Here is a 72,089-nt window from a genome sequence, read left to right on the forward strand (position 1 = left end):
CCTCGTACTTCCAGGTTTGCAAACACACCAGATGACTGAGAGGGTTCTTGCAAGGGTCTTACCCAGACATGACCTTCCAGGGTGGAAAGTCTCGCAGATGAGGAGAGATGTTGCCTTCACCTGCATGCAGCCAGTGTGCCATAGCAATGGCTGGAGGAAAAGAGTAGTCTGAGAGGATGTAGGTGCAGCACAGGAGGTGTCCAACACATGCATCCATGCAGGATTTACCAACAGATACCCAACATGGTTCTTCAGCTAGCCACCATCATCATTCATCTCCAGGCTGCTTTAGAAAAGACAAGAGATTGAAGTAAGGAAATTTGTAGGTATGGAGAATACTGCATCATTTTCCTTCCTTCTCTATGATTCGGGAGGACAAAAGCTGAGCAGAGGCTGTCAGGGGTCAGCTGGAGGGTCATACAGTGCATACAGTCCCAGCAGAGGCTCTTTCAAAAAACCCACAAAGCACCTCTATGAAAAACAGCCAGTGTCTGGGCATTTGGCATGTAGAAGGTACTGATGCTCACGTTACAGCACCAACTCAGGCCAGCTTTGCCCTCTTCCTTAATTATAGAATTTGCCAGAAGAAAGGATGTGGGGCAAGGAAAGTGAAATACACCAAGACCTCTTCCCAATTCCAACCTGGGAGACAAGGGGGCAAGGAAGAAAGAAACAAGCATAGAGTTGGATGACAGAGTGAAATTTTGATGTAAGATTGATACTGAACTTTTTGAAAATGCAAGTTTTTATATCTGAAAGGTGGCCAAAAAACTAGAGAATCTACCCAATACATATTCCTGAACAGGAAGGGGAGATCCAAAATATCTAAAGAAAAAGAATAGTGCTATTTCCTGATTGTTCTTACCTAGGTTTCAGAGTCATAACTGAAAATGAATGCAGCCTCTGTTCCTCACCAGATGTTAGCACCTGGTAAACCAGAAAACATATGGGCCCAGAGGACACATCTGGGACTCGCTGTATCCCTGCAGAATGCTGCTGGCTTAAGGGCCTATCCCTCTTCTACCCTATGTAGTTTTGGTATCAGAGGTCAGCTCCACCAGGTGAAACCTATTGCACCTGCAGACAACTGGATATCATTTTAATGGCTGGCAAGAAGGGAATTCCAATTTAAGCTGAACTGCCCCATGTCTGTCTCTGATATTTGCATATTCCCATATTAGCTTTATTTCTGTATGTCAGATTTTAGATCCCTATAGAAGTGTTCCTATAACTTTGGCATGCATAAGAACCCTCTGGGGTATTTGTTTAAAATGCAAATTTCCAGTTCCCTACCCCCAGAGAGTCTGATTTAGTAGGTGGTCCATAGAAACAGCTTGAAAAATAGTGCTCTAGGAAACAGTGCTTTCCAAGAGAACTTTCTGTGATAACGGAAATGTTTTACCTCTGGGCTATCCAATTCAGCAAGCACTTAAAGTGTTAACTATTGTGACCAAGCAGGTGAATTTTAAATTTTATTTAATTTTAATCAATTTAAATTTAAATAGTCACATGAGACTAGGGCTATCACATTGGACAACATAGCTTAGAATGTTGCTACTCAAAGTGCGCAGCAAAGCAACAGCATCAGCAGCATCATCACCTGGAATTTTGTTAGAAATGCAGAATTGTCAGGTCCCACTCTAGACCAGAATCAGAATCTAGAATCAGAATCTGCATTCTAAAAAGATCCCCAGGTGATCTGTATGTTGATACTCACTTTCTAGAACATTTTAGTGCCTCATTAAGATCTCCTATTCCTGAACCACCCACTAATCTATTAACCCACCTCTCTAGTTATAGACTAATTCTAACACTGAATTGTATAATCTAGTTCTTCCCTAGAATACTGAATTCTGATAGAAATAGCATTATTGGTCTGGAAGGAATAAGAGGAGTGTGTGTGTGTGTCTGTGTGTCTTGAGAGAAAGAAACAGAAATATAAAGGGAGGTTGTAGCCAAGTTGGAAAGGGTCCTATATGGAAGCTAAGGGTTTGCACCTTATTCTTCGGGCAACACAGAACCATCAAAAGCTGTTATGCAAGCAAGTGACATAAGTAATAGTTTATGACAATAATGCAAAGAAGTATAGCAGATGGTCTACAGAAGATGGCCACACAGATAACTCATCTCCATGGTCCTTTGGTTCTTATATTAAGTATAATTACAGGGAGTAGCACTTGCTATCTTATCTTATCCTAAGATTGGAGGAATAAGAAAAATTTAGGACTTACAGCAATGTATCTATTCTATAGCATCAACATCCACAAGTATCCCAACCCAGATCTTCAGAATAATATAGTATTCCTTATCTCTAACCTTGGGAGGAAATAACAAACATTTTTTGCATGTCAATCCTGAAGATATTCTCTCTCAGCGATAAACGAAATGTTCACCATTTACAGTAGTGAAATCTTTGGGATCTGACTCGCCATTGAAACAGCTGTTTGCTTTGAAAGTATACTTTTAAAATATATCATTTAAAGACTAAAAGTACAAACAAGATATTCACAGGACACATGACAATCAAAACAATGAAACACAATGGATTTTCCTTCAGATGTCTTGTTCATTGGTATTCATGTGGTCTGTTGTCACAACAAGCCACAAATATCAAAACGAAAAACAGCTACAACTGGTGGTAGGAAGAGGGATAAAATACAAAGAGGAGAAATGGGAGATTTAAAAAGTTTTTCTAGTCTTTCATGTAGCCCAGAAATCCTTTGATGTACCTAAAGGGTGGATCCTGGTTAGCTAGAGGAAATCTGAAAGGAAAAGTGCTAAAAGAGAGGGATCTGTTATTTCCTAGGTGATAGGGTTCTTTAAGCTACGTAAAGAAGTTATTCCTTCTATTCAAATATTGTGGGCAACATAACAGACCCAACCAGAGCACTCAGACATAAGACTAGGAAACTAGAGACTGGTTGGGACACGGGCGACCAGAAAGATGAAGGGACCACAGGGAGGCCAGCACCAGCAAGAGGCTGGACACATATACATGGTCTGTAGGAGCCAAAGGAGAAGAGGTGTTGATGAAGTCAGTGGCCCTGCAGCTCAGGCACAGTCTCTTAGTGAAGGGACCAGTGAACCTAACCCTCTACCCATCCAGCTAGGACTACAAGTCCTTAGAGCAGTGGTTTCCAAACAGGTAACACACCCCAGGGAGAAGGCAAGGTGATACACTGGGGTTTGGGAAGAAGAAACTAAAATCTCTATTTATATTTACTTTTTATCTTTAAAAGATAAGAAATTAAGTCTTGCTAAAAGTTAAAATAAAGATTGACACCGCCCCTTACTCCATCTGCACATCAGAAGGTCCCATGACAGGTCAGTACGAACCTGTGCTGGGGCAAAATAGCTGTTGGATAATGTGGGAGAGTGTGTTTAGCTGCTTTCAGCATATTGAGACGTACTGTGGTTTTTATACATTTCGAGGCACATGGATTTACCTATTATACTATGTAGTTTTTACTAAACCAACCCCCCAAAATGGATAAGTGGCTTAAAAAGATTCTTGCAAAGAAACAGCCAAGCAAAGATAATTCTAATAATACAAGCACAAGTGAGCAACAATAGCTGATACTTTTGTTCCTGGTAACAGCTATTCATCAGCCATACAACAAGGAAAATACAGTAAGATTTGCCAAGAACGAGCATAAAAAATTTGAAGTTATCACAAAAATATTTTGAAGTAGGGATATGTGCTCACCATGATTAATGATGAATCTTGCTCTTCACATGCACAATGAAAAGTGTGAAGCCTTCACAATCAGCAGAAGCTACAGATCCAGAAGATGAAGACAAACCTCCATAATGTTATCAGTAATATTTAATATCATAAAATACTAACTCTAATATATCTTAAATTTTACTAAATATAATCATAAATGCTTATAAGTCTTTAATAGCAAAAAACCAAAAGCAGTATACCATTTAGAAAACATTTATTCTTCCTGCCATGGAAATATGCATGATATACTTGTGAAACAATTTAGGGAAAAAAATGTGATGCATCTTTTTGGTGAGGAAGTACCACCAGATAACACGTAGAAAACACTGACAAAAATCTCAAGAAATAAGTACAGGAATAAATTTTTCAGGGTAGGAGTTTGGATAAAAGGACAGATGTTTCCAACATGTTCCAGTTTACAGTATCACTACAACAAGAAAGATATTAGAGATATTAAAGTAGTGGAGGAGATATATACTTCAAAATTAATTGACTTTAAAAAAAGTTGTTTTTGGACAAACTATTTAATTCTAACCCCTAATGGAATGGAAATTGACTGGAATTTTTTAAAAGGGGGAGGAGGGTGGATTCCATGCTAAAGGACTCAGCAATAATATCGTTACATAATTTACAGACAAGAAATGCACCACATGCTGAGGGTAGCACTGAACTTTAAAAAATTAAAACCTTTAAGATATAGAAGAATATTTACAGTATTTTATAATATGATAGGATGTATCCATGAGAAACATTTTGATCCACCTAAATTTCTCTGATTATGTCAAGATAAAACACTTTTTAAAAAGCCATTAAGTTTAAAGGTGAGTTTTGCACATATTTTTCACACAAAGGTGAGTGTCCCAAATTTTCTGACCTTTCTGAGATTATAAATAGCCACCAGCAAATTGCTACCTAAGCAAGTATTTCCAAAAACAAATATACTTAATTTGTATCTTTAGGGTAAAAGTCATGTTTCCTCAGTAAGACAGAAAGGAACTTCTTTCAGAAAGAGACTTGTGATGTGCAGAGAGCAGACTGAAAATGGTTATTTGGAAATGTTTTCATCACTATATGATTATGCTGCCAAAAACTACACAGGACACCTATAAACACTTTCATATCTGCACAACTAAAATACTTGAAAGCAGAATTTTTCTAACTTGGTTTCTCTTTCAAGGAGTTTAATAAGGTTTGAACCCATTTGTTAACAAAGTAACTGTGTAACATCTTCCGATTAATGTGCAAGAATGAATGATTCACATCAAGAAAACGGATATTTACTAGCCTGATTTCAATTTTAAAAACTTTACAAAATTGGTAGATAGAATTGAAAACTTTAGTAAATGTAGTACTGCTTTCATTTGGATCTGCTTATCTCTAGAAGGTAGCTTTTTCAGCTATAATTATAAGCCCTTAAAAGCAAATATTGAAATAAACTTAAATTAGAATCAGACTTTTGAATCATTCAAAAGAGGTTAAAGCAAGGTTTTCAAAAACAATACATTTTAAAAAATCTCCATCACATTGCTTTCTCCTTTGAAAATTAAGTAGATTATAAATTATAGAAAACATATTCTGGCTCTCTAGGGCTGCAGGATACATAATGTCCTGTAACTGAGGCCAACGCTGCCAGGATGCTCGGGGGAAGTGGCTCTGTTCTCATCTTTCAATAAAACTGTTGGTCTAACTCAAAAAAAGAAAAGAAAATACATTGTTTCAATTACCTCATCCTTTTCCTTTTTGTGTATGTTTTCAAATGTGTATAAGATATTATTATTTAGAAAGAAATTTACTTATTTTTAAAGATATAAACAAACATCTATTTGGGGTGGGTGCTCACAGGGATTAGAGACTTCCCTTAAAGGGCAGAGGGACTGTGACTGCCTGGGCAAAGGCGGGAAGATGACCACAAAGATGCAAAGAAGGAAAGCATCAACAAGGCCAGGTAGCACAGATAATGCAACACACACATACGGACTGGCCAAGGAAGGCAATGCAACTGCAGTAATGGAACACCTATTCTAGAATAATCCAATCCTGAGACAATGCTGAAAGGACACAGAATCTCAGCAGCAAATAGCAACCAACATATAAACCAGCAAGTGCAAAACACAGGGCAACAAGCACACTGGTTCATTCCTTCATTAAGAACTTAGTGGCTATTTATTTTGTTCTAGGGACTCTGGTAGATAATGGAGTAAACCATAAATTTGGCAGAGACTTTGCCTTTGAGGAGGTCACAGCCAAGTAGAAGAAATAAGCAGGTAAACACATGAATAAATTGCAATGTGATTAACTCAATCTCAATGATCTCTGAAAGAAAAAAGAACAGGGACCAGGAACTGAGCTTCTACATCAAGCCACCCATGCCTAGACATATTTATTGATCTCCGAGTAGGACTTTGTGATTAAATGTGCACTGTTCTTATTGATATCTGTTAGATGGACTAGAACTTCACATAGTTTACTTTCTACACAGTTCTTTAGAATAGGCAGCAATCATTGACATATCTTGGGGCTCCGATATATTTCCAATTCCCCAATACTAAGAATTGTTTCTGTTCAGATCTAGTTGCCATTTTTCGTCTACCTGAATAATCCCCTCACTTGAGACCCTCATGATGCTGGCTCGCTTCCTGGGGTCAAGGCCTTGTCCTCAGCCTCTGCTTATGACCCAATTAGAGTTACAGTATCATCATCACCTGCATCATTAGGGCTTTATCTCCTTTTCCAATACCCTCTGCACAATGACCACTGCTCACTACTGGTCATTAGGAAATGGCCTTCTTTCCAGGTGAGAGACCTTGTAGCCCTCTGACTTTCTTCAGTCTCAGCACCCTGGGTCTTCTTGCCAGTTGACTGTATTCTGTCTGCACTTGAGGAGCTGGGGAGTGATTTTTAAATGCTCTCCTTTGGTAAAATAACAGATCGATTTCAATGGTGCTTCAGTTTCCCAACCTGCAGCAGCTCAGGAATTCTCCTGTTTAACCATTTCAGACCAAGAGTCATGCCAGCTATACCAACATTCACCTTAACCTTATGGTTGAAGTAACCCTTAACAACATTTCTAACCTGTACAGTCATACAATTTTATAACTTGCAGACATCCTGTTTCCCTGCCATTTCTCACTGCTCATATTATATTGTGAAAGTTTAATTTTAGCACAAGTGACATTTTTTAAGTGTTTTTGCTTTTGTGCATAAAACATCAAATCATATGCTATTATCCAAAGAATTTGGATTTGTGCTTCAAAGAAACACTTCTGAATGTATTCAATTAACTCATTCAAAAAAAATTTCAAACACCCACTCTATGTCTTGGTGTCTACTAAGCGTTAGAAATATAAAAATTATCCCTGCTCTTTGGGAGCTCACAGTCTGGTGAAGGCGACAGACATGATAATCAATAATTGGTATGCAGGACCATATAACAAAGAGGACAATGGCCAGGGCTATTCAAACAAGTGAAGGAACACTGACTCTGCTTGGCAACGGAGAGGAAGACTTTACAGAAGACACGGCACTGGAGCGGAGTCTTGAAGGATAAACAGGAGTTTTCCAGATGAACAAGAGAGGAGACGGCATTGCAATCAGAGGAAAAAGCATGCTTACAAGGTGCAAAGAGCAGAAGCAGCCCGCAATGCTCAAGAAACTATGCGTACGTTTGTATAAGTGGTGCAGAAGAATACGGGAGTGGGGAGAGAAGAGGCCAGAAAAAGTCAGATGGCAGACCTCGCTTAAGGGACTTTACACAAGAGAAGCCATGTCGCCATTACCCAGGAGGCTCTGAACAGCTACTGAAAGATTCCAATCAGGGTGCTTTACAATCAGCTTCATGTTTTATAAGACCACTTTGACTGTAGTTTGAGAAGTTAATTGGAGAGGTCCAGACTGAGGGCAGGGAAGCCAGGGATGAGGCTCTTGCCCAGTTCAGCTTAGAAATGCTAAGATCCTGGGTAAAAGGAATGACAGGAAGACGGAGAGGAGAGAACAGAGGTAAGAGGTTTTTCAGAGGTAAAATCAACAGGACCTGGTGACAGGCTAGACATGGGGTTTGAGCGAGAGAGCAGCATCAAGGAAGACTCCTGCATATCTGGTTATAACTAAATCTTCCCCCACAAAATTACCACTCTCTAGCTGTGATGCCATCTGCCAACTTTCAGCCCAAAGCAGATTTCATTTCCAAAGCAGAAACCACAAATAAACAAAAATAATTTCTAACTTACAGGAAAGCAGATCTCAAACTCATAAGTAACTGACATACAGAACAGCAGAGATGGGAACCAAACACTGGAATTAAAGTATTTAAATCATAAAAACATTTCAGTCAATTAACCACCAAAAGCTATAAAGTGTCAGACATAAAATTTCAGGGTGAGTAAACGAAGTCATGATGAAGTGGTATAACATTCTTGGGGAACTATGTACGCAAAGCAAACACCAACAAATCAATTAATAATTGCTGAGTCTTCACACACTTGCCAGAGACTGAACAGGCATATGACAGGACTTAATGAAATAGTGTCCAAATCCGATAAGTTTACCTTCTCTCACACTCCGAGTTAGAGCCCAGTTCTTCATAAATATTTAACTTAAATTTCAAAACAGAAAGATCAACTTGTCACGTTAATACCAGGAAGTTAACCTGAAAATCATATAGTGACTGCCTCCATTTTAATTAATGTTTTACTATTTACACTTCTATTGATTTTTAAAGATAGTTTTATGTTAGGTATTTTATAATTATATTAAAAACAATGCAGTCCATATTCACATTAGAGAGCAATTTCAACTAATTTTTGACAACGGAAAATACACATTTTCCATACAAAACACTGATTATTTGGCTGCAGTCATCAGGACTTAAGATGCTGAAGAGTCTTCATAAAGGACTTCATCCACCTTCATGTCATTTTCGTCCACTGGGACCTGGACGCAAATTTGTTCTTTGAAAGCCAAGGCCAGGGTGTAGGGCTTCACTTCCTGGTGCTGCAGACAGCGCTTCAGGTAGGTGTCATAGTAGCCCTTGCCCCTCCCCAACCGGTTGCCATGCTTATCAAACCCAAGACCTGGCATGAGGATGAGATCAAGTCCCCCTGCAGAAAAGAGGAAGAAATTTACAAGGGTTAATGGTTTCTGAAAGAGACTGATGAGTCTGGGATCTGGTTTCTGTTTTTTAATAACATCTATTCTTTCTCTGATTTCTAAAGAAATACATGATCACTCTAGAAAATCCAAAAAGCATGGAGTCTGACAAAGAAAGAAATAAAAATGACTCAGGAACCCAGTAAGTCCATCATCTACCCTTCCATATCTATGTACAAAAATGCCAGATGCCCAGACCACCTCCACACCTAGTTAAAGAGAATCTCCAGGGACTGGGCCTAGGAACTTCTTTTTTTCTTTCTTTCTTTTTCTAAGCATCAAGGTGATTCTGCATACCTGCCAGGTTGGGAAGCCAATGTCACAGGATAATGGCAATTGGAGGAGTAGGAGAGGGTCAGAAAGAAGCCAGAAAGAATGAAGCTGTTCTCAAAGCCAGCAAGGAGGAAGAGGGCTAGCTGTCAAGAGAACCAATCAACCCTCATTATTTTCTCTCCTACTGGAGAGGCAAGACCAGGTTGTCAGGTTTCCCCAGATTCATGTGAGAGCAACCTTTGACCTACTCAGGGACTTTCCAGAGGTACAAGACAGGGCCCCATAAATGATCCTCTTGCTGGAACCCTCCCAGGGAACACAGGGACCAGAACTGGCCATGGCATCATCAGGACAAAGCAGGCTGCTGGAGCTCAAGGTGGAAGGCAGGGTCGTGGAAGCGATAAAAACCTGACCACAGTGAAAGGTGTAGGGGGAGTCCTATGAAGGCAATGAAGGCCATGAGGTAGAGGATCTCCATGGATTTTGTGAGGCCTAGGGAATGGTCCTCCAGCCCCTGGCAGGGAACATGGCAAACCAGCACTACTCAAGAGCCACATATATGTCCAGCCTAGGTGTGTCCTGTGACCTTCTCATCCTGGGCTTTGGCTGTCCTAGGGGCTTCTGGGTGACCAACAGTTTAGCCATGGACTAACCAAACCTACAGATTAGCCATGGACTTCCAGGATTTCTAGCAAGGCTATACCAAGGTTGGAAGCCATACATTCTCCAGAACACAGTGTTCAGAGAAGAGGTGTTCACATTGCCAACTAGGCTGACCCCCACTAGCAGCAGCTATTCTGACTACCTGCAGAACTGCAAGGTGAACTCACCCTCCTTCTGGCTCCCATCACACACTTGTCAACCCATACTTGCTGAAATCCAGCAGAGTATGTCTCAGATTACAGTCATGACCTTCTCACATAAATCTGCTTGTTTATTCCAATCCCAACTTGCTAAACAGCCCTGATCACTGACCTTTACCCTTCCTCCCTGTCCCAGTCCTGCTCATCTTTCTCTCTTGGGATTAACAGTGGCTTGTCCATGTAGACTTTGCGCCCTCCATGTCCTCTTTCTCTTGCCAGAGCACACTCAGGCTTACAGTTCAGCTCTGTCTTCTGTACCCAGAACATACGTGCACACATCCACATGCGTGTGCGCACACACACACCCAAACACACACACACACACATCTTCTTCTAGGCTTCATGCCCCTTTACAGTGTGGCAAGGTGTTGTGTAAAGTCCTCTGGGATACAGAGTCCCTGCCCTTCAGAAAATGGAGTTCAGTTAACACAAATATGCACACGTGTAATATCCACTGCAGTCTCTGCCAATTGCTCAAAAGCAATAGAGACAGGAAGTACCGGAGACTTCAGCAGAGGGAGAGCCATTCTGGCTGGGTGGTCAGGGAAGGATCCATAGGGAACTTTGACTCGACCTAGGTTTTTAAGAATGTGTCAGAGTTGAGTCTGAGTATCTTTCAGAAACCAAGGGAAGGGGGCAGGAACAGAGTGATGAGAAGGAAACAGGGCCGAAGAATCAGGATGAGGAGTAGCAGAAGACATGAGTGCAGAGTTTGTCAGGTAGGGGTATGGAGATTTAGAATTGAATGCAAAGAGACCCCCACAACTCAGTAACAAAAAACCAAACAACCCAGTTAAAAAGTAGAAGAAGAACTTGAATAGATATTTCTCCAGAGAAGACATAAAAATGGCCAAGAAGCACATGAAAAAAACATTCAACATCACTAATCATCAGAAAAATGCAAATCAACACCTCAGTGAGATATCACCTCATACCTACTGGGATGTTCATTATAAAAAAAACAAAAAACAAAAACAGAAAATAATAAATGTTAGTGAGGATGTGGAGAAATCAGAACCTTTATGCATTGTTGCTGGGAATAAGGTGCATCTGCTATGGAAAACAGTATGGAAGTTCTTCAAAAAAACTAAAAATAGAACTACCATATGAGCCAGCAATCCCACTTCTTGGTATTTATCCAAAAGAATTGAAATTGGAGTCTTAAAAAGATACATGCACACCCAGGTTCACTGCAGCATTATTCACAATAGCCAAGAGGTCCGAACAACCTAAACGTCTATCAAGGGATGAATTAATTTTAAAAATGTGGTATATACAACAGAATATTATTCATCCAAGAGAAAGAAGGAAATTTTGTTACATGCTACAACATGGAATAACCTTGAGGACATCAGTTTAAGTGAAATAAGCCAATTGCAGAAGCACAAGACTGCACGATTCTTCTTATACGAGGTATCTAAAGTAGCCAAACTCACAGGAGCAGAAAGTAGAATGAAGGTTGCCAGAGGCTATGGGGAGGAGGAAATGGGAAGTTGCTATTCAATGGGATAAGTTTCAGTCATGCAAGATGAAAAAGTTCTAGAGATCTGCTATACAACATTGTGCTTATAGTTAACAATACTGTACTATACACTAAAAATTTGTTAAGAGCATAGATCTCATGTTACATGCTATTTACCGCAATTTTTTTAAAAAGGCAAAAATACCAAAAAGAAAGCCAGGAGAATAGTCAGAATTTCCACCAGAGCCAACACACAAGAAAGGGAAGGTAGAACTTCAGAGCATCCACCTGTAGGCAGCTGGTAGAAGAGAATGAAGAAAGGAAAAATGTAAGAAAATAACATTCTCAAATCCCTCAAGATAGAATTCATCTTGCTCCCTCTATTCTTGTTACTCCCTGTACTTTGACTGTAGCTCTCATTAAAGTCCACCTTGTACTATAGCCAACTGCATATGTCTCTGTCTGCCCCCCAGACAGAAAATTTCCTTGAGGGCCATAATGTTTTCCAAGTCATCCTTCATGATTGAATTTTAATAGAATTATAGGCCAAAGAAACCCTGAAAGACGAGTATATTATCTGCAGAATGATCAATTCCAGCATGATATCCCTTGCCTTAATAACTCCATGGTATATGGGTTTGGATCAGGGAGGCAATACTATGGGACAAGAAAATGATAAAACTGTTACCTCGCACAGCTGCTAGTTCAAAATGAGCTCTACCACTGTTAGGCAAGAAAGAGAATGGCTTTGGGATTCTCAGGTGATGAAAGGCTGTGAAATGGCCCTTCGCAGGCAGGAGTCTTAACATTCTATTTGGTGGGTTGGGCCCCCTACCGACAGGATTGGCACTGCTGCTCCCTTAAACCATAGGGTCACCTGTTGCCCCTGGCTCAGGTCTTCAGAATCCCCTTCCTGGTCTGCTTCTGCTATTTGGTGGATCCAAGTGTTTTCCTTGCTTGACTTCATCCATTTGTTGTCACCCCTGAAGTTCTTCCAGTGCCTTACCACCATCATCACATGCATACCCCTTCTCCTCCCTACATGCACACCTGGGGCTCTTCACACTTTCATAACACTGTGCTGGTTGCTTTCTCTCAGCAAAGGTGAAGGATCCACAGGGCTTGAAAATCATGTACAGGCTCAACAAGTTCCCCTTGCCCAGGCGCGTCCCACCTGAGCCTTCCCCACTAACAGAGGTAGACCTCAGACCCACCCTAACACACTTCAAGGTCAAAACTCAGTAGAGGGAACAAGAGACAAACTCTTGGTCCATGTACATGTTCTTTATAAGCCTCTATTTTTCAAATCACCAAAGGCCCATTAAAAGAAGACACTGACATTAGTACAACATGCAAGAAGAGTCAACCTGATTTTGTTTTCTCCTGTGTGCACTTGCTTCAGGGGCCCCTGCTAGCATACCATTTGACCAGCACAGTCAAAGAGCCCCCACTGCATCAGGATTGCAATCCATTGTTCAGAAAGAGTTCTCTAGAAGTCACAAGACTGGTCTGCAGAGTCATGGTTTGTTGGGTGTTTTTCCCCAGGTTTAGTTGGCTTTCTAATGTAATTCTGCACTCCCAAACTGCAAAGCTAACCTTCGGAAAGCTCACCCAGCATCACATACTGTATTTGCTCACCAACATCTTCTGTCTTTTCATTTGGTGCTGGTTCTGAAACACCAGTGCCCTCTGGAGGCAGTCTAGTGTGGTGATTAGGCACATGGGCCCTGAGGCTATTTCTTAGCTATGTGACCATGGGCAACCTAACATCCTCTCTGTGCTTCAACCTTCTCATCTGTAAGATGAAGCTAAAAACACCCGCTTCACAAAGCTGGTCATGTAAATTAGATTATGTTTATAAGCTCCTCAGCACAGTGCTCAAATTATTCCATTTATGATAATTATTACATTTATTATGACAGCTTTTCTTTTTTTAATTAAGAAATGTCAGGCACTATTTCTTGAGCCAAGTAGCAGGGAAGATCTAGGAGCTTCTTCAGTGATTTTCAACTTCAAGTGATTTTTAACCAGAGCTTTTACAGCCTTGACTAAGAACTGGCTCTTACATGTTCTCTCAGCTCCACAATTGGAAGAAAACCAGAGGAGATGTTATAGAATAGGGGTTAGCAAACTTTTTCTGTAAAGAGCCAGAGAGTAAATCATCCAGTGTTTACAGGCCACAGGGTCTCTGTTACTACTTAACTTTGTTGTGTGGTATGAAAGCAGCCACAGATAAAACGTAAACAAATGGGTGTGGCTGTGTTCCAATAAAATTTTATTCACAAAAACAGGTGGTAGACCAGATTTGGCCCATGGGCTGCAGTGTGCTGATCCCTATTACAGGATATAAGGAAAGAGTTCCAAGAAGAGGGGAGCAGAAACAGTGTCAAAAGTTGGCAGAAAGGACAAGAAAGGTAAGGACAGGAAAATATCTATTAGATTTGGCAACAAGGGAATCACTGGGGTAAGGATCATTTAAGTGGGGAGATGAGGACAGACACTGAACTGCAGAATCTTCGTTAACCAAAAAAAGCTTAGGAGCTAGCCCTGAAAGAAAATGAGGAAAGAGGATTCTATAAATGCCTTTACTTATTCCTGAGACTAAAAGTACTACACCAGGCACTGAAGATTCAGTTCACCTTCACAAAACATCCTTTTAACTCTGGCCGAGGAGGCAGCAGCTGGACCACAGACACCTCTTAGGATGCTCTGAACTCAGACTCCCCATCCTGGGCTTTTCAGAATATAGTCTGTTCAGCCAGTAGACTATACTGCAGAGAAGGCTGAAAATAACGAGCACTGGAACCCAGGAATTATCTAGAGCTTTTTAACTCTACTTTCAACATGTGCTGTTCATAGACTTCTATTTCTTTCTCCTTCCTCTTCTAACTCAAATATTATGGCCACGTCTCCCACAAACTCCTCTTCAGGAATGTCATGACTGAATGCCTCCTTCTCCAATTATCCTGCCTGCGCTACCGCCAAAATGCTCATCTCCACTTGTTATTCTGAATGTGCCATTTCTCCTGCAAGTCCACCTGGTTATCCCACCTCCAGGCACTGTTGGTCCCAATCCATCCTAATATTCAGCTTTCATCATGACTCCTCCTTGCTCAAAAACTGTTGGTCAATCACAATCTCTTAAAGATAACATTCACCTTCCTTAACTGAGTATGCAGGACCCACTACCATCTCATCCCAATTATGTTTCCAATATTATTCCCACTAAATGTGGGCAACCTGAGTTAAACTGATGGATTCATTGTCCTATAGATCTGCCCCATGACTTCTTCCCAGCAAGTCTTTGCTCCTGCTATGCTGTTCTCTATGTCTATAGGGTCCTTCTAACCTTTTTATTAATGTGTCTAATCATAAGAGTTGTAACATAACAAACCTCAGTTAAACTTCCACCTGGTCCTCCCTGCCCATGCAGTTCAGTACGACCAACTCTTATCCTATACTGCAAGAATGCCCAGGGTCCATTAAGTAAGAGGAATCCTTTCCCCTATCTGCTGGGAACAGAGTTTTCATCTTTCCCCAGAGAGATGTTGAGCTCAGTTCTATTTACTATGAAAGGAAGAATGAGAGTAAAATATGGTCTCTTGACCATATTTATCTTAGCTTCCTGACTATATCCAACTAGTTACCTGTTCAGACCATCCCACAGGATATCTAACTCTTATCCAAAGTCCAGCTTCCAGAATAGGAGAGGAGAGCACAGAAGCTAACCTGTGTTAAGTACCTATAATGTGTCAGGCACTATTCTATACCCTAGAGATAGAAATATGAACAAAATCAACTGGTCAGTACATCTACCTGGTGAGGCAGGAGGACAAGGATTATTATCCCAGTTTCACAGATGAAGAAACTGATGTGCAGTGCTCAGAAAGGTCAAATGACTCCTTGAGGGCATTCAGCTCATAAGAGATGAAGCAGAGGACTTGCTGCCTAGGTGCATAATGATTCAGCAGCACACACTGCTCCTTCTGCTAAAAGGTACAAGGAGGATTAGGCAAAGAATGGAGGAAATATGGCAAGGGAAAGTGCCTTAGAGGCAGGAGAGCAAAGGAGCTGAGTGTGCAGGCTTCAAGAGAGGCTGCCTGGGTCTGAATCTCAGCACTGCCACTTATTAGCTATGAAACATCAGTCAAAATTGCCTTCACCTAAAATCTAAGATAGATAACCATATTATGATGTAAAGAGTCTCTAAGCTATTAATAGCAAATGTCAACTTAATCAATTGCTGCACGCAGACTCCTTAGGCCATGTGACTGATTATAGAGAGACAGGCACTTCCATCAAACATGCTTCTAAAACGTGAAGAAGCTGATATCCTAACATAAAATACAGAACCAATAATTCATGATAACGCCTGTGGCAGAACTCTCAAAAATCAATACCATATACTTTGAACTCATTATGGTTGCCTTGGAAAGAACCCTTGAATCACTCTTCATAGTAAAACAGCACAGAGCATACAAGGTAATAAACACAACCATTTATTTATGTGATTACAATCATAAAATACATTTACCTTCTAATTATATTAAAAATTTGGTTTTTAAAAAACATATTTACCTGAAAATCCATAATCCTCTTAAGGAATATTCAATTAAACCACCTCACTTAGATGCTAATTTTTTAAATTACATTGTAAATATACCTTCACTCTTTCTGCTTTCTTTGGTCACAATGTATTTATTTTGGCCATTTGGGAATTTCCATGTAGAATCAAACACAGTGTAGTAAAAATCATCTATTAAAGACACAATTATCATGTGATTGATCATTTCTGTGTTGTTATTATAAAATCCATTCTTTTTACACAGGTCCTATGATTTGTGTCAAAATACTGGGACTGTATTTGTGGCAAGAGCACTGGGGACAAGTACCTCACACCATGTAAGGTAGCCATTTCCCTAGTATCCCCAAGTATGACCGGTCACTCCACTAATCAGCTAATGAGGTGTTCAAGAATATAAGACAATCTCTGCATGCCTTATATTTGAAACCTAAGTGTTTATGAGTTCAAGGCTTTGATTCGACCCTGTGAACACCGACTGTGTTTACATCAAGAAGGAGGAGATGACAGGAATTTAGATTCTAGGTAAAGCTGAAAGCAAAGAAATAAGAAACATGAATAGTATTTGTTGACTTAGCTGCTGAGGATCTCTCCAACAGCATCCTCCTCCTACCTAACCCAGAGACGGAGAAAAATATCAAGAACAGGACAGAAGTCAAGTTAAGATGGATTATAAAGACCAATCACCCTTCTACCTATAATACTGGTAAAACCTTATAAGGATATCTCAGGAAGGATCCAAAATAAACTGGCAATAGTGGTTGGCTCTGGAGAAAGGAACTGGGAAACAGGAGGAGTCGGATGAGAAAGATACCTTATACTTTCACTCCATCCTTTTGTACAGCTTAAATTTTTTACTATGTGTATATATACATATGTGTGTATATAATCAAAATATTTTTAACTCTTTTAAAATAACCTTCTAGAATTTCAAGGACAAGAGCCTTGGAGGCAGAACAGCATTGCAGTTGAGTGTGCAGGCCTCTAGAGAGACTGCTTGGGTTTGAATCCCACAACTATCATTTACAAGCTAAGAAACATTAATCAAGTTACTTACCCTCTTCTAAAACTCATTTTCTTCTCCTTAAGATGGAAATACTACTACTATGTACTTTAATAGAGTGACTAAAATAAACAAACAGAGGTATGCAAAATCTCTAGGAAGTGTCCAATCAATGCTAGCTGTTGTTACACTTAAGGGTATGAATAATACTTAGTCTCTTTCTGTTGACTCTGAAAGTTATTTCTTTTTGAGTAATCAAAAAAGTCCTAACATTAACAATCCAAAAGAGTTAAATCATGCAGATTTCCTATTAGCCCAAACTACCTGCAAGGGTGAGTGAGACTCTCTACTGTCACCTGCTATCAGCTAGAAACATGCAGGCCAGAGACCTCCATAAGAGACTGCTGGAGCCATGAGCAGAGCAGGGAGCCACGATGACTCTCTGAAATATACAGTCTCGGAAATGGGCGTTATGGAAAGGAATCCCCTCTATGACAAATGGCCATTCCCTTTACAAAGGATCCTTTGAGGAGAATCTGTTTACAAACCAAGGAAAAGGGAGTCACTCTTTTACAACCCCTTTCAGCACTTAAAAGCCATAAGCTAGAAACTGTGCTAATGCACTTCACAGATACGACCTCATTTCATCTCCCCAACAGTCCTATGAGGTAGATATTATCATCCTCTTTTTTCAAATGGGAAAACCAAGGGTCAAAGAGATTATGTAATTTGCCCAAATTCATACAGCTAGTAATTCAAAGAGCTGGAATGTGAACTTTAATTTCCCAGCATCTGTGAAGTGTGGAAGCTCTTTGTTTCTTGACTGGAGAAGTAAAGCAGACAATGAACGTGCTAGTCACCTGCCTTGGTCAGGGGATCAGTCAAACTGGACAAAACATTCTATCAGTCAGGTCAGGGCCACAGTGAGGGGCAGATGACACACTCAAATTGGGAAGTGAGAACAGTTTAATAATGGAATGATTCAAAGGGTAGGCAGGGCTGCAAGTAAGCAGTAGTGGTAGTGCAGTCCCTACAGCAGTAACTACTGGTGAGCCTGGACAATTCCCAGGCCTAAAGGGACAAGGGGTCAGGGTGGGGAGGGCAAGGTTACTGACACCAAAAGAGCTGCAATTAGAGGGACTGGCTGACAGGAGTGTGGCTCTTGGTAGACGATGCACCGAGGGAGGGGGACAGCAGGGGAATAAAAACCCCAGCTTACTCTCCCGCATGCTTGTGTCTCCACTGGTGCCTATCATTGGCTGAAGAACCAGAAACCAGGGTGAGGGCACCTATTGATATAGTCCACACAGGTACACCTTCCCAAGTACCAAGCAAGTGGAAAAGGTGAACACTGAATCTGGAAGGGCCAAGTGAAGGGATCCAGCAAAAGATTTACATACGGCTATTATCAGTGGTTACCTCCAGGTTTGGGGATTTGGGCTTATTTTTTATTTCTCTTTTACTTCTTCTTTATAACTCTCTGTATGGCTTGAGTATATCTTATCTTTATAATCAGAACAAAGCTATTTTCCTTTAGAAAATTCATCTTTATGAATACTCAGAAAAATTTCCAGTCTTCTTTTGAAGATGAACTTCAAACATGTTAGTTATTTTCTTAAGTGTTCCTTATTATGTTATAAGGCTAGCATGGTATATAGAAAATACAGTCATCCCTTGGTTTCAGCGGGGGATTGGTTCCAGGATGCCCACGGATGCCAAAATCCACAGATGCTTAAAAGTCCTTTATATAAAATGGAGTAATATTTGCATATAACCTATAAACATATTCCTATACACTTTAAGTCATCTCTAGACTACTTATAATACCTAATAAATGTAAATGCTATGTAAACAGTTGTTATACTGTATTGTTTAGGGAATAATGACAAGAAAAAAAGTCTGTACACGTGCAGTACAGACGCAACCATTCTAAGCCTTTCAATTCACAGTTGGTTGAATCTGTGGATGCAGACCCAGCAGATATTGAGGACTGACTTTAACTCTAAAATTGTAAGTCAGCAGGAAATTATAATTTGACTTACATTATTTTCTTAATTATCATCATCATCACCATCACTATAAACAACAACTACAACTGTGTCCTATATTAAAAATAGCAAGCGAGGTGCTAAAGACCAAAAAAAGCGGTTAAGTAAGGGTCCCAACACCTTACTGTAGGGGTTGGCAACAACCTACAGCCTACAGGCCAAATCTGGCCTGTTGCCTGCTTCTGTAAATAAAGTTTCAATGGAACACAGCCACACTCTGCTTTCATACTAAAATAGCAAAGTTGAATCGTTGTAACAGATATTGTATGGCACACAAAGCCCCAAATATTTACTATATGGCCCTTTACAGAAAAAGTTTGATAAGGCCTGCTTTAGAGTATCTACTATAGGTTAAAAAAGAAAAAAAGAGAGAGAGAAAGAAACTGTACTTCAGCTTATCCTACCTTAGCAGATATTGACCAAAATAAATCATATTGGAAAAAAAGAATTAAACTGTCGTTATTGCAGGTATGCAAAAATGCTTTGCAGAAAATAGGATCAGCAGCAGCAGCTTTACTCAAATGGTATTTTCTAAATGTTACATTTATTTTGGCTCTGAGTTTGTGATACTTTTGGTGTTGTTAATAAGCTGATAGACCTAAAAACGTTCAATAAAATTGAGAAGAAATTATAGAACTTCCTGAGATTTTTCACTAACCTTAGGCAATTTCTGGTTGTCTGATTTTCCTCATCTGTAAAATGGATGGATAGAATCCTTCAATTTCTCAGATTTCTTTAGATTCAAAGCTCAGTGATTCTGAGAATTTTAAGGTCAACTCCTGCGTATCTATGTCACATAATCAATAAGTAAGTTAGTCACAAAAAGGCCAATACTGTATGAGTCCACTTATATGATGTATCTAAAATAGCCAAATTCATGGAAATGGAAAGTAGAATGGTGGTTGCCAGAGGCTGGTGGGAGGAGGAAAAGGAGAGTTGTTTAATAGGTATAGAGTTTCAGTTTTGCAAGATGAAAAAGTTTTGGAGATCTATTTCACAATAATGTGAGTATACTTAACAATATTAACTACACAGTTAAAGATGGTTAAGATGGGAAATTTTATGTTATATGTTTTTCCCACAATAAAAACAAAGAATGAAAGAAAGAACTTAGGCGTTGGGGTAAATTTGGTTGAGTCTGGCAGGCAGCCCACGCTACAGCACAGGTTAATATGAGGTTATGCTCAAGAAAGAAAAGAAAAGCCTGGTTTACTCTTGAAAGCACTGAAGAACAATTTCTTCACATACAGAAATATACGGGTGCTTCCAGAGCTATTTCTATTTTTCTTACTTTTTAGAAGATGAGCTCTCAAACTTATTATTCTAAATAATTATAGCACTGCATGATTCCCTAAGCCTTAAGAGCTTAGAAAAATGGAAACCTCCCTGGCTTCCATCATTTGTTTTACCAAAACATTAAACAAGCACCTGAAAGTCCTGCAAACTTTCTGGGTCAGTACATTAACTAAAATAAAATTACACAGCACGTTATATATCTTTTGCTTGTTCTCTTCTTATACGCTTAGGAGGACTCGAGCTTGGCTGATATGAGCCTTGTGCCATCTAGAACAAATTCTATTACTGTAAGCCTGAGATAAAGTAACCTATTATTTTCAAATAATAGTACCCGGTTTTTATACAATGTCTTGTTCCAATGAGTTCCAAGTCCTTTTTTTCAATCCAAATATCCTTGTTATCTGCTTCAATAAGTCTTCTTCTGGTGGAGGAGAAATTGCTCTTGAAACCTTTAATGTTCCCTAAAACCTGTTAGAGCAGCTTGACAGGAAAAAGGAAACATAAAAAAAAAGATTCTGAGGATTGGCAGCTCAATCAAAATTCAGGGGAGTCAAATTAATAAACAGCACTACTAATAACTTACTATATGGAAAGCCCTGTCCAGGGAACTGCAGAATACACAGAGTTGAGTAACAATTCATACCCTCTCCGATCTAACAACCTGGGCAGCTAGAAATACACTCAACAAGTTGTGTGTGTGTGTGTGTGTGTGTTAATTAAACAACAATTAAATAACTGTAATAAGGGGCAAAGTAATGTAAGTGACAACGTGAGAAGTAAAAAGGAGGAAAGTTGTATTCCATAGAGAAGCGGAGTAAGTCCAAGAAAACCCCACCAAGGGGGTGGCCTATTGTATGAGCAATAAAAGGATGAGTAAGATCTTGAAGGGTCAGGATAGAGAGGCAGAGATGGAGTAACAGAAATAAAAATAAAATGAGCAAAGGCATGTATTTGGGAAAGCATGGAGTATGTTCAAGGCCACTGATTGGTTCTCTTTGGAAGGACTTATAAAAGAAATAAAAGCAGGATGGCTGGAAGAACACATTCAGACATGTTGAGAAGTGGCTCTAATGCCAGGGTAAGAAATCTACTTAATTCTGCAGCTTGAGACAGCAAACCCCTTGGTTGGCCTCTGGGAGGAAAATGAAGGAAAGATCAGTGACTTCAGAGAACCAAGCTGAGTCTCCAGGAAAATCAGAACTCCACTGGCATACAGGAGAGTCATAGTCATCTTCAAGATTCCAGGAAAAAGAGCGAATAAATCTTTTCTGCCATTTTAAAAAAAAACTCTACATAGAATATTCCTAGTTAAGCAGTTTTGTTCCTCATAAAATTTGTTACAAAACTGCCCGCTCTTCTCATATGCTACCAACAATACATAAGGAGGACTCCTGAGAAGGTCCTTCCCCACAGAGTCTCTGGGCTACAAACAAGTCCCTGGACTCTGGACACCAGGGTTATATCTCCACTTATCCATCTAGGAAACTGAATTTCCTGTAAAGCTTTTTAAAGTCTTTAGAAGGGGTATTACAGAGGCATTCCTTTGTAGTAATAAAACTGTTCTGTATTTTGATTGTTGTAGTGGTTACATGAATTCATACATGTGACAAAACTGCACAGAAATATGCACACACACACACACACACACATAAATAAGTACATGTAAAAACTGATGAAACATTAATAAGGTGGGTAGATTGCACCAATGTCAATGTCCTGGTTTTGATACTGTACTACTGTTGTGTAAGATGTTACTATTGAGGGAACCTGCGTGAGGGGTATACAGGACCTCTCTGTACTATTTTTGCAACTTATTATTTCAAAATAAAAAGTTTTAAAAATCTTTAGAAAAACATCTCATCATGTGACTTCCAACTCAAAAAGTCTAAAACCAAACTAGCTCTAATCTGCCCGCAATCTTGCCTTCCTTTGTTTGACCTTAAACTCTAAACATAATAACCTGTGCACTGCCTGCCCCGACAAATTCGCTTTCTAGGCTTCCACATGCATGTCCTACCTTTTGAGTCTCTGTACTTATGTAATTCCTACCCTTCCTTTATGACTCAACCCGTGGATACTTCCTTTACCTTCACACCAATGTACACAGGCTCTTGCTTTTCCAAAATCCAGTAAGCACTGGTGTCAGGGAGGTAAGTGCTTATCAAATGCAGCCTGAAAGGTTCCCACCTGTACAATAAAGATTAAATGGCCCATATCCTTTCTACAAGCAGGCTTTGATAGGTGGAGTCAGCTGATTAAAGGAAGGATATTTTTCTGAAACTGGTATTTTGCCCATTTCATATCTTTGACGAAAGCTGCTCTTAAGTGTTCCTCCGGCTTCTTTGCCCTGATTTCTCATAATGTAGAACAAACTACATGTTTCTATTACTTGGTGTATTTATTGGGAAAGATTACAGATTGCTTTATAGTATTTTCTGACATAGGTGGAACTGAATGATTTATATTATTTCTCCTCAACATAACCAATTAGGCTGAGCAGAGACGGGTATGGGGGTTATTCTATTCACCATATACAAGTACTGATGTTACAGCCATAGTCAGTATGAAGAACAGGACATTACATCAAAAGTCACTTTTCATCCAATAATTCTACACTCAGGTAACAAAAGCCAACTGTTTTCAATTCATTTCACTCAATTATAATTATAATCCAAGAATCTAACATCTTATTCACAAAGAATTTTTAAATATATATACCTGCCCAAACTGAACAGCATCTACTTCTCTTCCTCCCAAATATAACTTCTACATTAGACTACACAGTTTTTCTTCTCTGTGATTTTGGTGGCTGCCTTTTACCAGTTTTTAGAGAGGTGGTCTTTTAGAAACAAGAATACCTAGGTTTCAGCCTCACACTGTGTGACTGTGACTTTGGACAAGTTATTTCCCCTCTAGACCTTTCCCCTCACCTGCAAAATGAAAGAATTGACGTAGATGATCTCCAAAATCCCTTCCAGTTCAAATAATCCCCAGTATGCTAATTAAATGACCAAAGGACAGAGAAACGTGGGAAACTGCGGACAAAACCACCGCCTCTGACTAATAAATTTGTAAAACACTGACATCTGCTGGAAATTGGGAAAACTACTCAGCCCATCTAAGAAAGAGCAACCTTTAAAAACCTCTTCTTGCAGATGGCCGACAGGCACATGAAAAAATGTTCAACATCACTAAGTATTAGGGAAATGCAAATCAAAACTACAATGAGATAGCACCTTACACCTGTCAGAATGGCTACAATTAACAAGACAAAAAATAACAAATGTTGGAGAGGATGTGGAGAAAAGGGAACACTCACACACTGCTGGTGGGAATGCAAACTGGTGCAGCCACTATGAAAAACAGTATGGAGATTTCTCAAAAAATTAAAAATAGAAATACCATACAATCCAGCTATTCCACCACTTGGTATTTACCCAAAGAACTTGAAATCAACAATTCAAAGAGACTTATGCACCTCTATGTTCACTGCGGCATTACTCACAATAGCCAAGACGTGGAAGCAGCCCAACTGCTGAATGGATAAAGAAGATGTGGTATATATATGCAATGGAATACTACTCAGCCATTAAAAAAGACAAAATCATGCCATTTGCAACAACATGGATGGACTTTGAGGGTATCATCTTAAGTAAAATAAGCCAGACAGAGAAAGACAAACACTGCATGATTTCACTCACATGTGGAAGATAAGCAAACACATGGAGAAAGAGAACAGATCAGTGGTTACCAGAGGGGAAGGAGGTTGAGGTGGTGGGTGAAAGTGGTAAAGGGGCACATATATATGGTGACAGATAAAAATTAGACTGCTGGTGGTGAGCACGATGCAGTCTATACAGAAATTGATAAACAATAATGTACACCTGAAATTACACAATGTTATAAACCATTATGACCCCAACAAAAAAATTGAAAAAAAAACCTACTCTTGGATACCTCCCTTTGAAAACATGTTATCAAGGATGCATTTAATTTTACAGACTTAAGAAAATTTTGAAAAAGATAACTAAAATTACTTCAGAGACTTCTGGTTCCATTTGGAAAGTTGAGCCTATGTTCCTATGCAACAAAAATAACCAGCTAGAAAATATAATGGAAAAAAATTCCGTTCACAATAACAACAAATATTAATTGATGAGGAATACACTTAACAAGAAATGTGCAGAAACAACATGACTATAAACACAAACTTCTACACAGGAACACAGAAAAAGCCTTGAACAATCAGGGAGGCTGCCATAGTCCCAGAAAAGATTGAATGTTATAAAGAAATCCATTTCCCCCAAACTAATCTAAAAATTTTATACAAATCCAACCAAGATCTCTAGAGGATCTGAGGGGAGAAATTGACAATTTTAAAGTTAATCTCAAAATGAATATTTAAGAATAGTCAGCTAAATTTTTAAAAATAAGAATAATGGGGCACGACTTATTCTACCAGGTATTAAAATGCATTTAACAGCCATTATACAGCTATATTAATCAAAATACCATGGCACTAGTGCCAAATAGGCAAACAGATCAATGGCAAAGGCTAAAACATCCAGAAACAGACCCAAATAAGATTTAGTACATGAAAATGGTGGCATTTCAAACTAGCAGGGAAAGGGTAGATTATTCACTAAATGGTGTTGGGACACCTGGCTATCATTTACAAAAAGTTAGATTCTTTCCCCATCATCAACACATATTCAAAAAGGATTAAGATTTGAATATTAAAAAACATAAAACACGAGGATAAAATGAAAGTTTACAGATTCTCAAGAACAAAGAAGGACTCCCTAAAAATGAAACCAAAGGCAGAAATTATAAAGGAAAATATTGATGGATTTCATTAATAAAATTTTGAAACATCAGTATCACCGCCAAATAAAAACATACACAAAATTAAGAAAATAATAAAATGGAAAAAAATATTTGCAGCATACATGACTCATGGTTAAATTTACTATTATAAAGAAATGTTACCAACCATAAAGAAAACGACTACAAAAAATAATAATAAATTCCTCAAAAGAAATGGGGCACAGAATCGCATGTTATAAAAGACAAATTAGGCTAAAAAACATATAAAAGATTATATATTTTGACTTTTTCCATAATGAGCACACATTAACCATTCTAATTTTTTAAAGGAGGAGGAAATTAAAACAAAATTGAGGAATTACTCTATGGTTAATTCTTCAAAACAAAACCAGAAACAATGATAGGTCAAAACTAAGTTATTTCTATGGTTGAAAATTCATGCAGCGAGGGTCATAAGATGCCCCAAATGAATTTCTTCTGAGATTGTTCCCAACGTTTTCATTCTATCAGTGAGGTTTCCTGCTGCTTTGCACTTTTTTTGAGAAACTTAATAGAAGGGATATATTTCTTCCTGATACAACCTCATGGCAAACTACTATTTGTACTTAAAGACTTGGCTCAGATACAACTGCCCTTCCCAAACACTTTCAGGCAAAGAGAACTCTCCGTCCCAGGTCCCCAGAGCACTCTGGGCACTTCCTATTGTGATCATTATCACCAGGATTGAAATCATTATTTTATGTATAATAGTAATCATCATTATCACGATCATCATCAAGTACTTACTATGCAGTCGGCATTGTACTAAACACTTTATATAAATTTCCTTAGTTAACCTTCGTAACAATACAGTTAAGACAGATATTATCTCCATTTTCAAATAAACGAACAGAGACAGAGAGATTAAAGGGTTTACATATGTCCATTCAGCTACTATGCAACAGAACCAGTAATTAAATCCAGCTCCATCTGAGACCAAAACCCCCATCTTAACCACTTCTCATCCTCCCTCTCCACACAGCTACCTTCCCCCAACAAACTGAGCTCTCTGTAGCCAGAGATCACTGCCCCTTAGACATTTTTTCCTTTCCATGGCATCATATGGGGTCTGGCACATAACAGGTGGTCATGAGTATGCATGCATTCACTATTTCATTCATATGTTCATTCATCAAGGGAAAGGTCAAAATACTCTGATATGATGGTGGTGAGCATGTACAGTGGCATAGCCTTTTTTGGAAAGCAATATGAAAATACCTATAAAAATTTAAAATCCATAGCCATTCCACTGCTAGGAATTGATCCTATGGATTTATTTGTATAAGTATGTAAAAATATATCAGGATGTTCTTTATATCATTGTTTGCAATACTTAAAAAATGGAAGCAACCTAAATGTCCGTCAACAGAGGATTGGTTAAATAAACTAGAGCACATCAATGCTACACAAAGATTTAAACACTATGGTAGATCTACATGTGCTACTATGAAAAGAATTCTAAGGTTTATTAACAAGTGAAAAAGCAAGACGTAGAGTAGAATGTAGAGTATGATCTTATCTGTATAACTGTTTTAAAAGCATGAACACACAGAGATCTAGAAGGATACTCAAGCGTGTTAACAGTGGTCACATTTGGGGACCAGGAAGAAGAGAGGTAGGGTTAGTCTTCTACTTTTCATTGTATGACCTTCTAAACCACAGAAATTATTTACCATAGGCAAGTAATTACTTTTATGAATGAATACATGAATTGTTGCTCTACTATTTGGGGATTTTTCTTTTTTTGTTTGGTTTTTAAACACCACACAACACAAACTGAGATGAAGTACAGTTAACTTGGATTAGCCAAGATAGCTAGCTCTGTATCAATCACCTTATATTCCAGTTTTTTCATTCAAAGACTATCTCCTTTTCTTAAGGATTTGGCAGCTTGTACATAGATAGGCCTCCTTCCCACCACCAAAAACAAACAAATAATATAAGTAAAATCATCCCTTCCTTCAATATTGTTCATTTTATTTGTTAAACCTACAAAGGTTATGTGAGAGAGGCAAGTCTTACCTAGAGCAGCTGGTTAAATCTGCTTTTATTTATGGTTTATCACTAACTATACATGTAGTTGAAAATACAAAGTCAATAATTACTCTTGGAAGGAGAGATTGGAAAAGCGGACGGGTGAGTGGCAGGACAAGTTTTATATTTCTAATTTCCTACTCTCATCAATCATACCAGCCCTAATGAAAGACTATGTTGTCCAAAGATACCATTCTTTATTCCAGTGTCTTTTCACCATTTTATCCTGCCCTTTCTACAGCAAAAGCAGATGCACAAAAAAACTACCTTTACCTGTAGTCTCTTAACTCTAGTCTACTATTAATATCCATTTTCATATACCTAAAGATTCTGCTGTTTTCTCCTTTTAGATAACCTTTTCCAAATTTATATTTATAGTCTCTCTCCAGTTTTACAAATTATACTAATCTAAGAAATAATTTCAAAAACATATGACCTAGAAAAATCTCATCTGGAAAGCGAAATTAACCTTAGTCTGGCCTATATTTGTCATAAACCTCATCTTCTGGATACCAGGCTCCTGTTTGTAATCTTAGGGTTCACCCCACAACCATACTCTGATGACTCCTGAATCAATATCTCCTATTTCCTGACCTTCGGTATTGTTCTCTGTTCCCTTGGCAGCTACATATGTCTTTGTGCTCAAGTTCTATCAAATAGGATTTACAACATAGAAGGTTTTCTTTTTTTTCCTCATCACCCCCACTTTCCCCCTGCTGCCAGGAATGCAGAGCTGATAGCTGAAGCTCGGGATGCCATGCTGGACAATATGGCAGATGCATCAAAACTTGTTCCTGATGACTGTGGCCTCCATGACAGCCACTGACCACTGGTACTACTCCCAGACTTCTTTCCCAAGTAACCCACCGTCTCTTTGGGATTTTCTGCCATATGCAGGCAAAACTAACTCTAACTGACAGGCTGAGCATGCCCTCCTCTTATCCACAGCCACAGCACGTAATGGCACCATGGAAGGGCACTGTGCCATCCTACAAACAGCATGCATTTGGGTAAAGCAGACCTGGCAGAAACTCCTGGCTCTGCCTCTTAACGGCAGTGTGCTCATAAATAACGCTCTGAGATTCACTTTCCTTATCTGTGAAAGTGGGATGGTACTGCTGTCAGGATGAATAATGAGATTACATATATAAAAGCATTCAGCATAATGCTTAGCATTTAGTAGCCACTCAAAGGGCAGCTGTTAACTGTTTACCAGCATCTCTGCCTCTGGATGTAAAGTTCCTTGGGAAACTGTTGCCTCACCTTCTGGACCCACTAGGTTTAATCTCCAGAAACTGAGCTCTCATAGTCCTTTGCATACTTTATAGTGTCTCTTCTAAGAGTCTAAAAAACTTGACTCATAACTATAAGCAGGTCCCAGGCTATGCCAACTTACTTGGCACAGTGTCTGGCACACAGTAGGGCTCAGAAAATATTTGCTGCATAAATGAATGAACAAATAAAGCATTTTAGAAAGGAAAAGAAAAGGGCAGAGTGTGCATAATCGATCACTAGGCTCAGTTCCTGATTTTCACATGCCTAATTCTGATTTATTTGGGGCCTTAGGCGTACGGAATAGAGGGTGTTGTTAGGGCTGGCATTTATGGTTTCCTAGAGCAAAAAAACAAACACAAAACAGTTAATTGTTTAGTCCAGGCAGATTTCCAAATATTGTAACATGCTTTTGGTTTGTTTCAGGGAAGGGGTTCACAATGAAAGAAAATACTACAGCAACCTTTTGCAGATAAATCCAAAATGTTATCAATACTATAACTCCTACTTTTCACAAAGAAAATCTTGATTTGTAAAAGATACATAATTTTCACTACAAAGAAAGAAAGTAGAACTATACCTGAACTTATAAAACTGTCATTATTAAGAAATAAGTCAGAAAATTCAAGATAAGGACCTTAGCACACATATTTGATTTTCTACTTTCCCAGTGAAATGAACAAAGGAAAATAAACTTAGGAAAAAAAATCTATTAGCATTAAAAACCAGGGAAGGGTGCCACATTTATGTCTGAAACTCTAAGGTATCTCTATGAGATATAATTTAGGAAATAGGGAAGATGATAATAAATCACATGTTAAAGAAAAGGCTGACTTGGGAACAGCTAGAAGAAACCTCAGCAGAACCTCGGTCAAAACTGAGCCAGTGGAGCAGGTATGTTAAGTAAAGATGGGTCTCTGGGCAGCAAGCAGCCAGGAAGCAAATCTTGACCTTTCTGTGGCCTTGGATATCAAGCGCAAAGTCACAGTGAGGAAGATGGCCTAGGCCCTCATCCCGGCTTCCCCTTAGTGCAGTGTGCTAAGCACCACGTAGGTACAGCCACAGCTCCTAAAAATGGCTCCATAACATGAGCTTCTGCCCCTGCAAACGTGGGCTGCTACAACTATGCAGAAAACAAACTTTTTTTTTATTGCGGTATAATTGACATAACATTATATTAGTTTAAGGTGTACGACGTAATGATTCAATATTTGTATATATTGCAAAATGATCACCACAGTAAGTCCAGTTAATATCCATCACCATACATAGAAACAAAATTTTTTTTCTTGTGATGACAACTTTCAAGATCCACTCTCCCAGCTACTGTCAAATATGGAATACGGTATTATTAACTACCTTTAACTATCACCATTCTGGACATTACATTCCCATGACATTATTTTATTACTGGAAATTAAAACAAACTGCATACAGCGGCAAAGTTCACTCCAGCAGTTGCCTACAACAATCACTAGCTCCCTGTTCCCCTTAGTTCACATCTCAAGCAAAATAAACTAACAAATTTAAACTCTTCTTTCTCTATCTGGGCCTGAATAACAGAGCCCATCAGAAGTACCAACATGGGACAAACCTAAAATTCTTTCACATAGGTAGAGAGAAATATCACTGCAGTGTGAAGTTTCAGAAGTTTGAAAAAAAAGAAGGAACAGGAGTACCTTTTTAACTGTGTGACAGCTACAAGGGCCTTTGAGAGGCTAATGGCTAAGAACAAATCCAGCTGAAGGAATATAGGCAGCCCTCATGAATAAAAGGGTCTGTGTTTTTGTCCTGGGAGGCCCTACTCATAGATCCAGAAGACTACTGCTTTGAGTTCAGTGGTTAAGTGCGCACATTCTGCTTGGGTGGCCCGGGGTTCACCGGTTCGGATCCCGGGTGTGGACATGGCACCACTTGTCAAGCCATGCTGTGGTAGGCACCCCACATATAAAGTAGAGGAAGATGGGCATGGATGTTGGCTCAGGACCAGTCTTCCTCAGCAAAAGGAGGAGGATGGGCAGCAGATGTTAGCTCAGGGCTAATCTTCCTCAAAAAAAAAAAAAAAACACAAGACAGTAGGGCGGTAATAATCAAGAAAAACAAAAATGGAAATTACTTTAAATGAGAAGAAAAAGAAATAAGGAGGTATTAGTTAAAGGGTACAAAGTTTCAGTTATATAAGATGAGTTAACTCCTAGAGATCTACTGCACAGCATAGTGCCTATAGTTAATAAGACTATATTTTGCCAGAGAACAGATCTTACGTTTTATTCTTAAAATAATAATAACAACATATAAAGAGGGCAGGAGGAAACTTTTAGAGGTGATGGATAGGTTTATGGCATAGACTGTGGTGACAGTTTCACAGGTGTATACTTATCTCCAAACACATCAAATTGTATACATTGAATATGTACAGCGCTTTGTCAGTAATACCTCAATAAAGTGGTTTAAAAAAACAGACATTACTTAAACATTGAAAAAATATTAGATGGGGGTTATATGGAGCATAAGGGAAAGAGAAAGGTAAAGGGGAGAAAGAAAAAGAAGACAGATAAACAGAAGGGAGAGAAAGGTCATTGAGGAGAAGACAAGAAGGAGCTGGGCCTCATCTCTTGCATTTTTCATGTCCTCCTGACCCTTAGTCAAAGTATTTAATGTTTAAATGTCTCCTAGCCCCATCCAGGCCTGCCCTTCCCTCCTTCACCATCACCCTTCAACATCACACTGATGGACCCCATCCTCCCTCAGTCCACCCACTTTATTCCCAGCCCTCAGAATTCCCAACCACTTAGCATAGCTGACCTCAACTAAATGTTAGGAAGAAAGTCAACTGAACAAACTCACAAGCTTTTGGATGAACTATAAAGCTAGGTATCAGCAGCCTAGACTACTTCCCAATTATAAAATTTTAGGAATATAATACAACAGTAACTTTTCTGGAAGAGTTGAACATCAACTAAAACACCACACCAAGTTAGCACTTTATGATAACAAATAATTTGCTTAAAAAAAATAACTCCAAGAAGTCACAAGCAATAAAAATGTTAAATCCCTCTAGTGTGCAATTTCCACTTTACTCTCTCATTCATTACTTCTTTCGTAATTCATCATTCACTTACAGGTTTGCTGAATCATAAAATTAATGAATTCATACAGATATTATCAGACAAGAAAAATACTAACACCACACTTTAAGCCAATTACAAGAAAAATAAAAACCAAAAATAGCACTTTTAAGTTCAAGGAAACTTTATATAATGTTTGAAGTGCCAGTTTGAAATGCTTGGTTATTAAACAAAGAAAAGATAATGCTTATTTTAAGTGCTATTAAAATTAAAAATTACAACTAGTTTATTTCATTTTAATAGAATACGTATCACCTAAATACCAAACAGAAACCCTGCAGTTCAATAAAAGTAAGTCCCTGAACTAACATGGCTTTTTTATGCTTTGTTTATAGAGGTAATTACTACGTACTACACACTACATACATACATACTACATACTACCATGAAGACATTCTCTTTTCTCTGATCTAAATCTGCAACATCACTAGATAAGGCTGCAGATTCTCTGGTATTGAGGGCTCAGGGATCACGGGTATTTAACTGGGAAATGTCATGTGAGGAAGGATGTCTTTTCACCACGGGGAATGTGCACTGCTGAAGGACTCTGCAGGCTCAGACAACCTCTCAGTGAGATCAGAGCTGGCTGAGCACTGGGCTAGCCCTCAACCAGAATTCTGACAGCCAGCCCACAAAAGTTGCCCAGTAGGATGCAGTCAACACTGAAGTGCATTCGGTAAGACCTCGTGGAAACAAAGAATGAAAAGAGCAAAAGAGGCTGGACAGGGCTTCAGGACCTTCCACCTTTCAGTACTCACCCTCCTTTCTATATCCCTATCTCGATCCCCTTGTAATGCCTGCTGGTGCCAGGACTCCAACTATCAATATATGATGCCACTGTTGAGAATTTGGGTCTTAGAGCCAAAGTGACCTGGGGTTCAATCTCATTTCTGGTACTCACGAATTGTATGATTGAGGGCAAGGTGCTTAATCTGAGTCTTTTTTTCTTATCTATAAAATAGAGGGGTAGGAAATTATCAGGACCCATGCCTCTGCAAGGTATAAAAAGAATTAAATGAGGCAACGCATAAAAATTGCTCAGTATAGTTCCTGGCATGCAGTAAGCACTCAATAAATTTGTACTATTGCTATTATTATATTGTACATCTCTTCCACATAATCACACCTGTCACTGCATCAAACGATGTCACCACCCTTTCTAGACTCCCTCCCCAAGGTGCCAAATACCCCTGCAAAATCAAAAAGTTCCTCTCTTGAACATTAGTTTTGGCTATGGTGGTATGAAGAAGGCAGTGAATCTTCTATGAAAAAAATATAGATATAGAGATACAACAAAACTGTCCAAAAACAATCATTTCAGGGATCTAGAAATCAACCAAAGGCTTTAGGCAGGAACAGCAAAAGATTCTGGCTCTCTTGCAAGCTGAAGTTCCCAGTCTCTCAGCTTAGTCCTCAAGGACGACAGTTTAACCAGCATGGGGCCGGCCAGGAAGACCAGTAGCTTTGTTTCCAGAAGAAGCAGACTTGATTTGTGGTAGTGGCTTTGTAAGCTGGACATGGCAAATTCAGTAAGGAAAACCATAGTCTTGTTTGCCAAGGTTGCAATCCCAGTTGGTACAACAGCAGAACAGTCAGAAATTTAATGCAGATAGACTAAAATGAGAGATCCATAGAAGAACTGAGATAAGCCCTTCTGGCACACCTGCCTAACTGGAAACTATACATATGTACAGGGGAGACCTGACAGAGTCTGGCAGAAAGTAAAAGCCAAGGCCAACCTGAGAAGTGCTGAAACTTGAATGTGCTCTGCAACCTACAAACATATGGATCAGCAGAGGGTGGAAATTTATGGGCTCCAGGTGTTTGAAAACAACCACTGTCCAAATCATTGGCTCAGAATCACAGAATAGAAAACTCTGAAAATCCTACCTTATCAGTATTAAAGAAAATTCTGCACAAAGAACTAAAGAAACTATGTTCCAAGAATGAAGAAATATATGGTGACAATGACTCAACAAATAGAGACTATCAGGGAGAAAGAGAAACTTTTAAAAAGTATCAAACTCTAGAGTTGAAAAATACAGCTACTGAAGTGAAAAATTCACTAGATACACTCAACAACAGGTTTGAGATGACAGAAGGAAAACAGCAGTATATTTAAAGATAGATCTATAGAAATTATCCAACGTGAAGGAAGAGAAAAAAAGATTGAAGGAAAAATTAACAGTCTCAGAGACTTGAGGGGCAACATCAAGCATACCAATATACATGGAATGGGAATTCTAGAAGAAGAAAGAGAAAGTGGCAGAAAAAAAACAATTGAAGGAATAATGGCTGAGAATTTCTCATATGTGATGAAAAACATTAATCTACAAAACCAGATATCCTTCTCAATAAATTCCAGGTAGGATAAAAAAAAGAAACCCACATCTATATGTATCACAGTCAAACTGCAGAAAAACAAAGACAAAACAACCCTTCACAGAGAAACAGAAATAAAATAAACAGTAGACTTCTCATCAGAAACAACGGAGGTCAGAGGGCAGGAGAATAACACTGAAAATGCTGAAAGGGAAAAAAGTCAACTAAGAATTTTACATTCAGCAAAACTCTTTCAAAAATAAAGGTAAGATAAAAGACATTCCAAGATAAATAAAAACAGAGAATTTGTTACTAGCCCACCTGTCCAAGAAATACTAAAGAAAGTCTTTCAGGCTGAATGGAAATGACCACCAGATAGTAATTCAAATTTACAAGGAGGAATAAAGAGCAGTAGAAATGGTAAATATGAAGGTAAATACAAAGATTATATAGTTTTTCTTCTTAATTTCTTTTCAAAATATGAGACTTTTAAAGCAATACCCATATCACTGTATTGTTGTATTTATAGTACATACAGATGAAATTTATATGATATTAAAAGCACAAATGGTGGAGGGAGAATGGAGTTATACAGCAGCAAAGTTGCTACATTTTACTGGAATTTGGTATTAAACTGAAGGAAATTATGCTAAATTAAAGATGTAATCCTTCTAGCAACAACTAAAAGAATTTAAAACATACTTAAAAATCAACAGAGGAATTAAATGAGCCAGCCCACGGCCTAGTGGTTAAGTTCAGCGTGCTCCACTTCGACAGCTTGGGTTCAGTTCCCAGGTGCAGACCTACACCACTCATCAGCAGCCATGCCGTGGTGGCGACCCATGTACAAAACAGAGGATGAGTGGTGGCAGATGTTAGCTCAGGGTGAATCTTCCTCAGCAAAAAAAAAATCAACAGAGGAATTAAAATAATGCACTAAAAAAGATTTAACACAAAAAAGTTCCTCTCTCATGTATTCCATGTACTTCCCAAACTTTTCCACCAGTATAATTATAGAAAAGGCCAAAATCCCTAAAGGATCTATCTGTAAGCCCACCCAAGTTGGCCCTCCACAGCCAAAGCTATCTTTTAATATTTTGTGTTTTGCCTTTAAAATTTTATCTTTAAAATTCATAGAATTTTAGGGGCTGGTCCCATGGCCAAGTGGTTAAGTTCGCGCACTCCGCTGCAGGCAGCCCAGTGTTTCGTTGGTTCGAATCCTGGGTGCGGACACAGCACTGCTCATCAAACCACACTGAGGCAGCGTCCCACATGCCACAACTAGAAGGACCCACAACGAAGAATATACAACTTTGTACCAGGGGGCTTTGGGGAGAAAAAGGAAAAAAATAAAATCTTTAAAAAAAAAAATTCATAGAATTTTATTTAACTTCTACAATAGGTTACATTTGTGCTTGTTTTGCTATAAAAAATAATATGGGGTTTTGTTTGTTTGTGTGTTTATTTTTCTGGGTTTGTTTTTACCAAAATGTTTAAGTAAAATTAACACGAAGAAAATGTACCATGTTTGTCCTATTGCTTTAAGTGCCCACTGATATTCCACCAGGCCCCTAGAAGATGCATGCCCTTTTGAGAAGCAGAGGCCTAAACTAGTGGTTTTCAAACTTTTTGGAACCTACAGTAAGAAAAATATCATGACTCATTTTTATATATACACACATTCATGCATGCACATACACACATATATACATACACACAACCTCTAACCGAAATAAAAGGGTTTTTTTCTATTTCTCTGGTTTTTTTCTTTTTTTAATGCTACTAAATTGAATTTAAAAGCCACTAATGAGTCATGGCTTAAAGTCTAAAAACAACTTGTCTAGACAACCTGATAAACTAATTCATCCCAAGACTTCTTATGAGTTATTCTGGCTTCCTGTGTCACTACACTCAAAGCACACAAATTTTTACAGTGGATTTCACTGTTTTAAACCAAAGTAATGAGATGGGCAGTCAGGAAGATATTTTTTGTTTCTGTTCAATTTCCATCTCATAGCTTGCTGCCTACTTCATGCAATGGTAATATTGGCTTGTTTTGTTTGCTTACTTATGGCTAACTAGCCAAAACATATCTGGTGTCTTAGAGAACATAAAAAATAAATGTTGATGGATTATGTGCTATTATATTTGCAGTTATGTTTCTTTGCAGTTACTATCAGTCATCCACTCAACATACAATTACTAGGCTTGTATTTAACGATATTTAAGCTGGAGAAGAAAAAGGTGAGGCCTAAAATTCATTGGGGTACTGTGTTGAGCCCAAACACAACAAGGGAAATGTTTGAAGACTATTTTTCTCTAAGGGGCAGGAGAAGGACTGCCAGGTTAAAGTTACATGAAGGCACATAGAGAATAACCTTCTAACCTTTTATAAAGTGGTCTAAAATGGAATGGGCTTCCCCGTTAAGTGGTAGGCTCCCAAACGCTGCAAGTATTAAAGTAAAAAAAACCAAACCTTTTAAATCACAGGCACGGTATGTAATAAAGCCAATCCAGTAACAGAAGGCATATTGAGGTATCATAACACAGACGGAAACACAAAGGAAAAAGTGTTTAAGTCTGACATGGGAATCTAAGGAAGCTCTGGAGGAGGCAGCACTTTAGTTGAGCCTTAAAGGATGATTAAGATTCCAAAACACAGATAGCGAAGATGGGCATTTCAGTTTGAGGGAACCAGAAGAACAAGGCAAAGTGACCTTCTCAAAAAGAGAAAACACACACATACATCCCTGTTTTCCTCTTCCTCAAATCTTGCTGCAGAATCTGGACTTATTTTCCAGGCAATGAAGACAAAGTTTTCAAGTGGTGGAGTAACACAATCCAGTTGAGTTTTAAGGTCACTTTGGCAGAAATGTGAAACTGAGAAGACAAGTGTTTGGAGAAGGGTGGCCAGTTAGGAGGTCACTGCAACAACCTAAGATAGAGAATTCAACCCTAATATTTGCCACAGTCATTAGAGACAAAAGTGAAATTTCATTTCATTTACTGGCACAACTTCTTTGAAATCCTCTCTGGTCCTCATTTTTCAATGGAGAAAATTCTCTAACTCATTTTTCTAGAAAGAAGAACATGTTATAATTCATCATAAAGAAACATCCCAGTCTTGTGACCATTCAAAATGCTATAATGAAGAATTTTAAAGAAATGTTATCGCTGCTGAAGGCATTCAAAGAAACAGATCTTCTTGGGGCCTGCTCGGTGGCACAGCGCTTAAGTTCACAAGTTCTGCCATGGCAGCCCGGGGTTCGCCAGTTCAAGTCCTGGGTGTGGACCTACGCACTGCTTGTCAAGCCAAGCATTTATTATTAATAAATTAATAAATTATTAAAAATAATTTCTTTCTAGTCATGGTAATTTATTTTAACTTATTTTATTAATGAATTTATTTTGAAAGTTCAAATAAAATTAGTGAAGAGGATTCTTCTGAAACCAGAGAGACACGTGTCAAAGGTTTAGAAACACCAGCTGCAGCAAGAGCATGAGCTGTTGCTGTAAATCATATCAAAATATCAAACCATGTAGGGTCTTATAACTATTTCTTTCTTGGCTTAGTAAAAGTTAAACAATTCTCATGGACAGTCTAACAATCATTTGTGGTGGCAGTAGTGTTAGAGTCTCCATAGAACATTATTAGGTAACACCCACAGACTGGACCCAGCAGTTGTTACAGGTTTCACCTGGCACCTGATTCAGGAGACACAACAGGCATTCAATCTAGGTATTACTATGTGTACTTAGCATTACAGAAAGACACAGAACAGCATCTTCATCTCATCCTGGGCCCAGCAGCTACCCCAGTACAGTTTCTTTTGCCCCCTCACCCACACAGGAAATGACAAGAGCCAAGGTGCATACAGGTCCCCTTGATACCTGCCAGTTCCTACCAGTCTTTTACCCACAGACCCAAGGCCTACACACTGACTTACAGCTCCCAACCCAGGTGTGGTAGAACCTAGCCACAAGGCAGGTACAACATTCCACCTTGATCTTAGCTCTATAGCTTCCCTAAAACCAGCGCTGAAAGAAGATCAACTGCAAGGTTATTCCAGCCCAGGACTGATGTTAATCTTTTACTCACAAATACCAAATAAAAATGTTAAAGTATCTTAGAAAACAACTATTTCTGATATACTTTTTTAAGTGCCCCTATGTACACACGTATAACTATTTTTAAAATCCAACTTTCCTTTAATGGCTAAAAAATATTTATATAAGCATTCTTTGAATTCATATTAGTGCAGGCTTCACCTCAAGAAACTTTTACTGAAAGCCTATGATGTGACGTACAAGATGCGAGTCACCAAGAACATGGATGATTTAGGAAAAGGTCCCTGCTATTAAAGAGTCCAAGTCTCCAATAGGTGTTTTTTCCACACCACCAAGCAATTCTCCAACACTGGATATAATTCAACTCAATTCTTACACTATCTACCTGGAGACAGTGTCAGATCTCACAGGTTAAGGACTCAGTCCTACATGACTGTCCCCGCCCCCAACACACACACTTCAGATGCCAATGGCAAGTCTAGGTTGTCACCTGCTTCTGAGCGACCAGCTCAGAGGTTCTAACGGACCCCTCCTTGAGTTTGATTAACTTGCTAGTGTGGTTCACAGAACTCAGGGAAACATTTTATGTACTAGTTTACCAGTTTATTATAAAAGGATATAACTCAGGAACAGCCAGATGGAAGAGATGCATAGGGCAAGGTATGGGGAAAGGGCACAGAGTTTCCATGCTCTGTCTGGCCACATCACTCTTCCTGAATCCCTATGTGTTCACCAACCCAGAAGTTCTCTGAATCCCATCCTTTTGAATTTTTATGGAGGCTTCATGACAAAGGTATGATTGATTGAATCACTGACCATTGGCAACTGATTCAACCTCTAGCCTTTCTCTCCACCTCAGAGGTCAGAGGAGTGGGACTGAAAGTTCCAACCCTCTAATCACATGGTTGGTTCCCCTGGCAATAGGCCCCATCCTTAGGTGGGGTCCAAAAGTCATCTCATTAACATAAACTCAAGTGCGGTTGAAAGAGGTTTGTTATGAATATTAAGACATCTTTATCATTCTTATCACTTATGAAATTCCAAGGGTTTTAGGAGCTTTGTGCTTGGAATCAGGGACAAAGACCAGATATATATTTCTTACTTAAATCATATCATAAAGTCTATCAGCAAAGAAAAGAAGTATACCTCCAAGGAGAATTAATAAGACAGGAGTATACAGTATGTCAAATGCCAGGTGAATGAGAATTAGGGAAGAAAGGAACTAATATATTAGGGGCAGCCAAGGAAGGCTTGGAGAAGACAACTGCAGCTTATTATTAATAGTAACTGTCATTTATTGATAACTAACTACACGAGGGACTGAACTAGGCATTTCACATACATCATCTTACTTCATCCTCTCAACAATACAATGATGAGTACTGTTATTATCCCCAATTTTCAAATGAAAAACTTTGTACTTTGAGATGATAAGTAAGTTGCCCAAATCGTATAGCCTAGCTTCGAACTTAGATCAGTCTGACTCAAAAGGCAATGATCTTAAACACGAGACTAAAAGATACTGCCTTGAAAGAACACAGAAGACATTCTAGCCTGGAAAAACAGTATCAGCAAATTTCACAGTAATACACATAGCATGTTCTCAGACAACAACTCAACAGCAGCCAAAGCAGCAAGCTTGACTGAGCACCTACTATGTGCCAAGCACTTCACAGACATCATCTCATGTAAGCTTCACAACAGGCCTGTGAGGTAGTTTCATGATATCCATTTGTAGGTGACAAGACTGAAATTCAGAGGAAATAAGCGACCTTTCCAAAGTCACACAGTTAGAAAGGAGCAAAATTACAACTCAAATCCAGGTTTATCAGATTCCCAAATCTATGTTTTCGATTACTGTGAAATACTGACTTCCAGCAGACCATTTTGGCTAAAGCAGAGGAATGGCAGCAGGAGAAGCAGGAGTCAAGGTAGAAAGATAGATAAGGTCCAGACAGTGACCTGAATGTTGAAATTTTATCCAATGTCCCTTTTCTTGGCAACAATTAGCTGGCAGGAACCATGGCCTGCTCAGGCATACAGATCGATCCAGTACAGAGGGCAAGGCTTGAACAGGATAGATGAGCTTTGTACAAAAAGGAATTTTAGGAAAATTAATATGGCCAGGAAACCAACTTGAAGTTTATTCCAATGGAACAGACACAAAGAATCAAAATTATAGACAAAGGATTCCCCCAAACTGGAATTAGAGAGACAGGGGATAAAAACATTACAAACAAAAATCTGGTGATATTTGATGACTGGATGAGTGGAAGAGACAAGGATAATTCTCTGTTGGCAAACTGGCTACTAACAGAAATGTGAAAAAACACAAAGAGAATGATAAGAATGAATTTAGACATGCTGAAATTTAGGGACAGTGAGACAGCTAAGTCGCAACAAAAAGCTGAACAGGACAGCAAAAGGAGAGAGCCCTGTGACATGCTAAGCACAAACGTGCCTGCGTGAGGACAACAGGCTAACTAACGCCTCAACGGTGGGGACCAGGCCCACCCTGTTCTCTACTACATCCCCATCACTCCGCACACAGACGAGGTGCTCAATGAACATTTTCTGAATACGGTATTATGATTCAACCCAAATTTCTTCAGCCTATTCTCAAGGATATCATGATTCTGTTAAATGCCTTGATGAAATTCATACCCTCTCTCTTTACTGTTTTCTTGCAGATGCCATGCAACTCTATTAAAGAAAGAAATGAGGTCAATTTAATGGTAATTACTTTCAATGAACTAATCCTAACCCTCCCAAAAGTATTGATCATGAACAATCTGGAAGGAAGTTGCACATGTCATGTTCAAAGACTCTGTCCTTGACCCTGCCCCATTCGATTACTTAAAAATGTTTTGGTTGAGGACTAGAAAGTCTTCATTATGATCATTTATTTAAGTTATGTGTCAGGTACCCATACATAGGTATGAATTCCTAAAGAGCCTTCAGAAAGATCAGAAATAAAAATTCAGCACTAACGAAGTTATGACTGCAAAGAGCTTGATATATTCCATAGAATTCCACAAATAATTGACAGCATAGGTGAGTGTGATTTTTGACTGTTCAGTATCCATTTCCCTTTTCTGAAAATAGTATCTCTTCTTCCTGTGGTGAATCACTCCCACCCTGCTCTTAGCTCAGAGGTTTGAGTAAGGCTGAGAGGTGGGCATAGGACCCAGCCTAGTCAGTCAGCACATCCCTTCTCCTGGTAAAAGTAAATGGCTCAGGGATGGGCAGGTAAGATCAAGGCTTACGTCACTCAGCGAAGTCCACATCCCCGGCCATACATTGATTTTTGGATAGCCACTTGACCCAATTTGGGTCAACGAGAGTTAAGAGCAGGATTTTACTGGGATTGTTAGAAAACAGACCTGCTCTTTTCTGCTAGGATTGCTAGCAGTAAGGATGCTGTGGAACCAAGAGCTGCCATGGACCACCATGTGGCACCAAAAAATGAAGCCAACACACATGAAAGCAGAGTCAAAGGAAGAGATAGAGTGGATCCCAATGACTGATCCAACCACATCTAAAGCTAGCCCTCTGTGGATTTTTCAGACTCTGGGCCAATAAAAATCCCATTTTTGCTTAAGCAAGGTTGAATAAGATTATGTACTTTCAATGGAAAGATTCCTGGCTAATCTAATTGCCCAAGCAGCCCTCACTTTAAGGATAAATTCAGTAAAGAGGCAGCCCCTCTACTTCATTTACCTGTCTGTTATTTTGCTGTATACATAATTCAAAAATACCCCATATGAAATTTTTTGCTCAGGAACTTATGATTGCAACTGAGGACAGCAAAGCTCACTCTTCTCAAGCCAAGATAACTTGAGCAAATAAAAAAAAATAGACTACATAAGCTACACTGGGGACGGGGCCGGCCCGGCGGCGCAGCAGTTAAGTTCGCACGTTCTGCTTCTCGGTGGCCCGGGGTTCGCCGGTTCGGATCCTGGCTGCAGACATGGCACCGCTTGGCACGCCATGCTGTGGTAGGCATCCCACGTATAAAGTAGAGGAAGATGGGCACGATGTTAGTTCAGGGCCAGGCTTCCTCAGCAAAAAAGAGGAGGACTGGCAGTAGTCAGCTCAGGGCTAATCTTCCTCAAAAAAAAAAAAAAAAAAGAAAAGCTATACTGGGGACAATCTGAGCACTAGTCAGCTTGTCCCAAACATTATGAAGCTAGATTTATACTTTAGCACTGAAGTTGCCACATTCTAAGCTGCTGATGCACGTAGAAATCCACAATGCAGAATGTGATGCTGGGAAATAACAAACAGCAGAGACTGCCTACTCAAACATTTCTATAAACAACAGTGAAGAAGAGCGTCAGCTCCCACATTGCAGTTGCAAAAAACTACAGGTATATCGCCTATCCTTTTGCAACCCAGACAGCAAGTATCTGCAAAGAAAAACATGTCGGGGAAAAAAAGCGTTCTGTCCCACAAATATATACGGATAAATGCTACGGAGGGAAAAAAAAAAAATGAACAACCAGCTTTTTCAGTGGACTTTTTTCCATTCAGGTCCAAGCCCTGAACCTCTATATTCTTAATATTCTGCATCTTTTCACTTGACACTTATGTTTGACGTATACTGCAGGTTGGGATACTTATTCTATTTACATCTGTTTTCTGTCTCCCCTGCTAGAGTGCTTAAAGTCCAGGACCTTATCTTTCCAGAGCTAACACAGTGTCTGACACAAAGTAGATGCTCAGAAAATGTTTGTTGGAAATAATCAAAATGTTAAACTCTCAGCTAGCAATGTATTGACCATATAATGAATAATTCTACCTTCCTTGCTTCAAATCAATAATAGTTACCACTGACTGAATAGCTCCTATGCCAAATGATGTGCTAAAAACCATACATAAATGATTTAGCTCATTTACTTGGACTGAGTTTATCCTCACCAGGAAGTGCAACTAAATCAAAAGGAAACATCATGCTTCTTCCTTACTCTTCCCACTGCTGTACTTAAACAGAAATAGCACAAATGCATGAAGGTTTAGGGTGACACATTTTAGCTAACCTAAGGAATATACTCTAGAAGGGGCAGAGCTGTTCTACAAAGGCAATGGCTGCCTCTGGCGGCACTGGTTACTGGAAGACACCAAGCAGAATTTCAATTAGCAGAGATGTTACAGAGACGATGCAAGCATTGGAGGAGCTGTTACTATAGTAAAACAAAACTGGGAAAGTATCCTGGACTCCACCTTTAGTTTTGTGAGTCTGGAGAAATAGCTGCATTAAGTATGAGCAACATCAGAGCCTACAATTCCTGTCTTTCCTTATCTATAAATCTGAGCTACGCTCCAGGGTTTGCTATACTCTCTTATATCTCATTGTCTTAAAATGCTTGCCATCTTTCTTCTGGAAGATATGAAAGAGTTTTGTAACGTTGGCATTCATCTGGTCTACTGATGTGGGACACAGAGGACACTGATCATACCTTTGGTGCCTAACATCTAGCAAAGTGCAGGATTGGATAATACAGCGCAAGCTGCAGTAGCAAAGTAGATAATCCCCATACTACTGTGAGCCCTTGACTCTGTCCCCTCCCACCCTCTTACATTGATTTTGTAGTTTATATTGCTATTTTGGAAGGGGACAGAAATTGGGAGAAGACTGCATAAAGCTGGCTGGGGTTTGTTGAACCATTTAAGTCTTAATCAAAAATATATACCTCTAAGACAGGTTTGAGGCACTAGATTTCAAAATAGTACCCTTAGCTTGATTTGCTTTCAGCTCTTTGACTGCTTGATAATGATCAAATCTCCCAAGTGGCTGTTGGCTAGGGAATAGCACATTCAAATGTTCAGCAATAGAGAAAGCAAAGTGGGGTTGGGAAACAGAGATATTTAGAGTGGCTGGAACTTAGACTACGAATTGGAGGAGTAGAAAGATGTACAAAAGGATTGATAGGCAGGGCCAAATCAGGAAGAGCCTCGTTAAGGAGTGTTTACTTCAACCTAAGGGCAGCAAGAAGTCACTGAAAGACTTTAAACAGGGGAGAGAAGTGGCCAGATTTGTGTTGTTGAAATCTTGCTTCAATTACTATGTAAATAACAGATTGAGTGGGAGGAGAGGATACAAGAAATGAAGAGGAAGTACAGTTAAGAGGCTGTTACAATAACCCAGGCAAGAGAAGATGGTGTCTTAGACTACAGTAGTAGCAGTGGGGTTGGAGAGAAATGGACAGATTCAATAAACATTTAGTAAGTAAAATCATCAGGACTTGGCAACAGACCACACGTGGGACATGAGAGAAAGAGAGGAGCCAATGCTGATCCTGAGATTTCTGGCATGGTCAATTGGGCGGCTGATGGTACTACGCACTGGGAGAGACACATGGTAGTAACAGTTGAGGAGAATATGATTCAGTTTGGAACATGTTGTGTTTGAGATGCCCATGTGACATCCAAGTAGACACGTCCAGATGGTAACTGACAGGTCCGCAATGAAGATACAAATGTTTATTAGCATTAATAACAATGTGCTCATTAACATACAGATCATAATTGAAAGCATGGGAAATGATAATATTATTCAGTGAAAATGTTTAATTCAACTCACAAGGTCAGGGCAAGAGTCTGTGAAAAGGCCACAATACCTTAATACCTCACAATTACAGCTGACTCTTCGCAGCTTACAGAGGGCATCTCATCCTAAGCCAGGTAATGCGGGTACCCCAGTATACGTGAAAGACAAATTCATCCTTAAAGGAAAAGCAACCCCCAACGACCCAAACATAACAAGTGGATCAGGGGTCTAACAACCTCTCACAATCTGACAGCATCCTAAAATGTCAATTGTAATACCGTAACACTCACCTGTTGACAAGGCTTCCTCCCGAACCTCCTCCTCACCAGGCTGATGAATATTCCAGGATGTTTTGGGAAGTGAAGAAATTTCCTCAGGTGATGCTAATTTCACCATATCCATGTGATTGCTATTGAACTGGTACCGTGGGATAAAGCAGGTTTTGCCTTGTTGGAAAATGTCCCTGATGATCTCTTCTGTCTCAATTTCATCTTGCATGCTCAGAAAGATGGAAATCCTTTTGGATTTTTGATACTGACTGTGGGCAATCACCTAATGGGAAATGATGGCAATTATATTTTCCAAGATTACACTTTCAAAAAGAGTGACTCCCCTTAACAGTTTTAACACTTTCTCCCTTCTCTCCGGGCCTTCTACAACTTTTCAACTACCCAAAAACAAAAAAAAGCACAGCGGTATAGTGGGTGAGACAGTGCTGCATCCTGAAGGCTGACTTTTAGTTCTGGGTCCAACACTGACTTCTCCGATCCCTTTACATCCCTCTGGCATGCCTACTCTAGTAAGTGTGAAAACTCATTAAAAAGTCACTGTGGGGCCCTGCTGTCTGTTTCAAGAATTCCAGGTTTGACCTCCATCTACCCATCCTAGCAGTCATTAGTAGTCTTACACACTTCCCCTAGAGTCTTTGCTTTATTTTAACTCTGAACCTTGGCTCCCACAAGCTTCTTCACTCCTTGGATTGTCAGGCTTCTCTCGTCCTAAATTCTACCCATTTAAGCCCAACTCAAGCCCTAAATTCTCCTAACTTCTGCAGAACCCTTACAACATTTAGAGTTAACATATAACTTAACACTTAATTAGGTATTGTCAGGATTTGATTACTAATTGCTTCATGTGCCCTATATGTAGTACTCTTACCAGTCTGTAAGCTCCCGGGAGGCAGAGAACATGTCATATAATTCTCTTAGCTCTACCCACCTCCATCCCATTTCTTAAAACTCTTCTGTTCAAATGAATGTTAAAATGTTCACAAAGATGGGAGACAGGGGGATTATGGAGAGGCCAAGACCCTCTAAAAGCAAATGCCAAGTTGTGAGAAGGTGGACCTGGGTGAAAGAATCCCTTCATATTCAGTTTAATCATTCATCAGGCAGGACAAGGAGGCTGAGCTTTGCTTACCATAGAAAAGTGAACAATCTCGGAACTTCTCAGACTCAGAAGTTAGCTCTTAACTCGCTTTTTTTCCCCTTCCCTTTCTGTTCTTCCACGTTCTCTAAGCTAAGAAGATACTGCATGAAAATGATGTAACGTATACAGAATTCGAAATATGATGTACATCCGAAAAAAATAAAAATTAAAAAAAAAAAGAAAAATGTACCTGACTAGCATAATACAAAAATGAAGGAAACAAACGATGAAATCATGCTAAACAAGTGCTGGTTTAGAAAAAAAAAAAAAGAAGATACTGCAAAAGTGGCTTATAAATATGACTGGCAGAAAGATACAGGTACAGAAAGTCAAGTTGTTCCTAATAAAAAGGGACACAGAAATTAAGTAGATAGAGCACAGTGCTAAGGAAAGGAAGTTAACTCCATCTTTCTGAGAAGTTACTAAGCTGTTATGAGGCCTGAAATAGGCAAAGCAAAAGGAAATGCAAAACCCAGACCTTGGCCAGCTCTGAGGCTTTTTGGCACCCAAGCACTTTCTGAGAAAGTTAAGTGTCTATCTTGTTCTCTTTAAAGCAGAATACAGAAAATCAAGAGCTGAATAAGCAGTAATAAACATGAGTTAAAATTCAGAGTGAGACTATGCATACACATTTATCCTTCTTCCTTCCTCAAATCTCATATGACCGTAAAAAAGCACAAAAAGAGAGAACCATTATAGTACTGAGAACAAGAGAATAGAGACTTGACTACTTCTATAAGACAGAGAGTGCATGGGACATATATACAGACAAAACAGCAGCAGATCACAACACTCACAGAACATGGATGTAGGTCAAGCAGAATCCATTTCTCTCATGAAACCCCAAAGTGACTGCAAGAGGCAAAGGAAACCCCCATTTGCTATTATACCTTCATTCATAAATATGTACAGACAAATGTTCATCAAACATTTTAGAAAGCCAAAACACAAAATAGAAGGATTAAAAAAAGGGGGTGGGGGATGATCCAGCAAGAAACTGAGATAATTCACACAACAGGGAATTTTTTTAAATTCGTATTAGTTTTCTCAGACAAATTCAAGAAGATAATTGCATCTATAAAACAACAACAAGCTGCTATGGAAAGAAAGCAATCACAGAATTGAGAAATAATACTTGGAAATTAAGATTACCAAAATTAAAACAATTTAGGAAAAAGCCTTAAAGTAGGGGAAAAAAACAAAGAAATGAGGAAAAGGAGAAAAAACAGTAAGAGACATAGAAGATCAATCTAGGATTTTCACTATTTGATTAACAGGAATTGCAGAAAGGCACAAAGGAAAAGAAGTAATCAAAGATATAACAGATTGAACAGAGATCATGGGGGCGAGTAGAATAAGGAAAAACAATTTTAAGAGGCCAGCCCAGTGGCATAGTGCTTAAGTTCGTATGCTCCATTTTGGCAGCCTGGTGTTCACAGGTTCAGATCCCAGGCATGGACCTATACACCACTTGTTGGGTCATGCTGTGGTGGTGTCCCACGTACAAAACAGACGAAGATTGGCACAGATGTTAGCTCAGAGGCAATCTTCCTCACCAAAAAAAAAAATTTAAACCTGAAATTTAAACTATCAATCAAATATGAGGGTAAAGACATTTTCTAAGGTATAAAGTATTAAAAAGTTTACCCCCATAGATATTTTCTCAAAAAAAAAAATTACTTGAAGATATACTCTAATAAGATGAAGCAAAAAAAGAAAGAAAGAAATCCAAGAAAGAAGACACTGGATTCAAGAAACAGTCCTAACTTAGAAGTAGAGTAAGAGGAACCCCAGGGCAATAGCTATGCAATGGGCTAGAAGGAAATCAGACCAGAGAAAGCAGGGGCTGGTGTGCTTTCAAAAAAAAAAGTGGACTACTTTAACAGACAAAATGAAAAAAAAATCTATTGATAAGATAAAGGCATATTCTTGCTCTGCCAAAAAGGAAACATAAAGGCAACAAGAAACTCCTCGAAAAACAAAGAGCTAAATTAGAAATTTATACTCCAAATAGGAACAAACTGAAATATGGCTTGATTTTGAGTAATTGAAGAGCATAAGAAAAAAGAAAATATTTGGTATTGACACTTGAAACATTCCCCTGCTAGCCACACACATCTAGTAACTTAGAATTATATATCCTTTTCTTACATATCCTATCACACAACTTAGTTCTACAGTGAGTACTATCTATATGACTAAAATATTGTAAATACTATTTACTTCAATTTCAAGTTTGGAAATCAGCCACACAAAATGCTCAGTGGATTCATTATGGTTATAGAACAGAGTACAAATATTATAAAATTTGACAATGTAAGTATAATGATACTGGTGTCAGAAACTGGCAGACAGAATGGAAGACAAAGTGAGGTCAGGAACATTAATTTCCTCATCTTATTCAGTTAATGAGTCAAGATATGGCATAAAGTTGAATTTCTTTACCATACATTACTCTTCTGATAAATTTCTAAATTCTAATAAAGGCACTGTGTCAATAAGAATTAATATGCCTTTTTTAATTATTGGAAGAAACGGATCATTTAATGTCTTTACTGAACATGCTCCATTACAAAACACTATTCTAGTCACAGTACATCAACGTTTAGGGCCATGATCCATTGGTTGGTCATGAAAGCAACAGTGGGTTACAATCAGCATTTTTTAATGAAATAGAAAATGTTAAAGTTTACTGTATGTAGTAAGAGTTGTGAAACACTAGGCTGTGAAACATATTTCTTATATGTGTATATTTGTTTGCATGGGGTAAAATTTATTTACTACCGAGAGTCATGGTTCTGCTTTTTAATTTTTCTCTCTCCTCCTTTGATGCCAGCTCTCAGTTGTCACTCTGTTGCTGTCAGTGGTCCTACCTCTACATAGCTACTGTTCCTACCTGTAGTTTATAAATTCTAATCATCTACAGACAAAGAAGCCAAAATGAACTTATCTGTATCTTCCCCAGGCCGCTTCAAAATCTGTTCCAACTCCTACATTCCTGGTGCCTAGTAACAGTAAATACCTTTAATCCCAGCTCTAAGTTTGGCAATCACAGCTGACTCTCCTCCTTTTCCAGTACTCTCTAACCTCTATTCAACTATTTGATAAGTCTCCCTGATTCTCATTGCACAGACTCCCATTTACCTGCTTTTTTTCCTCCTTCACTACCCATGCCCTCATTTGCATCTTTCTTACCTCTCACGTGAGTTATCACAACAGTCCCTTACTGGTCTCCACATATTTTTTCTCTTTCTTCCCTCCTCAATCCATTTTCCAAAATGCTGCCAATATACTCTTCCTAAAGGATACATCAAAAATATTTAAAGCACTGAATACATCCCTTTACACATCTCTTTAACCCTCACACCACAGCTACAAGGATATTATTCCTTTTATGGATAAGGAACCAGAGGCTCAAAAAGATTAGAAGAGTTGCCCAAGGCCATATACAGCTAAAATGCAGTGGAGTCAGATTAAAATCAGATCTGTGCAGTTCCAAAGCCCATATTCTACCATGTCCTTCCTTCTCTTGCCAAAATATTCCTCCACATGTTCGCCTGTTCCATCTTCCCTTCCCCTGACAAAATTCATCTTGTACTACAAAATTCATCTCAAACATCTTCCTATACAAAGACTTCTGATTCCCCCTCCCCTAAGCTATGCTTCTACAGCTTTGGTGCTTAACTTTATCATATATGACAGTATTGAAATTCTTTATTCATATATCTGTTTCCTCTTCTAGACTCTCTGCTCCTTTAGAGCAACGATTATACCTTTTTCATCCCTACAACCCAATACACAGCAAAGTATGGACCACGGTAGGTGTTGAATATATGTGAATTAATTAGCTAAGTTTTAAGCACAGAGAGTAAGGATAAGATCCTTTACTGCACTGCATCCACTAAAGCACCCAGTAATGCCTTCCTCATAACAGCTAAAATAATTCCGTTTGAATGAATAAACTAACATCTGCATAGATCCCCTCATGCACACTTACATATATGAAGAGCTGGGTGAAATGTGTGTATTTGCTTTACTGCTTTAACCCATAGGAACCTTTAATTTGAGACACTAATGCAAGACAGAATAGTGAAGGGTAATTAAATTCTTATGGCGTATCTAATTTCAAAGGACATCAAGGAAAAGAGTTCTCACGCTAATTTCCAAACAAAATACTAGTATCCCCACCAGAGACAGACTGTTGGAGAAGACAAATCATTAATTTGACTTAGAATTACCAATATTTACTTATTCATAAGACATCAATATTTCTTCCTCTGGTAACCAACAAAGATCCCAGACATCTTTAGAACAAGCCTTCACGACAGGATATGATTGCCATTTTACTAACAAGAAAACTGGCGTTACATACACAGACTGAAAATATGTAGCAAGTCAGTCAGCGAAAGCGACAAAACCAAGGTTTTTATAACCAGCAGACAGGGAACCTCACTCATTCCCCTAACTCCTCTCTTCTTCCTACCGTCTTGGGCAGCCTGAGTACGATAATCAGTTGTTTCTTTCACTAATTTAAAAAGGATTTAATGTTCACCCTACTGCATGACAGGAAAACGCTGGGCCCTGAGGCTTCAGAGACAGAGGCCCAGGCCTCCACATGCTTGGTGAAGCGCAGTCAACATTTGTCTTCTGTCTTTGGGCATCTCTACCCCCTTTTTTGTGTTCCCTCGTCTGAAGTAACTGCATCTTTCTCTGGTCATTTGACTGATATGACTGAACTCAGACTCGTAGTTCATTATCTTTAAGACTCACTGAAGGCACCTTAGCGCTCAGGCGTCCACCCCTCTCCCCCACCAGATCTTTCTGTTCTCACGCTGCTCTTACCTCAGCACCTTCATTATTCCCATTAAGGATAATGGTGCCATCCTTTCAACCAAACTCCCCTCCCACCGAGAAGTCTGTCACCTACTCCCATCCTCTCCCTCGTTAGCTGCACTATTCTCATACCCGCGCTCTTCCCCAAACACCCTGCCCCACAGCACTGCTCCACCCACGAACGAACGTGCGCGCGCCCACGAGACGTGCGCGCCCTGGAGGCCTGCGCCTGCGCAGATACGCAAGCTCGGTGCGGTCTGGCGCTTCAGTTAGTCGGTCCGCTGTGGTGGCGCTCCCCGTGGTCTCACCTTCTGGGTCAAGAGGCGAGACTGGCGTAGCCGTTCCTCGGCGCTCATCGCCCGCAGACGCTGCTTCAGCTCGGCCCGCAGGCGCCGCTTAGCACCACTCACAGCTGCCGCCGCCATCTCCCGAGTCCGATCCCGCCCTCACGCCCTCGGGTTTAGTCCCCGCCCCTGTCCGCACGCTGCGGGATCCGCCGGCCTCGGGGAGGGTCTGGGCTCGGTGAGGTGCGCCCCTGCTTCCGGATCGCGGGCGCAGGTCGCCTACAGACCTTGGGACCCGACCTTTGTGCCACTTTCGCAGTCTACTCCTGCCCCTCCCCCAGCGAGTTGCGAATGGCAGCTTGTGCACCGTGTGCCCAGCTCCTAGCTAGCTCTCCAACAATGGACGACTCAGCCCGCTTAACCACGCTGGGCCAGTAGTAAAAGGCAACCAGCAATGCTCTTGATTCCTTCCGTGCCTTGTGTGGCGTAGTACTGGGGCTATAAGGGCCTGAAAGGAAAGCAGAAGAAAGAAATGTATATGATATGCAGTCCTACTGGTTAGAGGCCAAATGACTTTTTTTCTTTCTTTCTTTTTTTTTTTTTTTTTGCAAAACGCCTTGCTCTCTTTTTCTTTCCCAGTAGGTCGGAGAAGGCGGTTTATAGGTGATCGTTAGGACAGATCATTGATGCGGAGTGACTTTCTCTTACTAGATCAGGATGTCCGTTCTGTTCACATCTGGAGAATTTAGGACTCAAGAAATAAGTTGCCCTGTTCGTTACAGGCTCGAGATCCAACAATATTTTCACTACAGAATAATGAACTTGCTCCTACTGTAAAAGTTCTGTTCCTCATCAGAAACAGATGATGAGGAAATGGAGACGCCATGTTTTCTTTCTCTTGCGAGGCGTTTGACCTGGATTAGGAGGAGAGAAGGTGGTAACTCAAGGGAATAACTAGGCTTGGAGAAAGGCTCTTGTACGTCAGATTGACCCCTCACACGCTGACACTTAGTGATCCAATGGACAGGTGAGAGCGTTAATTAGTCAATGGATAAAGAGATCAAACTTTAAAATAATTGGAAGTTTAGAGAAAATTTAGCAAGTTTATGTGAAAATTCAGTAAAGTTTATGTTAATAAATCAACTTTACTAAGGTTCGTATGGAAAAATAAGCATTTAAGAATAGCTGGGAAAACACTGCAAGTGAAAGACCACAGGGAGGAACTAGCCCTTCCAGACGTTGAAACATGATAAAGCCTGTGTAATAAAATAGTGTGGTACTACTGCTGCCTTAATACACAATGAAATTACGGAATAGAGTAGAAAGTGCCGAAATAGACTTGAAGCCACATGGAAGTTTAGTGGATGATAAAGGTGGCATCTCAAATCTATGGGGCAAGCAGGGACATTTTAATAAATGGTGCTGGGACAAATGGATAGCCATTTCTTAAAAGATAAAATCAGGGGGCCAGCAGTGGCTGAGTTGTTAAGTTCTCCCCTTCTGCTTGAGGGGTCCAGGGTTTCGCTGGTTCTGATCCTGGGCACGGACGTGGTACCGCTCATCAGGCCACGCTGGGGCAGTGTCCCACAAGCCACAACTAGAAGGACCCACAACTAAAATATACAACTATGTACTGGGGGGATTTGGGGAGAAAAAGAAGGAAAAAAGAAAAGATTGGCAATAGTTGTTAGCTCAGGTGCCAATCTTAAAAAAAACAAATGTTGAGCAAAGGAAGAAAAGAGGTTAAAAAAAAAATCTTTTTAAAGTAAAATTATGTCAAAACCTCATACCATACGTAAGAAAAACCTCCAAGTGGATTAAAGATCTAGTATAAAAACTGAGACTATACAAGTAGTAGAATAAAAGAGGACAATTCCTCTTTAACCTTGTTATAGAGAAAGAAAGGCTTTCTCAGTATGACTCAAAATCCAAAGGCAATAAAAGAAAAAGATTAATAAATTTGACTACATAAAAGTTTTTTAAACTTTGCATATCATTAAAAAATACACAAAATTAAAAGACAGCTGGCAAACTGAGAGAAGATCCTTGCAACATATACCACAAAGGGCTAATCTCTTTTAATAAAGAACTCTTTAAAAGTTGAGGTACAGAGCAATTAGGCAAGAAAAATAAAAAACGGGCATCCAGACTGGAAAGAAAGAAGTAAAACTCTCTCTGTTCGCAGATGACATCATCTTATATATGGGAAAGCCTAAGGAATCTGTAAAAAGCTGTTAGAACTAATGAATGAGTTCAGTAAAGTTGCAGGATACAAGATCAGTATACAAATACAGTTCTTCCTGCCTGACTGCCTTTCAACTGGGACATATTTCTGGCTCTTCATAGTTCTACAGCAGCTTCTGGCCTTTGGACTCAAACTCGGACAATGGCTGTGCAGATTTTGCACTTGCTAGCCTCCCTAATCATGTGAGTCAATTCTTTGTAATAAATCGCTTTATAGATAGATATCTCCTGTTAGTTCTGTTGTGTTATTTATATATATATGCATAAAAAACAGGAGATAATATGAGTTATATATGTTATGAATGTATATTATTAGGTATGTATGATAAGATATAAGGTGCATATAATAAGATTAGGAATATATGTATCCTATTGGTTCAGTTTCTCTAGAGAACCCTGACTATTACAGATTTCTATATACTAACAATGAATAATCTGAAATTTAAAAAAACAATTCCATTTACAATAGCGTCAAGAAAATAAAATGGAGCCGGCCCCATGGCCAAGTGGTTAAATTTGTGTGCTGCGCTTCGCTGACCCAGGGTTTTGCCAGTTCAGATCCTGGGCACGGACATGGCACTGCTCATCAGGCCACGCTGAGGCGGCATCCCACATGCCACAACTAGAAGGACCCACAACTAAAATATACAACTATATACTGGGGGGGATTTGAGGAGAAAAAACCAGAAAAAAAAAAAGGCAACAGTTGTTAGCTCAGGTGCCAATCTTTAAAAACACTAAATAAATAAAATGAAATAAAATAGGAATAAATGTAACAAAAGAAGTGTTAAACTTCTGAAAACTGCATGACATTGTTCAAAGACCTGTATGGATGAAAGAACATCCCATGTTTATGGATTGGAAGACAATATTGTTAAGATAGCTGTCCTCCCCAAATTGATCTATGGTCAGTACAATGCCTATCAAATATGGCTTTTTCACAGAAATAGATAAGCTGATCCTAAAATTCGTAAGGATCTGTAAGGAACCCAGAATAACCAAAACAGAAGAAGAACAAAGTCAGAAAACACTCATTTTCCAACTTCAAAAGTTACTACAAAGCTACAAATCAAGACAATGTGGTACTGGCTTAAGGACAGATAGATAGGCAAATAGCATAGAATTGAGAGTCCAGAAATAAACCTTTACATTTATGGTCAATTGATTTTTTTGACAAGAATGCCAAGATAATTCTATAGGGAAAGAATAATCTTTTCCAGCAAATGGTCCTGACCACGTGACAAGAAGAAAGTTAAACCCCTTTGCTGTTAGTGCTGTTGAGTTGATTCTGACTCCTAGATACTGTGTACAAGTGAGGAACCCTGCCCTATCTTTTTGCTCCATGCTCTCACGTGCTATATGAGACGATGCTCTGCTGCTATTCATAGAGTTTTCATGGCCAATTTTTTCATAAGTGGGTGGCAGGTCCTTCTTCCTAGTCTGTCTAGACTGGAAGCTCTGCTGAAACCTGTCCATTGTGGGTGACCCTGCTGGTATTTGAAATACCAGTGGCATGGCTTTCAGCATTACAGAAACATGCAGCTGCCACAGTATGACAACTGACAGATGGGTAGTGTGATTTCCTGACCAGGAAATGAACCCAGGCCACAGTGGTGAGAGCACCAATTTTTAACACTAGACCACCCAGGACTGCCTTTTTGGGTCCTTCCCTAACACCATATTCAAAATTTAACTCAAAATAGATCCAAGGCCTAAATATAAGAGGTAAAATAAAACTCTTGGAGGAAAACAGGCATAAATCTTCATCACCTTGGGTTAGGCAATGGTTTCTTAGTTATAACACCCAAAACACAAGCACCAAAAGAAAAGATAAGTAAATTGGATTTCATCAAAATTTAAAACATCTGTGCATCATAGGACACCATCAAGAAAATGAAAAGACAACCTATAGAATGGGAGGAAATATTCACAAGCATCTATCTGATAAGGGACTTGTATCCAGAATATATAAAGAACTCTTACAACTCAACAATAAAAAAACAGATAATCTAATTTTAAAATGAGCAAAAGACCTGAACAGACATTTCTCCACATAAGAAATACAAATGACCGGTAAGCACATGAAAAGATTTCAACACCATTAGGCATTAAGGAAATGCAAATCAAAACCACAAAGAGAGAACACTTTACACCCACTAGGGTAGCCATGATGAAAGGAAAAAAACAGGAGATAAGTGTTGACGCAGATGTGATGAAATTGAAATATTCCCAAATCATGGGAATATAAAATGGTACAACATGGATGGACCTTGAAAATTGTATGCTAAGTGAAAGAAGCCAGACACAAAAGGCCACATATTGTATGATCCCACTTACATGAAATGTCCTGAACAGACAAATCCATAGAGTCAGAAAGTAGATTAGTGGTTGCTGGGGCTAGGGGCAAAGGGGAGTGGAGTAGAGGGTTTATTTTTGGTATGATGAAAGCGTTCTAAAATTAGATTGAGGTGATAGTTGCCCAACACCGTGGATATACTAAAAACCACTGAATTATACATTTTAAAAGGGTGAATTTAATGTGAATTATATACCCATAAAATAAAAGAAATAACAGGATAAAAGAAAATATTCACGTATCTGCTCATTTCTGGGGAAAAAAATGCAATAAGCATAAACCAGAAACTAAGTTTGGGTACTATAGGGAATGGTTGAGAACAAGGTGGAAAGAATGGGGCAGTGGGAATGGAGGAAGAGACATTTCTTTGATTATACTTTTTTTGTATAGCTCTGACTCTTAGAACCGTGGTAATGTTTTACATACCTACCTACATACATGCATACGTACAACCAGGGTGCGATGGGAAACCATAATAGAATACGAGCAGGGACAAACAAACTGAACTGTATTGTAAATGATTAACGTAACCACAATGAAGTGGATGGAGAAGAAATGCACTAAAGTAACTTCGGAAAACAGTATTTTGACTGTATACCATAAGACTAAAGACAAAAATGACTATACAAATATTGCACTCTAGTTAGGACATTTGTTTTTCATAGGGGTATAAATTAGCAACTGTGAAACTACTTTATTCTAGAATTGAACAAATAAGTAAATATATGTGGATAATGAGAGTCAAGTTTCTCCCTGTTGGAAGAACAAATTGCAAATAAGGAAAGAGGGAAGGGTGGACTGAATCCTGTGGTGTTGGACTGAAATTAAAAGTGTCAGTATGACCTCATGGTTTTAAATATATACAAATGGATCAATACAGAAATAGAGATATGTGTTTTAAATACATAGACACATGTTTCCTAACTCTGTTCTTGAGAAGACCTGGAAGCAATGACACTCCAGTAGCAAAGAAATCTAGCATCCAGATCTTGGTTTTTAAATATCTTTCTCCAATAAAAAAACCAAGGCTTCTTGGAAAAAATGATTGATTCTAGAGTTAATGCAGGAAAAAGAAGGGCCTGGACCATCTTGTGGTGCCACGAAGAAAATGATCAAAAACAAAGGGAACATGTCAAGAGGGAGCCGGGAACCAAATTGGAGTCCCCACTGGCCAAAGCTGGGACAATTTGAGCAAGAAAATAAAAATAGTATATTATAACCCATGGAATAAAATAAATATCCATTAGTCCATACCAATATGTGTATGTGTCTATATATATATATGTATACATATACATATATATGTGTGTATACATATATATATATATATGAAGGCATATACCTCCTTATGTAATTCCAATTAATAAATGTGGAAGGAATAATGGAAATAGAAAATCACCATTAGGCAAACATTGTATTAAAAATTATTGCAGGTAAGAACTATTGATGGCTGCTAAAATTAGTGAGCCAAAGAATAAGAAACAGAAACATGACATTTTGGTGGTCTCAAAGTATTTCTCCACAAGAGAGTTAATGGTGAAGAAACCTAGCAGACACTACCTTAACCAAGTAATCAATATTAACATTACCAATAATAAAACACATGTAACCCCTAATACAATGATTGAAAAGGATACAACTTCATTCTGTGGTATTCCTGCTAGAAATGTATGACCACAATCTAATCATGAAAAAAACATCAAACCCAAATTGCATTCTACAAAATGCCTGACCAGTACTCTTCAAAAGTCTCAAGGTCATGAAAGACAAAGAAAGACCAAGAAATCGTTACAAGTTAGAGGAGACTAAGGAAACTTGACAATTAAATACCATTTAGTTGTCCTAGATTGGATTCTGGACCAGAAAAAAAGACATTAGTGGGAAAACTGGTAAAATTCAAATAAAGCTTGTAGATGACTTAATGGTAATGTATCAATATTAATTTCTTTGTTTGGATACTTATACTATGATGTTAATGTTAATGGAAGCTAGATGAAGGGTATATGGGAACTTTGTACTATTTTTGCAACTTTTCTGTAAGATAAAGTTAGTTCAAAATAAAAGATAAAAAAAGAACCTGTTAACTAAATAAATAAATAAGTGTGCACAGTGTGGAATGAGAGAGATCATCCTGTGAAAAAATTAGAAATTTTAGTTAACCCAAGTGCAAGTCAACATACATCTACTAACCGTCTATTACAGCAGACTCCTAACTGGTGTCCAAGCCATTAACCTCTCCTACTACCTGGTCACACACTGCCAAGCCTAGCTTCCTTAGAAAGAAAACATTCTGATCATATCACTATCTCCTTTAAAAATGGCCCCTGTAAAAACTTCTCGTCATGGGACACAAGATCCCTCTCAGCCAGGATCCAGACTACCTTTGCAGCTCTATCGCTTGCCACTCATTACCACGGTATTTTGTGCTCCCATAGACTCCTGTGTACAGCTGACTTCAGAGCTATCATAGTGTTCTGATCTGGAGAAAGTTTTATTCACCAGAACTCCTCCTAGGAAACTACCATGTATATCACTTTTTTTTTTTTTTGAAGGGAGATTAGCCCTGAGCTAACATCTGCTGCCAATTTTCCTCTTTTTGCTGAGGAAGACTGGCCCTGAGCTAACAGCTGTGCCCATCTTCCTCTGTTGTATATGTGGGATGACACCACAGCATGGCTTAATAAGCAGTGTGTGGTCCACACCAGGATCCAAACCGCTGAAGTGGAGCGTGTGAACTTAAGCCCTATGCCACTGGGCTAGTCCCTCACTTTTTTTTAAGGAGAAATACTTTCATAAGCTCTACTTGGAGTAGAGAGTAAAAGCCAAAGTAATAAAAAGATGGTCCCTAAACTGCTGTGCAGATGATGATCAGGGGACTTTATGTGGCTTCTTTGGAGAAGAGGGGGACGGTAGCGACTCAAATAGAAAGAAAGAATTGTGGAGTTCACAAAGTTAGTTTCCCCTGCATTTGAGGGAAGAGAGAGAGAGCAAAAAGTCCCTGGAAGCAACAGAGCCAGGAAGAGGAACTTTGAAGAACAAAAATGTCTGAAAGCATTTTTTCAGTTGTACGTTATTTGATGGTTGATGTAAACCTCTCACCTCTCTCCCTGACAAAATATTCAGTGGTCCTTATTGCACAGTTGTGTGAGTAGATTTTTGGGCTTCACATAGGACTGATTAGTATGGAGTGGAGAAAAAAACTAGGGCTGAGAGGAGAACTGACATCTTGACTAGAATAATACCATTAATAATAGCTACCATTTATTGAGGTTACTCTATGCCAAGCACTATGCTAAATTCTTTACATGCTCTTCTATAGTCTTCAAAACAAACTATGAAGTAGGCATTATTACAGTATTTTTACAGAAGAGGGAACAGGTTTGGAGATCATATGTGTCTTGCCCAAGCTTATTTGGCTACTATGTGGAAGAAATTAGATTCTAAGCCGGGATCTCCAAGACCGAAGCTAAACTGCCTCCCCTCTTCCGTCCCAGCTCTGCTCTTGTTTCACCAGAGGACTGTCAGGCTGGGACCATGTTTCAGTTCCCTGTATCCTCATTGCTTAGCACAGGCCCCAGTATGGAGTGGGTGCTGGGTGGATATTTAAGTCAGTCAGTGAAGGCTGTGTTTTGAGCCAACTAGGTAGGAAAGCAGTTGGTTGAGGCTAATAAAATACCAAGCTGCTAATGGAGTCCAGGTGAAGAGGAGAAACCCATTGTACTCTTCACTGATCAAACCATAGCTAGAGTACTATACCACCTTTTAAGGGTGATATGACAAACTAGGGAATATTCAGAAAAGGGTGACCCCTCAGCTAGGTTATAGGTAGCCACTGTAGAAATTTAAAAGAAAAGCCATAAAGTCACCAGGGAAAACTCAATGACCCACTGCCATGAGGCCTCACTGGTTGCATTTACCTTTGGTTCAACAAATTATGTGGAAATTGAGCAAGTGTATTGGGATGGGGCAAGTTGGGAGAGGGAGTAGCAAAGATGAATAGACAGAGTTTTTATCATCAAAGGTAAAACAAGCACTGAATTCACTTGTATCCATGGTCTCATCCTTACATTTATAGACCTAAAACTTAATTTTCATCAGCACACCAAAATGGGATCCATTTACCAATACTTACTGCTTGGAGTATGGTCCATGAACTGACAGCATCAGCATCACCTGGGAACTTGTTAGACATGCAGAATCTCAGGCCCTCCTCAGACCTACTGAATCTGCCTTTTTGTTTTAACGTGATCCCAAGTGATCTGTATCCATATTAAAGTTTGCAAAGCACTACTGTAACTTGATGTATAAACCAAGTGCCAATTTGCAGGGAGAAATAGAACTATCATACAAACTATAACATAATCAGGCTGCACAGACCATTTTCTCCATTTAGACAGATCAGGAGGTTGTGTGATACCCCCTCACTTCCTCCCAACCACCACCACCATCCCAAGGAAGTGATTTTTCAGCTGAAATCCTAAGGCTGAGTAAGCATTAACTTGATGAGAGTGTGAGCGTAAACAGGCAGCTGGGGAAGGTTATATAGTATTGGGAAGAAACAATTGTGTATACAAATATCCTAAACGGAAAAATAGCATGAAAGATGGCCAGGGAGGTTAATCAGCAAGGAATCAGAAGGAAGGAGGTATGAGATGAGCCTAAAGAACTAGGGTCCAGATGACATGGGGATGTTTTGGTTTGTCTGTTTGCTTTTTAATAAACTTTTTATTTTAGAATAATTTTAAATTTCTGTAAAAGTTGCAAAGGTAATACAGAGAGTTCCCATATACCCCTCATCCAGTTCCTCCTAATGTTAACATCATATATTACCATGGTACATTTGTCAAAATTAAGAAACCAACGTTGGGACATTACTGCTAACTAAACTCCAGGCTTTATTGGGATTTCACTAATTTTTCCACCTATGTCCTTTTTCTGTTCCAGGATCCAATCCAGGATATCATATCATGTTTAGTTGTCATCTTCATAGACTCCTCTTGATGATGATTTCTTAGACGTTCCTTGTTTTTGATGACCTTGACAGTTTATAGGAGTACTAGTCAGGTATTTTGTAGAATGTCCCTAAATTTGTGTTTGATATTTTCCTGGGGTTATGAGCTTTGGGGAAGTATACCACAGAAATTAAAAGCCCTTTTCATCACATGATATCAAGGGCTACATGCTGTCAACTGATGATGTTAACCTTGATCACCTTGCCAAAATAGTATTTGCCAGGTTTCTCCACTGCAGAGTTACTTTGTTTCCCCTTTCTACACTCTCTTCTTTGGAAGCAAGTCACTAAGTCCAGCTCACACTCAAGTCGGGAGGGAGAGTGACACAGAGTTTGTAGAAGAATTTGAGTTCCTAAGAGAAATGAAAAGCCGTTGAATGATTTTAAGCAACAGGTGACATGAGGTTTACATTTTAAGATTAATATGCTGGCTGTACTGAATGTACCAGAGAGGGCCAGAAATCGATTAGGGTATACATCCACTCTAGCAGTGGTCTGGGTAGGAAGGAATGGTAGCTTGGACTAGTGTAGGAGTTAAGGAGCTAGAAGGAGAGACATGGGTGGATTAAGAGATATTTAAGAAGCAAAATTGCCAAGATTTGGTTAATTTTTCGTTGAATAAAGGGAATGGAGGAGAGGAAGTTTCAGGGATGACTCCCAGAAACAAAGTTTATGGTTTGAGCAGCTGGTTGGATATCAACAAGGTGGAAGGCAAAAGGACATAGTAAATAGTCAAGTAGGGCAGTCTGAGGACTCGCTAGTGGAAGCAACCCCAGAGCTATGGGGGGATTACACTATTGGTCAGATACCTCTGCTAAGCTTTGGAGGCACTGTTTTCCTGGGTCTCCATGACTACTCTGGATGTCTCTGTATTCTGGGTGGAACCCTTTAGCAATAAAAGAGCCTTGTCTAGTTAGGTGAAGCTTTGATTCTCTTGGGAAAAGAGTCTTCCTCATTTACTCCAAATCTTTGAGAATAACAGTAATAATTCAACAGCCATACACTGCATCTCCATCAAGGATTGTACTTTTCAAAGCACTAGCACTTGTACGTATGTGTTCATGCGAAGCTAGGTGTGATGTTCATTAGAGTTCTGAATCCCCAAGACCTCTGTGGGCTTAGGAGTGGTGCCTAATGGTAGAGTCATGGACATTCATGTTTCCCCAAGTCTTTGATCTTCAAGAGCCATGTATTATCCAAGGCAGAAATCAAGATCCTGAAAAGGGGACTTGGAGGAACATATGAGGCCTTGACCACTAGGCACAGAGTGTGCTTGGCACAGCAGGGAGGCTTCTTGAGCAAGGGAGAGATGAGGTCAAATTGTTCACAGGGAGGTAGATTGTAAAAGGCCAAGTAGGCCTTTGTAGGAACTTTGTAAGGACTTTGGCTTTTACTGGAAATGAGATGGAAACCACCGGAGAATTTTGAGTGGAGAAGTGTCATAAGTTATCTTACATTTTAAAGGATCCCTCTCACCGCATGTTGGGAATAATCTGTAGAGGGGCTAGGGCAGAAGCAAGAAGCCCAGTTAGGATGTTACTGCAAAATCCAGGCAAGAGATTTTAGGTGACTTGGATCAGAATAGTAGTAGTGAAGATGATAATAAGTAGTTGAATGCAGATATATTTTGATCATGATAGAAATAAATAGTATTTCCTGATAGGTTGCCTTTGGGGTATGAGAAAAAAAGAGGAGTTAAAAAAGAGTCTAAAGGATTTGCCTGAGTGGGTGGAAAGATGGAAGTGCCATTAACTAAGATGGTGAAGGATGCAGGGTTACACATTTGAAGGGTGATGACAATCAGATATTCAAATTTAGACATAGTGAGTTGAGATGTTTGTTAAACATCCAAGTAGAAAGACATCAAATCAGCAGTTGAATATATGAGTCTGGAGGTCCCAGGGGAGGTCTGGGCGGCAGATAGGAATTTCAGAGTCGTAAGCTTGTGGTTGATCCTTAAAATCATGATACTGAATAAGATATCTGAAGTGTGAGTGTATACAAGGAAGAGAAGAAAGCTAAGGACTAGCCGAGGGCACTCCAATATTTGGAGTTAGGCAGTTAGCTTGGGGAGTGAGGGAGATTCGTCAAAGGAGACAGAAAGAGTGGCCAGTGAGATAGGAGGAGAACCAAGAGAGACTGGTGCCTTAGGAGTCAAATAAAAATACATATAAAGAGAGTCATCCACTGTGTCAAATGTCATTATGTTGAGAAATTTGAGGACTGAGAATTCATGCTTGAACTTAGTAGTAGGGATAAAAGTCTGGTAGTAAGGATTCAAGAGACAATGAGAGGAGAGAAATTGGAGACAGCAAGCATAGATAGTCTTTTGAGGAGTTTTCCTGTGAAGGAGAGCAGAAAAATAGGGTAGTTGCTGAGAGGTTGTATGTTTGGTTTTGTTTTATTTCTTTTTATCTTAGGAGGAATTACAGCAAGTCCATGTGCTAATGGGACTGATCCAGTAGAAAGGGAAAATTCTGTCATGCAGAAGAGTGAGGCTGAAGAGATGTTCCCGCAGAGGCAATAAGGAATGAGGTCTAATACACAAGTATGGGAGTTGGCCTTCAAACAACTGATTCACAAAAATAATAGGGAAGAAAAATATACAAGTAAAGATGTTGAGTAGGTAGGTAGATATATATGGTGGGGAGGATATAGGGAAGTTCTCAGTGAAATAGAAAGGAAAGTCAATGGGAATTAAATTGTGTCAAAATGATTGTGTTGCAAGTGTCGATAATAAACACTTCCTATATATCCATTCTTCTGTTGCTCAAATAGTCATCAACCTTCAACTTTAGAACAGATTTGGAGAACATTAGTCATGGCTTTGATTGTCATGTGAGCCAGTTAGATTTGCTCTGTTAAGGCAATAAATCACAGCTAGAGGCTCAGTCAGCTGTCTTCAAAATCCCACCTTTGGTCATAAGGTAGATGAATCAGAGAAAACCCACCAACACTGTGGAAAAATGATTTAGCCATGCCTATCCTGATGCTGTGTCCCTAATAGCATCTTCCAAGAGAAATGGCCACACAGAGCTACCAATTATAAAGAAAATATTTGTTTTAGTTTCATGTTCCAGGGAATTATACAAAGCAGTATTTCCTCTCAGTAACTCTGTGCCCTCTGCAAAAAGTTTCCAGATCCAAAATAGTGACGACCAGTTTAAGTTGGGGCCATACTACAGGGAGGACACACATAAGAGGGTGGAGGGTAAAGATGAGGGAGGGTGAGGACACCCACCTGGCTGCTGAAGACCCACACCATCAGTGGGAAAACCAGTTTCACCCAGCTGGCTTTCACACACAGTTTCAACTTGTGAAAGGGATGGGAAAGGAAGTAGAAGGTCTGGGCAGCACCATGCGATCAGGAGGAAGTGCTGCGGAAAGAGAAGGCCCAGGGCAGTGAGTATCAGCATGAGTCCTTTGTGACCCACCCACCCAACCCTATGACCTTGGGCAAGTTTCTTCCTGCCTTTAAGCCTGTTCTTCAGTAGTAAAATGGGGATAATATCTACCTCAGAGGACTGCCACGAAGATTAAAGGAGGTTATGGGTCTAAAGTTCCTAGCATGTGGAAAACAACTAGCAAACAGCTATTCCTCTCTACCATGCTATTATTAGGAACATGATGCTCAACTTCACCCCAGCCTTAGGTGCTACGTATTCCAAAACCAATTACTGTTCATTCATTTATTCTTTAAATAAATATTTATTTATCTTTCACCTGGCTCTGAGATAAAATGGTTAGCACAAACAGGCAGGGTTCTTGCCCTTATAGAACTTATCATTATCTGTTGGGGAAACAGATATATTGATTTAAAAATCACACAGACATAAAACTGTAATTGAGATAGTGGTGTTTTGAGAGACTATAATAGGAGAATTTAACCTAGTCAGGGAAGACATCCCTAAAGGAGTGACCTTTGAACTGAAATCTGAAGGGCAAGTAAGCACTAACCAAGTGAGGAGGTAAATAAGTGTGCTATGCAGAGAGAACAACATGTGTAAAAGTCTTTGGCAGAAGGTACTGAAAATAGGCTAACAAGGCTGCAGAAAAAACAGACCACCACAGAAGACACAAGTGAAATGAAGTGTGACAAATGAAGCGAGGGCCAAACATGCAGACAGCCTGGTAGAGTGTCAACAAGGCTTTAATATACAATGACGAAGTCCTTTTAGAATTAAATAAGAGTGCTTCATGATTTTATCTGGGCAGTAATAGCATCCACTTTAAATTAGTATTTGGGGTGAAGTCTATTCCTCTCCTTTTGTACTTTTCCTTATTGTTTACATTGTTTATAATGTGTTTATCATTTTTTCACAAAAAAAAGAGCTTTTTTCTAAACTAACTTCATTGAGATATTATTTTATGACAAAATACACCTGTTTTAAGTGTACATCTCTATGAATTTTGACAAATTTATACCACCACCAAGATGGGGAACATTTTCATCACGCTAAAAATCCTTTCCCAGTCAATCCCCCTACCTCAGTCCCAGAAAACTATTCATCTGCTTTCTGTCACGCTACATTAGATTTGTTTTTTCTAGAGTTTCATGTAAATAATATACTATGTACTCTTTTGTGACTAGCTTCTTTCACTCAACGTAGTGTTTTTGAGGTTTATCCATTCCATTGCATGTATCAGTACTGCATTCCTTTTTATTCCTGAGTAATATTCCATTATATGGATCTGTTACAATTTGTTTATCCACTCAATTGTTGACGAACATTTGGGTTGTTTCCAGTTTTTTTGGCCATTATGAATAAAGCTGCTATGGATAGTATGGACATATGGTTTGTTTGGTTTTTTTTGAGGAAGATTAGCCCTGAGCTAACATCTGCCACCAATCCTCCTCTTTTTGCTGGGGAAGACTGGTCCTGAGCTAACATCCGTGCCCATCTTCCTCTACTTTATATGTGGGATGCCTACCACAGCATGGCGTGCCAAACGGTGCCATGTCCACACCCAGGATCCAAACCGGTGAACACCAGGCCGCTGAAGCAGAACATGCGCGCTTAACCATTGTGCCACTGGGCTGGCCCCTGGATATATGTTTTTATCTGTTTTGAGTAAACACCTAGGAGTGGAATTGCTGGATCCTATGGTAAGTGTATATTTAACTTTGTAAGAAAACGCCAAGTTGTTTTCCAAAGTAGTTGTACAATTTTACATTATCACCAGTAGTGTATGCTGGGGATTACAGAAAGCAAAGGGCCCAGAGGAGGTGGGAAGCGGACCTTACCCCCTTGGCAGTCTAGACTAGCAACACAGAAAATGACCTTTGGGTAATGGGCACACCCTTAGAAAATCTGCCATGGGGCAGAAACAATACCACCTTCCTGCTCATCATCCCCTTAATTGAATACCTGTCCCCTGTACTGAGCTTTACCCTTTAACAGGACTTCCAGGCAGGACACAAATTACATATAGAGACAAATACATGCAATTTATTCATTAAAATGGGGACACAATTTCGGTAACTCTGGAATGTCATTACATCATCAAACTGTTTGTTTAGAAGTAAGTGTTGGCAGTACTTCTTGTAAGAGTCAAGAAAATTAGGCAGGTTTCACAATATAGAGTGTCTTTTTGGTCAATAGTATTGCTTCAGGAAAAGTATTTCACACATCTTTCCAGTAACTTCCAGAAAAGTCAGCCAGCCAGATTTGGGTTCAAACTTCTTTACAAAGCCATTTTCCTATGAGAGAATAACATTTTAAAAATCAATGGAGACTAAGTTTGCTGGAATGAAAAGCAAAGAAATATTCATTTAAATAATGCAGATAGTTAATGTGGGTACTTTCACTAGTTTTATTCTGTTCATCCTCATCATTATTCTCTATCTCCAAATCCAGACTGCTCTAGAGCAGCACTGTCCAATAGAAATACATGCAAGCTACATATGTAATTTTAATTTTTTAATAGCCACATTTTTAAAAGTAAAAAGAAAGAGGCAAAATTAATTTTTAAAATACATTTAATTTATCTAGAATATTATTATTTCAATATGTCATCAATACGGAAATTGTTAATGAGATATTTTACAGTTTTTTGTATCAAATCTTTAAAATCCAATGTGTATTTTGTACTCACAGCATGTATTAATTCAGGCTAGCCACATTTCACTTGTTCAACAGTCACAAGTGACTGGTGGATACCACATTGGACAGCACAGGTCTAGACGATCGAAACTCTCATTTTTTTCTCTGTTTCAATTGTCTGGCATTGAAATATGCGTTTCTCTTTGTAAACTCTATTGTGCTGAGAGTCATGAAGACTCACAATAAAGCTAAATAAAATTAATGCCTCTGAGCCTATGAAAAGGTTATTGATTGTTCCTATTACAGTTCATGCTCTTTTTGATCAGACATAGTTTTTTAAAAATGTTAAAAATAGAATAACACAGTGAACTGGACACTATAATTAATTTATGATCTGTAAATATAGCACATCCAATTATAGAACTGAAAAGTACCTCTGATATCATTCAGCCTAATGCACTCTCTTATTTTGACAAATGAGGAAACTGAGGCCCAGAAGAAAATAAGTTACCTAAGGTTACCCAACTTCTTAGTGCCTGGACTGTACTGGAACGCAAACACTGTTCTTTTCACTCCATTAATTTCCAAACAACCAGCAAAAGGATTAGGAAATTGCCAAAATAATTTTTTTGAATGTTCATCAAGTAAACATTTGTTCTGCCTCTAGCTAGTTCCAGATTCTGGGTTAAACATGCCTTCAAGCAGTTCATAGCCTAGTGTGACTAATACTAAAAAGTAAACCAAACAAAGCTCTGATAAACGGAAGAGACTTGAGAGCTCTCCAGTGCTGTGGAATCATCTCTTGGAGCATCACCAGCAGTGTAGATTAATGCCAGTTAGTGGAATTTTCCATTTGAAAGATTGCCCAAGAAAGCCAACTTCTGCCTACCTGTTCAATGTAAAGTCATGCTCTGAGACACATACTGTCATGCCCTAATGGAGGGAACCAATTGCCACTTCTTTCTTCTTCCCCTTCCCCTCCTGTCCTTACGCATACATTTCCCATACATTCTAGGTATGCATCCACTTCAATGCTCACCTTCCTAGAACTTTCATAAACCCCATATTAATGAAGCACTCTAAAATGATTTTTTATTATTGTAACAATTGTCACTGTTATCATTGAGCAGTTAACGTCATCTTACATACTTTCAACTTCTAAACTAAAGAGAATGAACAAAGGAAAAAACTGACAAACTCAGCCATATGAAGATTAAATTTTTTAAAAACTATATAAAGCTAAAATTAAAGGAACTACAGAATTCACAATAGCTAAAACATGGAAGCAACCCAAGTGTCCATCAACCAATGAATGGATTACCAAAATATGGTATATTCATACAATGGAATATTATTTGGCCTTAAAAGGGAAGTAAATTCTGCAATATGCTACAACATGGATGAACCTTGAGGACATTATGCTAAGTGAAATCAGCCAGTCACAAAAAGATAAATACTGTATGATTCCACTTATATGAAGTACTTGAGTAGTCAAATTCATAGAGATAGGAAGTATGATGGCAGTTGCCAGGGGATAGGGCGATGGCAGAATGGTGAGTTATTATTTAATGGGTATAAAGTTTCAGATTACAAGATGAAAAGATTTATGGGGATGGATAGTCGTGATGGCTGCACAATAATGTGAATGTATTTAATACTACTGAACTCTACACTTAAAAATGGTGAAGATGGTGAATGTTATGTGTATTTTAACAGAAGAAAAAAAAAGAACAGACTAGGAAACTATTTACATTTGCCATGAAAGAGTTCATTCAAATGTAAGAGAAAAATCATCAAGCCTTTAACAGTTAGAGGCAAAGTCTATTGAAAAGAGAAATATGGAGGCCAGCCCGGTGGTGTAGTGGTTAGGTTCATGTGCTCCACTTGGGTGGCCAGAGTTCCCCAGTTCAGATTCTGGTGTGGACCTACACACTGCTCATCAAGCCATGCTGTGGTGGCATCCCACATACAAAGTAGAGAAAATATAAAAGAATTTGGCCCCAAAATCTATTTAAACAAAGGATATATAAGAATACTTGAGATTGTATCAACTCACTACTAGATCTTTACACCTTTTGGAAATGCCTTTGCCAAACTGAACAGTCAATCATCTACTTGTCTCTATATGCCCTTTTATTTGGCCTCAAATTGACCAGACCATTATTTAGAGCCAGAAGATCATAAAAAAATCAAAACTACTCAGTCAAACTCTTACGACTCGGGCTTTAATATCCTGATTATTGGGAAAGCACAGACTCTGACTGGACATCCCTACTTTCAAAGGGGCTTTCTTTTGGTATGAGAGGAGTTCTAAGAATTATATTTTTAAACTTCTTGGAATTTCCCAAATAACCTTCATAGTTGTATTGTAGATGACAGTTTACAAAGCACTCTTACAGAAATGTTCTTTAATCTTTTAACTTCCCTTCTAAGGTAGGTATTATTGTCTTCATTACATATTATGTGTATAATATATATTGTATTACATTATCTTATATTATATTATATACACTATATAAGGAATCTGAGATCTGAGTCTCAGGTTACCTCAGTGACTTACCCAAGATCATACCTCTAGTGAATGGGAAAACCCGGACTCAAATCTCAGTTTAAATCACTCCATCAACAAGTATTTGTTGGGTACTTTCTATGCAATAGGCCCTATGCCAAGCATGGGGTATACAGTGGTGTATTAAGTAGACCTGACTCCTCCTGTGTGGAGCTGAGGGCTGAGTGTTCTTTCTACTCCGCCAGCACAGACACAGGGGAACGCTTTATTGAAGAGGGCGAAAGAAGGAAAGCCAGCTGGTTCAAAGGGAAACGTGATCCCAAAGATGAGAAATGTTTCACCTCTTGCACATTCTCATGGTGGGGTTTTTATTTCATCTTATTCTTTTAATTGAGGTGTAATTGACACACAACATTATGTTAGTTTCAGGTGTACCACATAATGATTCAATATTTGTATATATTGATCACCACAAGAAGTTTAGTTAACATACATAGTTACGAAATTTTTTCCTTATCACGAGAACTTGTAAGATTTACTCTCCTAGCTACTTTCAAATATGCAGTACAGTACTGTTAACTATAGTCGCCATCTTGTACATTACATCCTCATGACTTAGTTATTTTATAACTGGAACTAATGGTTTTTAAGAACCATTCTTGCCTCTTAAATGCTGAAGACAGCTGAAAAATAGCTCTACTTCTCCTATCAGATCTTGGGAGAGCCCATCCGTTTTCAGCACCTCAAATTGGCAAAGGGGACAGGAGGAACTAATGGTAAGTGTGGAAGAGGAAGAAAAAGAGAAGTAAGAAGCAGTAAACAAAAGATGGAAAAAAAAGAAATAAAGGAAGAGAGGAGAGAGGGAGGGAGGAAGAAAGAAAGAAGGGATGGAGGAGGAAAGTAACTCAAACTGATAAAAATGAGAAAGAGAATAAGTTATGAGATTATGAGTCCCATTATTGATACACTGGTCTTATTTTTCCCTTTTGGGCATCTGTTTTCGATGGTGACTAATATCTAACTGTAGTTGATCATATTGTTTATAGACACTAAATATATTTGATCAGGGAAGTTAGACAATACTACTACTACTGATAACAACAGAAACCCTAAACTTGTATGGAGTATTTATTTGCAGAAACTGTTCTATGTGCTTTATATATAATATTAACTTACTTAATCCTTATTCCAGTCCTAGGAAATAGGTAGCAATATTCTGCCCATTTTACAGATGAGGAAACAAGGCTTAGAGAACTTAAATAACTTGTTTACATCACACAAGTAGTAAACACTGGAGCCTGGAAATGAACCCAGGATCATCTGATTCAGAGTTGATGTTCTTAATATATGTGTTGTCCTCACATACCACATGATTTTTTTAGTTTCCTTTTGTGGGGGGAGGGGGGTGAGGAAGATTGGCCCTGAACTAACATCTGTTGCCAATCTTCCTTTTTGTTTTTCTCCCCAAAGCCCCAGTACATACTTGTATATCCTAGTTGCAAGTCCTTCTAGTTCTTCTACGTGAGACGCCACCACAGCATGGCTTGATGAGCGGTGTGTAGGTCCGCACCCAGGATCCAAGCCAGTGAACCCTGGGCTGCCGAAGTGGAGGGTGCAAACTTAACCACTCGGCTGCAGGGCCAGAACCCTCACATACCACATTCTTGATTCAAAAGTTTTCATGAAGTCTCTGGCCACTTTAAGAATTTAATTAAATTCCAGTTGTAGGTTACTTGCTCTCCTCATCTTTCATTGTAGACATGCATTTTTCATTTGGAGCCAATGACAAGCAAATATGGATGACTATAGACAGGACAGTAGCTCATGTGCTTTATAATCAGTGATTTTGGGGGTGTTTTCAGGAGGGTGGAAAGTGGGAAGCTGGTGCTTGTGTCTTGATAACTTTGTAAAGTGCCTCTTCTACTCTTCCCCTCTTCCTGTGAGCCACCTACTGCTAGCATAGGTGTGTAACTGTGCCACTGCCTCTGAAATGAAGCATTCAGGAGTAAGTTCATTCATTAGAGCAGATTTGTCAACATCACTATGAAAAGAAGATACCACTTTGTCATGCTAGTATGTACTGACTCAAAAACACACTGCTTTTCATTAACAGAATCAGTGTCGTGTGTGAGCTGGGAAAAGAATATTGAGGTTGCTTTGAAATGACATCTTAAAAGAGTGTTTTCTATCATGTCTAAGACCTAAGTTATTCAGGTGTAAAAGTCAAGAGCTTAAAACCTACATCAGGACCTCATGAAGGTTGAGGTGCATGTGTGGGCGCAAGTGTGTATTTATATCTTCACTCAAGATAGGGTCATCCTAAGGCTGGCCCAATGGCGTAGTGGTAGTCCTAGCCCACAGAGAACTTACAACTATATTTCTTGACAGTCCAGAGAGGGCTTCCAAACTAGTATTTCTCACATGTGGTCTCTGTGCTAGAGAACATTTGCCTTCACTTGAAACCTTCACAGTACAGCTGAAATTTCCATCAGTCCTTTAGTATAGCTTTTTACAACCAACCAGAAGAAAATATGACTAAATATCTGACATGCTTCCTTCAGCCCCAAGAAAGCTGAGTTAGAAAAAAGAGTTTCAGGAAGAAAAGGTGATTGAGAAGGGCAAGTTCCATAAGCCCGATCGTTACACAGGAAGGCCTTAAACAAAATGCAAAAGACATAAAGTGAAAGATTAATAAATACGATTGCATCAAATTAAAAACATTTGTAATGATTGAAGACATC

The 72,089-nt window shown here is 39.1% G+C and overlaps 2 protein-coding genes across 2 annotated transcripts in view; both read right to left on the reverse strand.

The window, feature by feature from the left end:
* Positions 1-3,926: 3,926 nt before the first annotated feature.
* On the reverse strand, positions 3,927-51,401 carry MTHFS (methenyltetrahydrofolate synthetase). Its single transcript, XM_046655150.1, has 3 exons — positions 51,209-51,401; positions 44,930-45,191; positions 3,927-8,823 (listed from the first exon to the last, which is right to left on the reverse strand). Exons 1-3 carry the CDS (start codon positions 51,323-51,325, stop codon positions 8,591-8,593), a joined length of 612 nt encoding a protein of 203 aa, XP_046511106.1. The 5' UTR covers positions 51,326-51,401; the 3' UTR covers positions 3,927-8,590.
* A 14,869-nt stretch (positions 51,402-66,270) lies between these two features.
* Positions 66,271-72,089, reverse strand: part of BCL2A1 (BCL2 related protein A1) — a 7,919-nt gene continuing 2,100 nt past the window's right edge. Inside the window, exon 2 of the mRNA XM_046655135.1 lies at positions 66,271-66,496. Coding sequence (XP_046511091.1) covers positions 66,392-66,496 — 105 coding nt within the window. The 3' untranslated portion in view covers positions 66,271-66,391. The remainder of the gene's footprint in view (positions 66,497-72,089) is intronic.

Source organism: Equus quagga, chromosome 2, assembly GCF_021613505.1.
Source record: "Equus quagga isolate Etosha38 chromosome 2, UCLA_HA_Equagga_1.0, whole genome shotgun sequence".
Taxonomy (NCBI): Eukaryota; Metazoa; Chordata; class Mammalia; order Perissodactyla; family Equidae; genus Equus; species Equus quagga.

Bases quoted from the DNA above. Each gene is read 5' to 3' on its own strand.
- MTHFS (XM_046655150.1), bottom strand. From the start codon at position 51,325: ATGGCGGCGGCAGCTGTGAGTGGTGCTAAGCGGCGCCTGCGGGCCGAG. The intron at 45,192-51,208 runs GTGAGACCACGG...ATTTCCCATTAG, and splicing joins CTCGCCTCTTGACCCAGAAG to GTGATTGCCCACAGTCAGTA. The intron at 8,824-44,929 runs GTGAGTGTTACG...TCTTTTCTGCAG, and splicing joins GGAGGAAGCCTTGTCAACAG to GGGGACTTGATCTCATCCTC.